At 45.1% G+C, this 72,089-nt stretch overlaps 1 protein-coding gene across 1 annotated transcript; it reads left to right on the top strand.

The window, feature by feature from the left end:
• The first annotated feature begins 15,714 nt into the window (after nt 1-15,714).
• LOC137522050 (uncharacterized) lies at nt 15,715-59,831 on the top strand. Its single transcript, XM_068242071.1, has 5 exons — nt 15,715-17,144; nt 23,435-23,496; nt 46,238-46,386; nt 57,673-57,739; nt 59,819-59,831. The coding sequence occupies exons 1-5, from the start codon at nt 15,798-15,800 to the stop codon at nt 59,829-59,831; spliced, it is 1,638 nt and encodes a 545-aa protein (XP_068098172.1). The 5' UTR covers nt 15,715-15,797.
• The last annotated feature ends 12,258 nt before the right edge of the window (nt 59,832-72,089 follow it).

Below are 72,089 nucleotides of genomic sequence, written 5' to 3'. Positions count from 1 at the left end.
CCTTCTACAGTGGTAGTTTGGGCCCCTGTTGTTGTGCCTTCTGCAGATGTTGTTGGTGCTGCTCTTGTTGTGCCTTCTGCAGTTGTAGTTGGGGCACCTGTTGTTGTGCCTTGTTCAGTTGGTGCTGGTGTAGATGAACCTACTGCTGGTGTTGTGCCTTCTGCAGATGTAGTTGGTGTTGCCGTTGTTCTGCTTTCTGCAGTTGTAATTGGTGCTATCGTTGTTGTCCCTTCTGAAGTTGTAGTTGGGACTCCTATTGTTGTGCCTTCTGCAGTAGTAGTTGGGACTCCTATTGTTGTGCTTTCTGCTGTTGTAGTTGGTGCCGTTGTTGTGCCTTCTGCAGTTGTAGTTGGTGCTACTGTTGTTGTCCCTTTTGTGGTTGGTACTGTTGTTGTTGTGCCTTCTACAGCTGCAGTTGGTGCTGGTGTAGTTGAACCTCCTGCAGCTGTAGTTTGTGCTGGTGTTGTTGTGCCTTCTGTAGTCGTAGTTTGAGCCCCTGTTGTTGTTCCTTCTGTAGTTGTTGGTGCTGCTGTTGTTGTACCTTCTGCAGTTGTATTTGGGGCACCTGTTGTGCCTTGTTTAGTTGGTGCTGGTGTAGTTGAACCTCCTGCAGCTGTAGTTTGTGCTGGTGTTGTTGTGCCTTCTGTAGTCGTAGTTTGAGCCCCTGTTGTTGTGCCTTCTGTAGTTGTTGGTGCTGCTGTTGTTGTGCTTTCTGCAGTTGTAGTTGGGGCACCTGTTGTGCCTTGTTCAGTTGGTGCTGGTGTAGTTGAACCTCCTGCAGCTGTAGTTTGTGCTGGTGTTGTTGTGCCTTCTACAGTGGTAGTTTGGGCCCCTGTTGTTGTGCCTTCTGCAGTTGTAATTGGTGCTGCTCTTGTTGTGCCTTCTGCAGTTGTAGTTGGGGCACCTGTTGTTGTGCTTTGTTCAGTTGGTGCTGGTGTAGTTGAACCTCCTGCAGCTGTAGTTTGTGCTAGTGTTGTTGTGTCTTCTACAGTGGTAGTTTGGGCCCCTGTTGTTGTGCCTTCTGCAGATGTTGTTGGTGCTGCTCTTGTTGTGCCTTCTGCAGTTGTGGTTGGGGCACCTGTTGTTGTGCTTTGTTCAGTTGGTGCTGGTGTAGTTGAACCTCCTGCAGCTGTAGTTTGTGCTAGTGTTGTTGTGCCTTCTACAGTGGTAGTTTGGGCCCCTGTTGTTGTGCCTTCTGCAGTTGTTGTTGGTGCTGCTCTTGTTGTGCCTTCTGCAGTTGTAGTTGGGGCACCTGTTGTTGTGCCTTGTTCAGTTGGTGCTGGTGTAGATGAACCTGCTGCTGGTGTTGTGCCTTCTGCAGATGTAGTTGGTGCTGCCGTTGTTCTGTTTTCTGCAGTTGTAATTGGTGCTGTCATTGTTGTCCCTTCTGAAGTTGTAGCTGGGACTCCTATTGTTGTGCCTTCTGCAGTTGTAGTTGGGACTCCTATTGTTGTGCTTTCTGCTGTTGTAGTTGGTGCCATTGTTGTTGTGCCTTCTGCAGTTGTAGTTGGTGCTGCTGTTGTTGTCCCTTTTGTGGTTGTGGTTGGTACTGTTGCTGTTGTGCCTTCTACAGCTGCAGTTGGTGCTGGTGTAGTTGAACCTCCCTCAGCTGTAGTTTGTGCTGGTGTTGTTGTGCCTTCTACAGTTGTAGTTTGAGCCCCTGTTGTTGTGCCTTCTGTAGTTGTTGGTGCTGCTGTTGTTGTGCCTTCTGCAGTTGTAGTTGGGGCACCTGTTGTTGTGCCTTGTTCAGTTGGTGCTGGTGTAGTTAAACCTGCTGCAGCTGTTGATTGTGCTGGTGTTGTTGCACCTTCTGCAGATGTAGTTAGTGCTCTTGTTGTTCTGCCTTCTGCAGTTGTAATTGGTGCTGCCATTGTTGTCCTTTCTGAAGTTGGTGCTGGTGGTGTTGTGCCTTCTACAGTTGTAGTTGGGACTCCTATTGTTGTGCCTTCTACAGTTGCAGTTGGGACTCGTATTGTTGTGCCTTCTGCAGTTGTAGTTGGTGCCGCTGTTGTTGTGCCTTCTGCAGTTGTAGTTGGTGCCGCTGCTGTTGTGCCTTCTGCAGTTGTAGTTGGTGCTGCTGTTGTTGTGCCTTTCACAGTTGCAGTTGATGCTGGTGTAGTTGAACCTCCTGCAGCTGTAGTTTGTGCTGGTGTTGTTGTGCTTTCTACAGTTGTAGTTTGGGCCCCTGTTGTTCTGCCTTCTGCATTTGTTGTTTGTGCTGCTGTTGTTGTGCCTTCTGCAGTTGTAGTTGGTGCTGCTGTTGTTGTCTCTTTCGCAGTTGTAGTTGGTACTGCTGTTGTTGTCTCTTTCGCAGTTGTAGTTGGTACTGCTGTTGTTGTGACTTCTACAGCTGCAGTTGGTGCTGGCGTAGTTGAACGTCCTGCAGCTGTAGTTTGTGCTAGTGTTGTTGTGCCTTCTACAGTGGTAGTTTCGGCCCCTGTTGTTGTGCCTTCTGTAGTTGTTGATGGTGCTGCTCTTGTTGTGCCTTCTGCAGTTGTAGTTGGGGCACCTGTTGTTGTGCTTTGTTCAGTTGGTGCTGGTGTAGTTGAACCTCCTGCAGCTGTAGTTTGTGCTAGTGTTGTTGTGCCTTCTACAGTGGTAGTTTGGGCCCCTGTTGTTGTGCCTTCTGCAGATGTTGTTGGTGCTGCTCTTGTTGGGCCTTCTGCAGTTGTAGTTGGGGCACCTGTTGTTGTGCCTTGTTCAGTTGGTGCTGGTGTAGATGAACCTGCTGCTGGTGTTGTGCCTTCTGCAGATGTAGTTGGTGTTGCCGTTGTTCTGCTTTCTGCAGTTGTAATTGGTGCTATCGTTGTTGTCCCTTCTGAAGTTGTAGTTGGGACTCCTATTGTTGTGCCTTCTGCAGTAGTAGTTGGGACTCCTATTGTTGTGCTTTCTGCTGTTGTAGTTGGTGCCGTTGTTGTGCCTTCTGCAGTTGTAGTTGGTGCTACTGTTGTTGTCCCTTTTGTGGTTGTGGTTGGTACTGTTGTTGTTGTGCCTTCTACAGCTGCAGTTGGTGCTGGTGTAGTTGAACCTCCTGCAGCTGTAGTTTGTGCTGGTGTTGTTGTGCCTTCTGTAGTCGTAGTTTGAGCCCCTGTTGTTGTGCCTTCTGTAGTTGTTGGTGCTGCTGTTGTTGTACTTTCTGCAGTTGTAGTTGGGGCACCTGTTGTGCCTTGTTCAGTTGGTGCTGGTGTAGTTGAACCTCCTGCAGCTGTAGTTTGTGCTGGTGTTGTTGTGCCTTCTACAGTGGTAGTTTGGGCCCCTGTTGTTGTGCCTTCTGCAGTTGTAATTGGTGCTGCTCTTGTTGTGCCTTCTGCAGTTGTAGTTGGGGCACCTGTTGTTGTGCTTTGTTCAGTTGGTGCTGGTGTAGTTGAACCTCCTGCAGCTGTAGTTTGTGCTAGTGTTGTTGTGCCTTCTACAGTGGTAGTTTGGGCCCCTGTTGTTGTGCCTTCTGCAGATGTTGTTGGTGCTGCTCTTGTTGTGCCTTCTGCAGTTGTAGTTGGGGCACCTGTTGTTGTGCTTTGTTCAGTTGGTGCTGGTGTAGTTGAACCTCCTGCAGCTGTAGTTTGTGCTAGTGTTGTTGTGCCTTCTACAGTGGTAGTTTGGGCCCCTGTTGTTGTGCCTTCTGCAGTTGTTGTTGGTGCTGCTCTTGTTGTGCCTTCTGCAGTTGTAGTTGGGGCACCTGTTGTTGTGCCTTGTTCAGTTGGTGCTGGTGTAGTTGAACCTGCTGCTGGTGTTGTGCCTTCTGCATATGTAGTTGGTGCTGCCGTTGTTCTGTTTTCTGCAGTTGTAATTGGTGCTGTCATTGTTGTCCCTTCTGAAGTTGTAGCTGGGACTCCTATTGTTGTGCCTTCTGCAGTTGTAGTTGGGACTCCTATTGTTGTGCTTTCTGCTGTTGTAGTTGGTGCCATTGTTGTTGTGCCTCCTGCAGTTGTAGTTGGTGCTGCTGTTGTTGTCCCTTTTGTGGTTGTGGTTGGTACTGTTGCTGTTGTGCCTTCTACAGCTGCAGTTGGTGCTGGTGTAGTTGAACCTTCCTCAGCTGTAGTTTGTGCTGGTGTTGTTGTGCCTTCTACAGTTGTAGTTTGAGCCCCTGTTGTTGTGCCTTCTGTAGTTGTCGGTGCTGCTGTTGTTGTGCCTTCTACAGTTGTAGTTGGGGCACCTGTTGTTGTGCCTTGTTCAGTTGGTGCTGGTGTAGTTAAACCTGCTGCAGCTGTTGTTTGTGCTGGTGTTGTTGTGCCTTCTGCAGATGTAGTTAGTGCTGCTGTTGTCCTGCCTTCTGCAGTTGTAATTGTTACTGCTGTTGTTGTCCCTTCTGAAGTTGGTGCTGGTGGTGTTGTGCCTTCTGCAGTTGTAGTTGGGACTCCAATTGTGCTTTCCACAGTTGTAGTTAAAGCTGGTGTTGTTGTGCCTGCTGCAGTTGTAGTCAGTGCTGGTGTTGTTGTGCCTGCTGCAGTTATAGTTGGTGCTGCTGTTTTACCTTCTTCAGTTGTAGTGGATTGTTGGATAAATGTTGTTGGGGCAGCTGTGGTTGGCAAAGAAAGAAATAGAATCAATTTACTTAAGCTAGCATTTTGCTGAAAGTTCTGTATAGTTTTGTTATTGTGTACACTGTTTGTTAACCACATTACAACTACCGCATTCTATATACTGTATAATGTATACCCCTAATTCCTTTACCTGACAACCAGTTGCTGTGTTTATGAGCACTCTGCATGATTGCATGCGTGCATGCGCTTGCCCCCGTTGTCGCAATAATTGGTGAATGGGAATATTTGTTCCCAAAGCTAATAAAAGTGCCTGATGAATGAATGATCATGGCTTCAGCCGGAAGCCGTGATCATTCATTGAAATAAAAGTAAACACATACACACATTCTTCCTGCTAAGTCAGAACACTGTTGTAAGTACACATGATAAAGTTTGTGGGGATATCTAGTGGATAAAGTGTAAAATTACATTAAAAATACATAATTAAAATATGTCTTCCATAGTCATTAACCCCATCTGCCCCTCCACCGCCCCCCATGGTTACCAAAATAAAACACTTGTTTAAAAAAAAAACCAAGAAAACCAAAGTGACAGCATTTAAAAAAAAATGAAAATAAATAGTTACCTTAATATGTATGTCACAGGTATATTACTGTTATTTTTGCAAATAAGGGCTTATACATTTTTTGATAGAGTATAATGACTAAACAAAAAACATCAAAAATACACCTTTATTTCCAAATTAAATATTGTCACCATACATTGTGCTAGGGACATAATTTAAATGTTGTAATAATCAGGACAAATAGGAAAATAAAATGTGTGGGTTTTGCTTTTCTATTTTCAAACTATAATAATGGCTGTAAACTAAAAAAAAATATAATTTTAATTTTTATTCCCTTTAAAATGCATACAAATTAAATATACAGTGGGATGCAAAAGTTTGGGCAGCCTTGTTAATTGCCATGATTTTCCTGTATAAATCGTTGGTTGTTACGATGAAAAATGTCATTTAAATATATCATATAGAAGACACACAAAGTGATATTTGAGAAGTGAAATTAAGTTTATTGGATTTACAGAAAATGCACAATAATTGGTCAAATAAACTTAGGCAGGTGCATAAATTTGGGCACTGTTGTCATTTTATTGATTCTAAAACCTTTGAACTAATTATTGGAACTCAAATTGGCTTGGTAAGCTCAGTGACCCTGACCTACATACACAGGTGAATCCAGTTATGAGAGAGTATTTAAGGAGGTCAATTGTAAGAATCCCTCCTCTTTTAATTTTTTCTGAAGAGTAGCAACACAGAGGTCTCAAAATCGCTCTCAAATGACCTGAAGACAAAGATTGTTCACCATCATGGTTTAGGGGAAGGATACAAAAAGCTGCCTCAGAGATTTCAGCTGTTGGTTTTCACAGCTAGGAACATATTGAGGAAAAAGAAGACCACAGGCTCCGATCAAGTTAAGGCTCGAAGTGGCAGACCAAGAAAAATCTTGGATAAACGGAAGCGACAAATGGTGAGAACAGTCAGAGTCAACCCAAAGACCAGCACCAAAGACCTACAACATCATCTTGCTGCAGATGGAGTCACTGTGCATCGTTCAACCATTTGGTGCACTTTACACAAGGAGATGCTGTATGCAAGAGTGATGCAGAGGAAGCCTTTTCTTCGCCCACAGCACAAACAGAGCTGCGAAAGCACATTTGGACAAGCCAGCCTCATTTTTGAATAAAGTACTGTGGACCGATGAGACATTGATTTATTTGGGTGTTATACATGGAGGAAAAACAACACAGCTTTCCAAGAAAAACACCCACTACCTACAGTAAAATATGGTGGTGGTTCCATCATGCTGTGGGGCTGGATCCTTCAACAAGACAACAACCCTAAACACTACTCAAAATCCACTAAGGCATTCATGCAGAGGAACAAGTACAATGTTCTGGAATGGCCATCTCAGTCCCCAGACCTGAATATAATTGAATATATTTGGTGTGAGTTAAAGAGAGCTGTCCATGCTCGGAAGCCATCAAACCTGAATGAACTAGAGATGTTTTGTAAAGAGGAATATACATACATACATACTTATACGTGATGATGTCACCAGATGATGTGGGGTACTTTTACTTTAATGAAATTGGGGTTGGACTTTAAATCAAATCAGCACGGAGTGACAGACCGCAGAGTAGAGGACAGACAGTGCACACTATGGGCCCATATGCAATTAACTTTTTATCCTGAGTTTTCTCCTAGGTGATATTTTTAAACTTGTCAATAAAATGCCTTTTAAGCCCCCAGAATACAAGATTATACTCAAAATAATTTTGAGAGTACTTTTTCACCTGCTTTTTGGTACTTTTTTAGCTGAAAAGCACTGCAAAGTTATTTTAAATTGAAGATGAAAAATTATCTCCTAGGAGAAAACTCAGGTGAAAAAGTGAATTGCATATTGCCCTATGTGTCTAACTGTCACACTGACAATGCTCAGCACAGTAGCACTGCAGTAATCTGTAGTAAGCTAACACAGTACTACTCTCTCTAATGCTGGATACACACGGTGCGTTCGTGCACGCGATTTCCCGCTCGATTCCCGTCGATTCGTTTATTTCCAACATGTCCGATTTGGATTTCGATGGATCGTTAGGTCGATTTGGCATACTTTGCATGCAAATCGACCTAACGATCCATCGAAATCCAAATCGGACATGTTGGAAATAAACGAATCGACGGGAATCGACGGTAATCGAGCGGGAAATCAAGTGCGTGAACGCACAGTGTGTATTCAGCATAACAACTAACTGCGGTACTAACTAACCATATAATACAATACAATAACACAGTAATCCTATTCGCTAACCTATACTGTCCTGCTGGCCTGCACAGCACACACAGACAGGACCTAACTGAGTGAATGAAATCAAACAATTACACTAGCTAGCTAAAAAAACCAATAGAACAATAGTGTAGTGAAGGTGTTTAGCACTCAAAGCTTTAGGTTTATCACTGTGTACAGGCAGCACTTGCTAAGCCAACAGCACTGGAGGAAATCTGTCAGTGACCAGCCAGCCAGCCACACAAGCAAGGACGATCTATCTCATCATGCCAGCCCTCCTTATTACACAGGGGGGCTGGCCAGGGTTCCCTTCTGTGATTGGGTGCCAGGGCTTAGGCTGGGAGGCCTCTGATTGGCTCAATGAGGTCAGGTGGGGCTGGGCAGAGTTCCCCTCTGTGATTGGTTGCTAGGGCTTCTGCTGGTAGCCCTCTGATTGACTGGGAGCCCTCTGATTGGCTCAATGACATAATCACCCTTGTTACAGTACCCGGATCCGGATATCCATCGGATACCCGCATAGAGCTATCCGGATATTGGCCCAGGTATCTGGAATCCGGATCTGACCGAATAGCGCAAAAATGGTCGGATACCCGGGTTTACCCGGGTACCCGGATGAGCATCCCTGGTTGCGCTGCCTTAGCGATAGCAAGCATTCAGACAAGTACAAGACAGGACTAGATTGGAGCATAACTACTAGCAAGCGCAGCTCACAGTCACGTCCACCGAAGCAGAGCAAGCAGGCTAACAACAGTCACCATCCACCATCCACAAAGACAAAACTACAGAAAAGAACGTAACTAATAGCAGCCGCAGCCTATCAGTTACGTTCCCAGAACTAGAATAGCAGGAATACTACCAGTCACCAACGTGGTGATGGCAGAATCCAAGCTATCAGGATAATGGACTTCACTGAAGTGTGCCCACTCCCCATGTCTCTGATGACTGTGCACAAGTGAATCAGTAATGCTCAGGCAGCCGGATCACATACCACATGGCCGCCGCCGCCGGGAACTGCCTCCTGTGTAATGCTGCTGGCGGCTCTTGTCCCGTGTGCGCGCTCGTTCTATTGTGTCTCCGCTCCACCATTTGCCAGTGTTAATATCGGGCAGCTGGCTTCCCTATCGCCGCGAGGATTGCAGACCTTGTCCCCCTGTGCGCGGCTGGCTCTATTGAAAGGCTCGTACTGATGACGCAATCATCACATATGGGACACAGAAAGGGACACAGGTACACACATATGGGACACATAAAGGGACACAGGTACACACATATGGGACACAGGAGGTCGCATAAATAGACACAGGTGAAAACATCATGGACACAAGAGGGCACGTAAAGAGACACAGGAGAACACATAAAGGATACAGGAGAACACATAAAGGTAAACAGGAGAACACATAATGGACACAAGAGGGCACATAATGGACATAGGAGGGCACATAAGGGACACAGGAGGGGACATGGGGAAACAGGCGGACACCATTTGGGGGAGAACATGTATAAGATGCTCCTGGAATATGGACGCACCAGGTTTAGTATATATATCTTTTTTCCCTGGTTTGTGACCTCTAAACCTGGGTGCGTCTTATATTCCGGAGCGTCTTATACGGCGCGAAATACGGTATGTGTGTCCATGTTTGTGATGTTAGCGATGCACTGCATGATCTGCTTTGTAACAAAAAAAACTGTTGCATCACAGCACGTGAACTGTACATATACTTCATAGACTTTGAGCAGTGTCAGCTACAATGCAACATGTTAGTGTGAAAGTACCCTTTGTGTAACTAGTGCCCTCAACAGTACAGTATATTATGTCACTGGGGATCCTTAGCACTGAGCTTTTTTTCTCTCAGCCATGGACAGCCATAGAGGCACAGGGTGGGGTACCATTTATTGATGACTACCAATATTGATATGTGAATATGGGCATTTACTTTTTGCCATTATTTTCATAAACATTTTTACATTTTTACGCTGATAAGAATTTTGTATAGATAGGAATACATGCAAAAATTATGGGCATGCGAAAATACACTTTTAATAAAAGTTAACAACCAATAATGGGGCTGCAGATAAGAACACCAATTTGTTTAAATTTTCAGACCAGCAGCTACCTCAACAAATGTGTACCCCCTCTTGCCCCCACAGTAGATTGAGACAAGATAAAAGCAAATTGAGGAGCGCTGTCATTCAGACCTGCAAAATATTGCCACGTGAAAACATATTTTTGCAAAATCCATTGAGGTTGCTGACTATGATAAAACACATTAACTGTATCTCTTGTGAAAATATGTTTTTGTGAAAAATATGTGACATTAATTATTATATTCATAATGTGCCAACATATTATGCAACATATTACGTTGTGCTAAAGAACAGATAACTAGGGAGGGAAACAGAAATTAAGGTAGAAGATCATGCAACGGAGTTTAAGGCTTAGAGACCACATAATAGAAGTCTTAGTCAGTCCGCCAGAAGGGTACCCGATGATGGGGGTGCATGATCAAGTTGGATACACTAAGGGGAGTAGCCTGCTAGTAACTTACAATCTACAGGGAGGGGTTAGAGACACACTAGGTACGGTTGCATAACAGGTGCTCAGCAGAGCAAGCTATGGCATTACGGTGTGTGTGTGGGGGGGGGGGGGGGGGGGGGGAGTTTAGGCAGGTTTTGAGGGCTTGTTTGAAGGTATTTAAGGATGGGGCGAGCCTAATGGGTGGTGCAAGGGAGTTCCAGAAAATGGGGGCAGCTTATGATGAGTCCTGCAGCCTGATATGGGATTGGGAAATATGTGGGGCGGTCAGGCGGAGGCCATTGTTGGATCTTTGAGGGTGGCTGGGTGTGTGTCTGTGGATGAGTTCAGAGATGTAGGTTGAGCAGGTCTTGTGGACAGATTTATAGGCCAGGCACAGAATCTTGAAGCTGATCCTGGGGCGGATAGGGAGCCAAAAATGTTGATACAAGCCACACATGGTGGTAATCATTACCACTATAATAACAAGGAAAAGCAGATGCAGTAACTCACATAGTCCATCCGGAGCAGGGACTCAGCAACCTCTGCACCCACTCTTCCTATGCCATGCACCTATCTAACATGCTGTGCTAACTACATGAACAGGTAAATCACCATGCAGATAAGAGTACTTACATGAAATGTGGACAATGTTGCAATGTTTTACCTTTGCATAAAGTCGAATGGAAATTAATTAAGCATAATGATAAAATGTAATATCTCACATGAATGCATGATTGATGAAATGTGGTACAGTAGCATGCAGCTTTGTAAGTATAATTGGACTTCAGACTTTAAATATAACTGTAACGATTGGTGTCAGCACACAGAGAGAATCTGATTATTGGTGATCTGCAGTATCACCAAGAATACAGATATATACCTGATTATTGATGATCTGCAGAATCACCAATAATACAAGTATAACTAACCTCTGGACACCTGATAAAGTGTAAGTGTTTGGTGCAACAGTATATGAGCCTGGACCACCTGAGGAGCAGGTGACCCTAGACCGTATAACGAGTATCTCCTAGTTAGGGTTGGAGATAACCAGAGAGCCAGTGATTCCCTGAACTGCTGGGAGTCAGACTCTACTGCAGTCAAAGGACTCCTATGAGATAGAGTCCCTGACTGGATTGCAGAGAGGTCCCTCTGAGGGACAGGGAGTCCCTGTAGCTACTGGACACCCCACCGGGGTGTCACAGGTAGAAGGGTCGGCCAGGCGGGGTCGGCAACATACGAGCAGATAAGGTACAGAGACAGAAGGCTGATTCGGTAACCAGGGACAGGCAGGGTTGGCAACAGGTAATCAGATATGCGAAGGTACCAAATCAGAGAGCAGGAGAAGGGTCAAGAAAGCAATAGGTCATAACAGATATCAAGCAGAGGCCTAGTCTAGAGTGTGAGGTCCGTGGTCTCAACACTCAGGAACTGGTCTAAAGAATAACACAGCAATGACACAGTATCCCTAATCTTGGGTGTGAGGTCCGTGGTCTCAACACCCTGGAACTGGTCTAAAGAATAACACAGCAATGACACAGTATCCCTAATCTTGGGTGTGAGGTCCGTGGTCTCAACACCCTGGAACTGGTCTAAAGTATAACACAGTAATAACACAGTAATAACACAGTAATCTGGCTAAGTGTGAATTCCCAGGTCCACCTGGTTCTAACACACTGAGGGATCTGACTATGGTCTGAGTGCTAACACATAAGCATTCGCAACGGCAGACAACCAGCAACTGACAGGCAAGAAGTATATATAGCAGAGCGCTCCTCAGCGCAGCCCAGTCCCATTCAGCCAATCACCTACTGCGCTGGGATCAGCAGATCATCCTGATCAGCTGATCCCTCTCCTATTGGCATAAAGGGCCTGCCTGTTAGCGCGCGCGCGTAGCTCTCCATCTGTGTGCACTACTAGGCTCAGACAAACCAGACGCATGCTGCTGCGGAGAAACTGCCGGTCTGAACGTGGAACCAGCAACCTCGCTGTCAGACCGCGCGGCGGTGCCTCCGCAATCCATTACAATAACACCTTGAAACATAGATAGGAATATGAGACTGCAGGGAGGTTCTATATCCTATAGCTACTTCATATACAAATCTCATAAGGCTAATTTCAGTTTAAGCATTGCTTTAAAGAGGAACTTTTACCAAGAAGTGAACGTCCTCCCAATCAGTAGCTGATACCTCCTTTCCCACAAGAAATCTTTATCTTTTCTTGAATAGATCATCAGGAGGGGGGTCTATATGGCTGATATTGTGGTGAAACCTCTCCCACAGTGTGATGTCATGATCCTGATCCTGACAGTTTTGAACCTCATTGCATTGTGGGAAATAACGGCTTTTTTCAGCTGCCAAACAAGCAATATCTCCCTCTGTGCATAGAACTCTCAGTAACGAAAATTCCGTACAGATCACCTGGCAGAACTAAAGATGTCACCACCAGGGATAAATTTCAGAATGTAAATCCGGGAGGGGGCAGATTTTACAAGGGGCAAACACTAAATTAATATTGTTAAAAAAATAAGCAATTTTATTCATTAGGCTATTTTCACTATAGTTCCTCTTTAAATAGATAAATGTATAACACATATGAAAATTACTAAGGGTCAATTTACACTACATCAGTTGCTGTCAGTTGTAACTGAAAGGAAAACTGATTTGCAGACCAGTGTCCATGTTTCCCTATGGCCTCTTTCACACTATAAACCTGATTCACTAACTGGTGCTAACCTAGTTAGCACGCCTAAAGGCTTTGGGCGTGCTAACTAGGGTGCTAAGTAGTTAGCACGCACCAAGCCAAATCAGATCGTGCGCAAAGTATAGTGCGCTAAACTTTGCGCGTTCAAATCCCGGTGTGCGTGAAGCGTAGCACAGGGTGCGACAAAAACCGGATGCGCTTATAACGGCGCATTGGGTGTGCCCTAAATTTCGCACCCATGCCACGTTTAGGGCGCACCCAATGCGCCATTATAAGCGCATCGGTTGCAACGTTTTCATCGCACCCGGTGCTACGTTTCGCGTGCACTGGGCAGCGCTAAACTTTGTGCACGAACGCAAAACTTAGCGAGCGAGCGCTAACTAATGCGCGCAAAGTAAGTTTTGGCGTGATAAGGGGCTTTTCACAAGTGTGCTAACAGTTAGCACCGCTTTGTGAATCAAGCCCTATATGCTAAAAAAACTGAAGCTTTTTCACAATGCACAATGCACTGCTATGAAGAAAAAAAATGCATTAAAACACAACGCATAGTAATGCATTAAAACGCATTAAAGAGACACTGAAGCGGATCATATAATGATTGGTATGTGTAGCACAGCTAAGAAATAAAACATTAGCAGCAGATATATTAGATATATGACTCTAATATTGTTTTCAGTACAGAAAGAGTTAAGAAACTCCAGTTGTTATCTATGCAAAAAAGCCATTGAGCTCCACTACTTTCAAAGTCGTAGAGAGCTCTGTCTTCTGAAGCTGCTTATCTCAACTGTCAGTCATTGGGCTCGATTCAGTAAACGGTGCTAACCCAGTTAGCACGCCTAAAGGCTTTGGGCATGCTAATTAGGGTGCTAAATAGTTAGCACATACAAACTATTTAGCACCGTAGTTAGCACATGCAAACGTAGCACCGTAGTTAGCACATGCAAACGTAGCACCGTAGTTAGCACATGCAAACTACTTAGCACCGTAGTTAGGACATGCAAACTACTACTTAGCACTGTGCTAACTAGGGTGCTAAGCTCCATGGTTAGATATCCCTGGTCTTGCTAATTATGATCTTGTAAAAGATAGAATATTTGGAAATTTAAATTCAATCTGAGCTCTATATATTATGTGACGATCATTATATTATTGTTAACAATACCTCATCTTCCACAGTGATAAATGATGCTGAAGCTACTGTTGGGAAAGTTAGGAGGCGCACTGCTACACTGCATATTCTGACATATGTCCCTTTTCTTTGTTGAATAAACACTGATTTAAAAAAAAAAAACTAGGGTGCTAAGTAGTTTACATGTGCTAACTACGGTGCTAAGTAGTTTACATGTGCTAACTACGGTGCTAAGTAGTTTGCATGTGCTAACTACTTAGCACGTGCAAAGCATGTTAGCACATGCAAAGTGGCTTTTCACTGGCATGCTAACACTTAGCAACCTTTTCTGAATCAAGCCCTTTGTATTGTTTTTCCTTCCTCAGAGGACAGGTCAATAATTCACTGGCCTGCTCTGTAAAATCATTTAGCATTCTGAATAGTGTGTAAACTGCAAATATTAAAGAATGATGCAATGTAATTCATTATATCATATATTTTTTTTCGCTTCAGTGTCTCTTTAAGTGTAAAAGGCCCTTAGGCTTATCAAAACCATGGCAGGAAATTGTTACAGGAATTTCCTTGCAGAAACTGTACATATTAAAGCATGTCTTACCTTCAAATATCACTCTTGTATCTTAGAAAATGTGACAATGCAGAGTGGGGGTTTCTGACTGCACTGCAGTTAGTCTTGGGATCCACACACATCCTAATACAAGTCAATGGAACCAAGACCACTGCAAGCTATACACGAATGGCATCTTCTGCGCTGCTATTTTATATAATCACATTATAAAATAAACAGGTTGTATTTAGAAAGTAAGACCTGCTTTTCAGTGTACGGTTTCAGAAGGGGAAACCCTAGCAGTGACTGAGCTGCTTTGGCTTAACTAGACTTCTAAGACATAATTAATTATTTTGTATTTGTTGCCTTTTATTAACTGCAGGAAACACAACCACAACAGCACAAGCTACAAATGAAGTAGTCACAAGTAAAACATTATCAGTCACAGCAATGACCACTACAATAGCACCATCCACAACTACAGCAGCCTCTACTACTACTGCAGCAGCAACCACAACCACAACTGAAGAAGCCACAACGACAGCAGTGTTAACGTCAAATGCAGTAGTCACAACTACAGGAGAAACAACTACATTATCATCAACAACAGTGGCAGCCACACCTTCAGGAGCACCAACTACAACCACTGCAGCCACAACTACAACAGCAGCAACCACAACTATACCAGCACCAACTACAACTGCAGCAGTATCAACTACAGCAGCACTATCCACAACATCAGCAGCACCAACTACAACAGCACCAATCACAGCAACAGCAGCATCAACTACAACTGCAGCAGCCTCAACGTCAGCATCATCAACAACAGCGGCAACCTCAACTTCAGCAGCACCAACTACAACCAATGCACCCAGCACTGCAACAGCAGCAGCAGCACCAACAACAACTGAAGCAGCAACAACTACAGCAGCACCAACTACAACTGCAGCAGCCTCAACTACAGCAGCTCTATCCACAACTTCAGCAGGACCAACTACAGCAGCACCAACCACAACAACAAAAGCATAAACTAAAACTGCAGCAGCCTCAACTTCAGCAGGGCCAAATACAACAGCAGCAGCCTCAACTACAACAGCAGCATCTACAACTGCAGCACCCAAAACGACAACAGAACCTACTAAAACTGCAGAAACCTCAACAACAGCAGCAGCAACAACTACAGCATCAACAACTACAACAGAAGCAGCCTCGACTACAACAGCACCAATTACAATTGCTGCAGTCACAACTACAGTAGCACCAATCACAACAGCAGCAGCATCAACTACAGCAGCACCAATTACAACTGAAGCAGCCACAACTACAACAGCACACAACTACTACCACTGCAGCCACAACTACAACAGCAGCAACCTCGACTACAGCAGCACCAACTACAACTGCAGCAGCCACAACTACAACAGCACCAACTACAACTGCAGCAGTCTCAACTACAGCAGCACTAGCCACAACTTCCGCAGCCCCAACTGCAACAGCACCACCCACAACAGCAGGAACCTCAGCTACAGCAGCACCGAATACAACTGTTGGAGCCACAACAGCACCAACTACAAATGCAGACACTATGACTACAGCAGCACCAACTACAACTGCAGAAGTCACAACCACAGCAATACAAATTACAACTGGTGTAGTCACAACCACAGCAGCTCCAACTGCAACTGCAGCAGCCATAACCACAGCAGTGCCAACTAAAATGGCAGAAATCACAACTACAGCACTACCTACCACAGCAATCAACACTACATCATTACCATCCACACGTGTAGCAGCCACAACTACAGCAGCATCAACTACAACTTCAGCAGTGAAAACCACAGCAGCACCAACTTCAACTGCAGCAGCCACAACTACAGCAGCACCAACTACAACTGCACTATTCTCAACTACAGCAGCACTACCCACAACTTCAGCAGCACCAACTACAACTGCAGCAGCTACTACTACAGCAGCACCAACTACAACTGCAGCAGTCTCAACTACAGCAGCACTATCCACAACTGCAGCAGTCTCAACTACAGCAGCACTATCCACGACTTCAGCAGCACCAATCCCAACTTCAGCAGCCTCAACTTCAGCACCACCAAGTGCAACCACTGCAGCACCAACCGCACCAGCAGTAGCATCAACTACAGTACAACTATCCACAAATTTAGCAGCACCAACCACAACAGCAGCAGCCTCAACTACAGCAGCACCAACTACAACTGCAGCAGCCACATCTACAACAGCACCAACTACAAATGCAGCAGCCTCAACTACAGCAGCACCAACAACAACTGGAGCAGCCACAACTACAGCTGCACTAATGACAACTGCAGCCACAAAAACTACAGCAGTACCAACTACAGCAGTCACAACCACAGTAATACAAACTACAACAGGTGTAGTCACAACCACAGCAGCTCCAACTACAACTGCAGCAGCCACAACTACAGCAGTACCAACTGCAATGGCAGAAATCACAACTACCGCACTACCAACCACAGCAGTCACAACTACATCATTACCATCAACAACTGTAGCAGCCACAGCTACCACAGCATCAACTACAACTTCAGCAGTGACAACCACAGCAGCACCAACTACAACTGCAGCAGTGACAACTACAGTAGCACCAGCTACTACTACTGCAGCAGTCACAACTACGGAAGCATTAAACACAACTGTTCCAGTGACAGCTACAGCAGCCCCATCCACAACTGGACTAGTCACAACCACAGAAGCACCAACTACATCTGTAGCAGCCACGACTACAGCAGCAGCAGCACCCCAAACCACAAAAAGTAATCCAGGAACAAGAACTTTTTCCTTCTACTTCATAATTACAATGGAAATGAAATACGAAGATGGTTACTCCAATAGGAATTCAGACATTTTCATAAACTTCAGGAAAAGGATTAATACTCTAGTAAGTACAAATTTAAAACTTTGTGAAACTAAATAATTTTATACATTAGGAGGCAATAACCAAAATACACTGTAAGGTCTACTTAAAGTGGATCCGAGATGAACTTTTACTCATTGCATAATTGTGTTCCTTTCCTATTGTTTATGGGGCATTCCTCAAGCCAAATACTTGTTTGTTTTTGTTTTAATACTCTAATTCCCTATAAACTAAATAAACCACGCCCACAGCTTTTCAGAGAGCCTTGGCAGTAGCAAGGGCTCATGGGAGCTCAGTCTGGGCAGGAGGAGGAGGAGGTGTTACTAGCCATTGATTTCAGAGGCAGAGGGGAGGAGGGATGAGGGGGGATTAGGTTTTTTCACAGGCTTAGTGATCAAGATACATATAAGCCTGCCTTGGGATCCTTGGATTCGCTTGGAACATCCAAATCTAGAGGCATCTCTTATCTCTAGGCTGTAGGGTGGACCCCTCCTCTTCTTCTTCTTCCTTCTGCTCTTACCTCCTCTTCCTTCTCACTTATCTTTCCCCCCTTTCTCTTTCCTTTTTTTTTTCTTTTTCTTTCCCCCCTCCCCATATCTTAACCACCCCTGTAATGATGCTACTGGCTATAATCCTTCCTGTCTTGCTTGCCTATCACTAGACGGCAGGCTCCCAGGACCGAAATTAGAAAGACCCAATATTGACTTGGGTCTCCCCATGCCCCTACATTTCCTTCAGCAAGCCCCAGGTAGCTGGACTAAATCCCCTGAGGGCTCAGTATAACCTCCAGGCAGTGATACCTCGTTTTCTACAAGCAAGTTGGTCAATAATTACTAGGAGTATCACGGATGACCCCACATCCCCCCCTCCTACTATGCAATGTTTGTATGATGAGCTTATCTGCATCAGGCGTTTCCCTTGTTCTTGCCATGATGTTTTTTCTTTTATGCACTGTTTGTTTGTCAAAAAATTTCAATAAAACTTTGAAATACAAGATACATATAAGCCTGCCTGTGTGTAATGTTTACAAACAACATGGCTGCTGTCGTATCACAGGAAGAAATAATCATTTTCTATTAAAGCTGTTTGCAGCTATATTTGCTGTGTAAACGATCTAAACTTTAGATAAGATATATAGACAAGTTACGTGTTATAGTTAGTTTTTCATCTCGGATCCACTTTAAGTCATTTCAAATGGGTTGATTCACAAATCTTTTCAGCATTTGTCATTAAATAACTGTTTTTATCTGTTTTTTTAGTTTATGTATAAAAATAAAGCTGGAAAAGTTATACCGAAACTAAGTTAATCATAAACATCCTGTTTTGATGTTTTTAACATGGAAAGAGGTGAAGTTATTTTATAGATAAGGTAAGTAATAGATAAAGAGAAATGATTTGTGAGAAAAGCTTTATGAATCAACCCCGAAGATTACATACTCAGAATTTTCTAAGTAGGGCATCCTTCCTATGAAATGAGTAGAAACCCTCAGGTAACAGATCATAAATGTCTTCTGCCAGCATGTGTAAGCAAGTATCCCAGCCACTCCATATCCCTTCATCAATGCATGCTGAGAGTGATGAAGGAGTTTGGGAGGCAATTAGTGGAACTGATTTGATAAGGCTTTTCTAGGATAGAAATCACAGGACACTATAGACCAGTGTTTCTCAACATTTTATTGGTATGTACCCCTTATAAAACCCTGTACTCACCAAGTACCCCCTGGCATAGTAAATATTAGGGATGGGACGACGAATCCGGCGAATCCACGAATCCCTCGAATACTGGGAAATATTCGAGATTCGTGGATTCGAATCCCGACGCCATTTTCCACTTTGCGAATCCGCCGAATCCCGACGCTGCATTGCCGCGCATCCGCCGCTCGCACTCGTCCTCGTCCTCCTCTGAGCCCCCCCCCCCCCGCGTCTCCTCCGCCCGCCCCGCGCCTCCTCCGCCCGCCCGCATACATTGTATCAACTCACCTGTCCAGTGGAGCGCAGAGCGGCAGACCTCTCGCTCACTTCCTGGTTCCCTCTAGTGATGGCTTTTACAATGACGTCATCAGTAAAAGCCGGTCCGGCCACTAGAGGGAACCGAGAAGTAACGAGGAGGTCTGCCGCTCTGCGCACCACTGGACAGGTGAGTTGATACTTATGCAGGCACGGGGGACGGAGGAGGCCGTGGGGGTGAGCGGAGGAGGCACGGGGGGGAGGGGGAGCGACACCTACACCTACCTACCTACCTACCTACCTCTATACCTCCCTCTATACCTACCTAAAGGCCCCCTATACGTACCTACCTACCTACCCGCCACTATACCTACCTACCTACAGGCCCCTATACCTACCTAAAGGATACGTACCTACCTACCACTATCCCTACCTACCTACAGGCCCCTATACCTACCTACCTACCTACATACCTACCTATACTTAAGGCCCTATACCCTGCTACCTATACTGATGGTCCCTTTAACTACCTACCTACCTACAGGACACTATACCTACCTACCTACTGGCCACTATGCCTACCTACCTACAGGCCACTATACCTACCTACCTACATACCTACCTATACTTAAGGCCCTATACCCTGCTACCTATACTGAAGGTCCCTTTAACTACCTACCTACCTACCTACAGGACACTATACCTACCTACCTGATGGCCACTATACCTACCTACCTAAAGGCCCCCTATACCTACCTAAAGGCCCCCTATATGTACCTACCTACCTACCTACCTAAAAGCCCCTATACCTACCTAAAGGCCCCTATACCTACCTACCTACCTACCTAAAGGCCCCTATACCTACCTACCTACATATCTACCTATACTTAAGGCCCTATACCCTGCTACCTATACTGAAGGTCCCTTTAACTACCTACCTACCTACCTACCTACAGGACACTATACCTACCTACCGGCCACTATACCTACCTACCTACAGGCCACTATACCTACCTAAAGGCCCCCTATACGTACCTACCTACCTAAAGGCCCCCTTTACGTACCTACCTACCTAAAGGCCCCTATACCTACCTACCTACCTAAAGGCCCCTATACCTACCTACAGGCCTCTATACCTACCTACCTACCTACCTACCTAAAGGCCCCTATACCTACCTAAAGGCCCCCTATACGTGCCTACCTACCTAAAGGCCCCTATACCTACCTACCTAAAGGCCCCTATACCTACCTACCTACCTACATACCTACCTATACTTAAGGCCCTATACCCTGCTACCTATACTGAAGGTCCCTTTAACTACCTACCTACCTACAGGACACTATACCTACCTACCTACTGGCCACTATACCTACCTACCTACAGGCCACTATACCTACCTACCTACATACCTACCTATACTTAAGGCCCTATACCCTGCTACCTATACTGAAGGTCCCTTTAACTACCTACCTACCTACCTACAGGACACTATACCTACCTACCTACTGGCCACTATACCTACCTACCTAAAGGCCCCCTATACCTACCTAAAGGCCCCCTATACGTACCTACCTACCTACCTACCTAAAGGCCCCTATACCTACCTACCTACATACCTACCTATAATTAAGGCCTCTATATACCCTGTTACCTATACTGAAGGCCCATATACCCTGCTACCTATACTGAAGGCCCATATACCCTGCTACCTATACTGAAGGCCTATATACCTTGCTACCTATACTGAAGGCCCATATACCCTGCTACCTATACTGAAGGCCTATATACCCTGCTACCTATACTGAAGGCCTATATACCCTGCTACCTATACTGAAGGCCCATATACCCTGCTACCTATACTGAAGGCCCATATACCCTGCTACCTATACTGAAGGCCCATATACCCTGCTACCTATACTGAAGGCCCATATACCCTGCTACCTATACTGAAGGCCCATATACCCTGCTACCTATACTGAAGGCCTATATACCCTGCTACCTATACTGAAGGCCCATATACCCTGCTACCTATACTGAAGGCCCATATACCCTGCTACCTATACTGAAGGCCCATATACCTTGCTACCTATACTGCAGGCCCCTATACCTTGCTACCTATACTGAAAGCTACCAATATTGAAGGCACCCATACCTAGCTAGCTATACTGAAGGCACCTTTACCTCGCTACCTATACTGCGGGCAACTATACCACGGATCGCACAATTCTTATGTGCAGGATTCGTTAGATTCGGGATTCGAAAGGTTCGAGATATTCGAGAACCTTTTCGGATTCGGATTCGAAAAAATTGTGGATTCGTCCCATCCCTAGTAAATATTATCACAAGTACCCCTTAACAAATACATATTTAATCGTAGTACATGATAACTGGTTGTAAACAATTTCCAAGCATTTAGGGCCTGTTCAGACTATGCGCGTTCCTAGACGTTTTCAGGGAATGTGTCCGGATACCAAAAACGCATAGAAACGGCTCCTAATGCTTTTGAATGGGCTAGTTCACATGTATGCGTATAAGACGCATACGTTTCTTATCCGCATTGCTGCACGCAGTTCTGTGCGTCACGCATAGAAACGGACGCAATGAAAGTCTATGGACGCGTATCAAAAACGCGTACTATTGCGTTTTTAGCATCCGTTTTCCTCTGCGGTTCCCATAATTCTTTTTTTTCCCCTGGGTCACGTGTGTGTGCAAAACGCAATAGAATACGCATTAGAACGCAAGAAAAACGCATGCGTTTTTCAACTTGCGTTTCTTTGATTTTAAACGCATTCTTCATACGCAGATAGTCTGAACAGGCCCTTACTGTTGCTTTTAATTAGAAAAAAATACTAATTTGGTGTTTATATAGGATTTATAATTTACTAAAACTCAAAATTTGTTACTCTTGGTCAAGTATATCAAGCCTGAGTACCCCCTGGAACCATCAGAAGTACCCCCTGGGGTACGCGTACCGCATGTTGAGAAACTAGGCTATAGACAATCCTCAAAAATTGGTTGGGTGAAGTTAATGTACACTACTCCTTAGTAAATAGGCATTCACATATGACAACAGCTGAATATGCAAAAGACCAGACAAACACTGATCAAGCTTTTGTGCAAAACTGAACCAATAATAAGGACACAGTCGGAACTACTTTGTGTTCACATTAGTGATGACCAGAATGGAAGTGTTGAATTCATCCTTTGCCATCCAGGCCTGGGTTTACCTCACAGGAGCCTATAGGCACAGATGTTCTGGCACCTTAGACTTCTATGAACTGACAAACCCCTACCAAACCGTCCTAGCTGTCACTTTTCCCTTACTTCTCTAGTCCGTCATAGTTAGCTACAGATGCCCCTTAGTATTAGGTAGCCAGAAGTACCCTGAATATTAAGTAGCTAGAGGTGCCCCCAAGTATTAGGCAGTTAGAAGCACTGCAGTATTAAGAAGCTAGAGGTGTCCCTGACTGAATGGAGATCTTGTCAGTGGAATGCAGAGAGCAGGGTGAGTAACCTCTCATTTACACTCATCCGAACTCTGCATAGGGAAGGAGGGAGGCACTCAGAGAGAGGAGTGAACTGCCTTTTCTTCATCAGGCGCCCGTAGGCACATGCCTACAGTGCCTTATGGTAAATCCAGCCCTGCTGCCATCATTTCAATGTAACCATTTCTTTCAATGTAACCATCTGTTGCTATGAGGAGAGCAGGAGGGGCAATGGCTTTTATTACGCTGGAACAGCAGAGGCTTCCAGCAAGAGGGGTAAGGAGGGAAAAATGTGCTCAGGGGTCGCTGTGGTTTAAAGATCCAGCATTATGGAAATTCATATGATCTCCTCGGACACTTGTTCACAAACTCCACTCTCAGCTGAAGGCAGAAGAAGAAGGGGGGGAATTATTATTTTTTACTTATTTATATAGCACCAACATATTCAGTAGTGCTGTCCATAGTGCAAAAGAAATATTGGGCAGAAGTTCAAGACACTGTGGCAGGACATCCAGCAATACAAGTACAAATACATACATTGTTAATATGGTTTGAGATATCACTAAAATTGGTATGATAAATTACAGCAAAATTAGAAACAATGGGAGGTCCCAGTCCTTGCAAGTTCCGTGTATCAGGAAGTAGAAACAGTGCAGATTTATTTTAAGATTTGTATCATCTGTAACAAAGCAATGTTTTTGTTGAAAGGGGATGATGCTGTTGCGTATCTTTCAGAGCAGAGAGGACGTTCTGAGTTCAGGTCCGCGTTAAACTGATGCTTCATTTTTTTAGTGGACTGACTCATCAAAGCATTAAGTATAATCTGACTTTTTAATGAAAGCTTGTAGGGTCAGAAATGAATAATTTATGTGTTTTTGCAGGTGCTGGATCTGTTACGAATAAGTCTACCTGCATGTATAAGCGTTGACATTGAGACATTGATGTAAGTTGGATAATGATATTTTTGTCTACTTTACCACTGTCACTAACTAAACAACAAAAATGTGAAAGCTACCATATTTTTTGCACAGTAAGATGCAGCTGGGTTTAGAGGACAAAAAACAGGTAAATGTTCACAACCTGGAACACGGTAAGCCCCCATACACTCAAGTAACCTGCTGCAATCAGAGGAGCCCCCACTATTAGGTAGCAAGATGCAGCCCCCTTCCCCCAGTATAAATATCCAGAGGAGCCCCCATTATTAAATAGCCAGATGCAGCCAGCTAGGTAGCCAGAGATCCTCCCCACCCACAGTACAAGTAGCCAGAGATCCTCCCCCTCTCCACCCACAGTATAAGTAGCCAGAGATCCTCCCCTCCCCACCCACAGTACAAGTAGCCAGAGATCCTCCCCCTCTCCACCCACAGTATAAGTAGCCAGAGATCCTCCCCCTCCCCACCCACAGTATAAGTAGCCAGAGATCCTCCCCCTCTCCACCCACAGTATAAGTAGCCAGAGATCCTCCCCCTCTCCACCCACAGTACAAGTAGCCAGAGATCCTCCCCCTCTCCACCCACAGTACAAGTAGCCAGAGATCCTCCCCCTCTCCACCCACAGTATAAGTAGCCAGAGATCCTCCCCCTCTCCACCCACAGTATAAGTAGCCAGAGATCCTCCCCCTCCCCACCCACAGTATAAGTAGCCAGAGATCCTCCCCCTCTCCACCCACAGTATAAGTAGCCAGAGATCCTCCCCCTCTCCACCCACAGTACAAGTAGCCAGAGATCCTCCCCCTCTCCACCCACAGTACAAGTAGCCAGAGATCCTCCCCCTCTCCACCCACAGTATAAGTAGCCAGAGATCCTCCCCCTCCCCACCCACAGTATAAGTAGCCAGAGATCCCCCACCCACCCACAGTATAAGAAGCCAGAGATCCTCCCCCTCCCCACCCACAGTATAAGTAGCCAGAGATACCCCCCCCCCTCTATACCCACAAGTATAAGTAGCCAGAGATCCTCCCCCTCCCCACCCACAGTATAGGTAGCCAGAGATACCCCCCCCCCCCGTATACCCATAAGTATAAGTAGCCAGAGATCGTTCCCCTCCCCACCCACAGTATAAGCAGCCAGAGATCCTCCCCCTCCCCACCCACAGTATAAGTAGCCAGAGATCCCCCACCCACCCACAGTATAAGAAGCCAGAGATCCTCCCCCTCCCCACCCACAGTATAAGTAGCCAGAGATACCCCCCCCCCTCTATACCCACAAGTATAAGTAGCCAGAGATCCTCCCCCTCCCCACCCACAGTATAGGTAGCCAGAGATACCCCCCCCCCCGTATACCCATAAGTATAAGTAGCCAGAGATCGTTCCCCTCCCCACCCACAGTATAAGCAGCCAGAGATCCTCCCCACCCACAGTATAAGTAGCCAGAGATCCTCCCTCTCCCCACCCACAGTATAAGTAGCCAGAGATCCTCCCCCTCTCCACCCACAGTATAAGTAGCCAGAGATCCCCCACCCACCCACAGTATAAGAAGCCAGAGATCCTCCCCCTCCACACCCACAGTATAAGTAGCCAGAGATACCCCCCCCCCCTCTATACCCACAAGTATAAGTAGCCAGAGATCCTCCCCCTCCCCACCCACAGTATAGGTAGCCAGAGATACCCCCCCCCCCGTATACCCATAAGTATAAGTAGCCAGAGATCGTTCCCCTCCCCACCCACAGTATAAGCAGCCAGAGATCCTCCCCACCCACAGTATAAGTAGCCAGAGATCCTCCCTCTCCCCACCCACAGTATAAGTAGCCAGAGATCCTCCCCCTCTCCACCCACAGTATAAGTAGCCAGAGATCCTCCCCCTCTCCACCCACAGTATAAGTAACCAGAGATCCTCCCGTTCCCCACCCACAGTATAAGTAGCCAGAGATCCTCCCCCTCTCCACCCACAGTATAAGTAGCCAGAGATCCTCCCACCCCACCCCCACACCCACAGTATAAGTATCCAGTGAGGTCCATCTCTACTTCCCTCACCTGCCCCAGAAGTAACCTACACTCCAGGATCCACACGCTGCATATTTTCTTCCTCCATTGCCTGTATCATTAGTAACAGTGCATGAGAGCAAGTCATCACATGGAGCACTGTTACTAATTACTAATGCAACACACGGAAGGAGGAATAAGATTTTCAGCATGTAGATCACAGTAATCACTCTCAGCATCTGCCCGCATTTGTCGCCCTCTGCCGCTGCGCCCCAGATGGGAACCCACCTGCCCCTAAAATGGTGCTGGTCACAGGTTTATATAGTCAAGCAGCCAAGCATGCATCTACATGTGAAAGCCTACTACAAACCTTCAATTTTGATTGGCAACTTACCTTCACCACTCTAAACTAGACAAATGGCTATGGTAGGTGGAGCAGTGCTTTTCAGTGCTGCTAGATTTGGGAGCAGCCAGCACCGCCATAGACTGTAATGGGAATCAGTCTATGGCGGCGCTCAGTGAGTAACGTCGGTGCCGTCAGAAGGCGGAGCTGAAGTTGCTTAAAAAACACAAAACACAATAATTCGGCCTCCAGCTATCGCTGGAAGCCGAATTATATCATTCCCCCACTATCCATGGCGGCCTGGAGGGGGAATAATAATTATTGCGGCCGGGACTTGTGCAGCAGCAGGATCAGCCATATACCGGCTGTATCCTGCGCCCAAGTCTACCGGCGCCGAATTGAAATGTACGCATGGTAGGGATTAAGGTAGCCATACATCTAGCGATTCTGATTCAATTGACAAAGCGATCGACTTTAATAAGGAATCAAATTCAGTATGGTTGATCGAAATTCGATCGACTAGTAACCCACACACTACAAACTATATCCTATGCGATTCACCTTCACATTCGATTTGACCGATGTTGTGTCTCCATGCTCTGAATGCAAAAATCGATTCAGAGTCAATCGAATGACATGTGAAAAGTAGCCGATTCCTGTGTAAATGTAACCGCTGTTTTCATTTATTAACCACTTGCCGACCGCCTACTTCATATTGGCGGCGGCAAAGTGGCAGCCCCAGGACCACGTAACGCAGATTGGCGTCAGGTCCTGGGGCACTCTCTGGCCGGGGATCGCGCGCTGGGATGCGCGCGCATCCACCGGCAATAGGCTCCGCCCACCCGCGACGTCAACCCGCCGGCCAATCGGAAGCGCCGGCGGGTTGTTAACCCGACGATCCCCGGATAGGAAGCGTATAATACGCTTTGTAATGTTTACAAAGTGTATTATACAGGCTGCCTCCTGCCCTGGTGGTCCCAGTGTCCGAGGGACCACCAGGGCAGGCTGCAGCCACCCTAGTCTGCACCCAAACACACTGATCTGCCCCCCCCTGCCGCCTGATCGCCCACAGTACCCCTCAGACCCCCCCCTGCCCACCCCCCAGACCACCATTTGCACACAATCACCCCCCTAATCACCCATCAATCACTCCCTGTCACTATCTGTCAACGCTATTTTTTTTTTTAGTCCCTAAACTGCCCCCTGCTCCCTCCTGATCACCCCCCCACCCCTCAGATTCTCCCCAGACCCCCCCAGACCCTCCCCCCCTGTGTACTGTATGCATCTATCCCCCCTGATCACCTGTCAATCACCCGTCAATCACCCATCAATCACCCGTCAATCACCCATCAATCACCCCCTGTCACTGCCACCCATCAATCAGCCCCTAACCTGCCCCTTGCGGGCAATCTGATCACCCACCCACACCAATAGATCGCCCGCAGATCCGACATCAGATCACCTCCCAAATCCATCGTTTACATCTATTCTCTCCTCTAAACACCCACTAATTACCCATCAATCACCCATCAATCACCCCCTATCACCACCTGTCACTGTTACCCATCAGATTAGACCCTTGCGGGCACCCAATCGCCCGCCCACACGCTCAGATTGCCCTCAACCCCCCCACTTATCCATTCGCCAGTGCATTATTTACATCCGTTCTTCCCTGTAATAACCCACTGATCACCTGTCAATCACCCCCTGTCACTGCCACCCATCAATCACCCCCTGTCACTGCCACCCATCAATCAGCCCCTAACCTGCCCCTTGCGGGCAATCTGATCACCCACCCACACCAATAGATCGCCCGCAGATCCGACATCAGATCACCTCCCAAATCCATCGTTTACATCTATTCTCTCCTCTAAACACCCACTAATTACCCATCAATCACCCATCAATCACCCCCTATCACCACCTGTCACTGTTACCCATCAGATTAGACCCTTGCGGGCACCCAATCGCCCGCCCACACGCTCAGATTGCCCTCAAACCCCCCTTATCGATTCGCCAGTGCATTATTTACATCCGTTCTTCCCTGTAATAACCCACTGATCACCTGTCAATCACCCCCTGTCACTGCCACCCATCAATCACCCCCTGTCACTGCCACCCATCAATCAGCCCCTAACCTGCCCCTTGCGGGCAATCTGATCACCCACCCACACCAATAGATCGCCCGCAGATCCGACATCAGATCACCTCCCAAGCGCAGTGTTTACATCTATTCTCTCCTCTAAACACCCACTAATTACCCATCAATCACCCCCTATCACCACCTGTCACTGTTACCCATCAGATTAGACCCTAATCTGCCCCTTGCGGGCACCCAATCACCCGCCCACACGCTCAGATTGCCCTCAGACCCCCCCCCCCTTATCAATTCGCCAGTGCAATATTTACATCTGTTATTCCCTGTAATAACCCACTGATCACCTGTCAATCACCCATCAATCACCCCCTGTCACTGCCACCCATCAATTACCCCCTGTCACTGCCACCCATCAATCAGCCCCTAACCTGCCCCTTGCGGGCAATCTGATCACCCACCCACACCAATAGATCGCCCGCAGATCCGACATCAGATCACCTCCCAAGTGCAGTGTTTACATCTCTTCTCTCCTCTAAACACCCACTAATTACCCATCAATCACCCCCTATCACCACCTGTCACTGTTACCCATCAGATTAGACCCTAATCTGCCCCTTGCGGGCACCCAATCACCCGCCCACACCTCAGAACGCCCTCAGACCCCAGCCCTGATCACCTCGCTAGTGCATTGCTTGCATCTATTTCCCCCCTCTAATCACACCTTGAGACACCCATAAATCACCTCCTGTCACCCCCTAGCACACCTACCCATCAGATCAGGCCCTAATTTGCCCCATGTGGGCTCCTGATCACTCGGCCAAACCCTCAGATCCCCCTCAGACCCCCTTCCGATCACCTCCCCAGTGCATTGATTGCATCTATTTTCCCCTCTAACCGCCCCCTGAGACACCCATCAATCACCTCCTGTCACCCCCCTAGCACTCCTATCCATCAGATCAGGCCCAATACATCCTGTCATCTAAGAGGCCACCCTGCTTATGACCGTTTCCACAAAATTTGCCCCCTCATAGACCACCTGTCATCAAAATTTGCAGATGCTTATACCCCTGAACAGTCATTTTGAGAAATTTGGTTTCCAGACTACTCACAGTTTTGGGCCCGTAAAATGCCAGGGCAGTATAGGAACCCCACAAGTGACCCCATTTTAGAAAGAAGACACCCCAAGGTATTCTGTTAGGTGTATGATGAGTTCATAGAAGATTTTATTTTTTGTCAAAAGTTAGCGGAAATTGGATTTTTATTGTTTTTTTCACAAAGTGTCATTTTTCACTAACTTGTGACAAAAAATAAAATCTTCTATGAACTCACCATACCCCTAACGGAATACCTTGGGGTGTCGTCTTTCTAAAATGGGGTCACTTGTGGGGTTCCTATACTGCCCTGGCATTTTAGGGGCCCTTAACCGTAGGGAGTAGTCTAGAAAACAAATGCCTCAAAATGACCTGTGAATAGGACGTTGGGCCCCTTAGCGCACCTAGGCTGCAAAAAAGTGTCACACATGTAGTATCGCCATACTCAGGAGAAGTAGTATAATGTGTTTTGTGGTGTATTTTTACACATACCCATGCTGGGTGGGAGAAATCTCTCTGTAAATGGACAATTGTGTGTAAAAAAATCAAAAATGTGTCATTTACAGAGATATTTCTCCCACCCAGCATGGTTATATGTAAAAATACACCACAAAACACATTATACTACTTCTTCTGAGTACGGCGATACCACATGTGTGACACTTTTTTGCAGCCTAACTGTGCTAAGGGGCCCAAAGTCCAATGAGTACCTTTAGGATTTCACAGGTCATTTTGAGACATTTGGGTTCAAGACTACTCCTCACGGTTTAGGGCCCCTAAAATGCCAGGGCAGTATTGGAACCCCACAAATGACCCCATTCTAGAAAGAAGACACCCCAAGGTATTCCGTTAGGAGTATGGTGAGTTCATAGAAGATTTTATTTTTTGTCACAAGTTAGCGGAAATTGATATGTATTGTTTTTTTTTTCACAAAGTGTCATTTTCCGCTAACTTGTGACAAAAAAAAAATCTTCTATGAACTCACCATACCCCTAACGGAATACCTTGGGGTGTCTTCTTTCTAAAATGGGGTCACTTGTGGGGTTCCTATACTGTCCTGGCATTTTAGGGGCCCTAAACCGTGAGGAGTAGTCTAGAATCCAAATGCCTCAAAATGACCTGTGAATAGGACGTTAGGCCCCTTAGCGCACCTAGGTTGCAAACAAGTGTTACACATGTGGTATCGCCGTACTCAGAAGAAGTAGTATAATGTGTTTTGAGGTGTATTTTTATACATACCCATGCTGGGTGGGAGAAATCTCTCTGTAAATGGACAATTGTGTGTAAAAAAAATCAAATAATTGTCATTTACAGAGATATTTCTCCCACCTAGCATCTGTATGTGTAAAAATACACCCCAAAACACATTATACTACTTCTCCTGAGTACGGCGGTACCACATATGTGGCACTTTTTTGCACCCTAAGTGCGCTAAGGGGCCCAAAGTCCAATGAGTGCCTTTAGGATTTCACAGGTCATTTTGCGACATTTGGTTTCAAGACTACTCCTCACGGTTTAGGGCCCCTAAAATGCCAGGGCAGTATAGGAACCCCACAAATGACCCCATTTTAGAAAGAAGACACCCCAAGGTATTCCGTTAGGAGTATGGTGATTTCATAGAAGATTTTATTTTTGTCACAAGTTAGCAGAAAATGACACTTTGTGAAAAAAAACAATTCAAATCAATTTCCGCTAACTTGTGACAAAAAAAAAAAATCTTCTATGAACTCACCATCCTCCTAATGGAATACCTTGGGGTGTCTTCTTTCTAAAATGGGGTAATTTGTGGGATTCCTATACTGTCCTGGCATTTTAGGGGCCCTAAACCGTGAGGAGCAGTCTTGAAACGAAATTTCTCAAAATGACCTGTGAAATCCTAAAGGTACTCATTGGACTTTGGGCCCCTTAGCGCAGTTAGGGTGCAAAAAAGTGCCACACATGTGGTATCGCCGTACTCAGGAGAAGTAGTATAATGTGTTTTGGGGTGTATTTTTCCACATACCCATGCTGAGTGGGAGAAATATCTCTATAAATTGACAATTGTGTGTAAAAAAAATAAAACAATTGTCATTTACGGAGATATTTCTCCCACCCAGCATGGGTATGTGTAAAAATACACCCCAAAACACATTATACTACTTATCCTGAGTACGGCAATACCACATGTGTGGCACTTTTTTGCAGCCTAACTGCGCTAAGGGGCCCAAAGTCCAATGAGCATCTTTAGGCTTTACAGGGGTGCTTACAATTAGGCACCCCCCAAAATGCCAGGACAGTGAACACACCCCACAAATGACCCCATTTTGGAAAGTAGACACTTCAAGGTATTCAGAGAGTAGCATAGTGAGTCCGTGGCAGATTTCATTTTTTTTTGTCGCAAGTTAGAAGAAATGGAAACTTTTTTTTTGTTTTGTTACAAAGTGTCATTTTCCGCTAACTTGTGACAAAAAATAAAATCTTCTATGAACTCACCATGCCTCTCACTGAATACTTTGGGATGTCTTCTTTCCAAAATGGGGTCATTTGGGGGGGATTTGTACTATCCTGGAATTTAAGCCCCTCATGAAACCTGACAGGTGCGCAGAAAAGTCAGAGATGCTTGAAAATGGGAAAATTCACTTTTGGCACCATAGTTTGTAAACGCTATAACTTTTACCCAATCCAATAAATATACACTGAATGGTTTTTTTTTTATCAAAGACATGTAGCAGAATAACTTTCGCGCTCAAATGTATAGGAAATTTTACTTTATTTGAAAAATGTCAGCACAGAAAGTTAAAAAAGTCATTTTTTTGACAAAATTCATGTCTTTTTTGATGAATATAATAAAAAGTAAAACTCGCAGCAGCAATCAAATAGCACCGAAAGAAAGCTGTATTAGTGACAAGAAAAGGAGGTAAAATTCATTTAGGTGGTAGGTTGTATGACTGAGCAATAAACCGTGAAAGCTGCAGTGGTCCGAATGGAAAAAAAGGCTCTGGTCCTTAAGGGGTTTTATGACTGCAGTCCTTAAGTGGTTAAAGAGAGCCCGAGGTGGGCTAAAAAAAAAAAAAAAAAAAAAGTAGGATACCTACCTGATCCGCAGGGCTGAGCAGATCAGGTAGCCCAAAAAAACTGCAGCTCCCTGCCGCTCCTGTGGGCAGCAATGGCCTACTTTCACTAGCGTGAGTCCTGGGTCACGACGCTGCACTGAGAGACTGTGTTGTCTCTCATAGCGTGCAGTGAGGCAGGGGATCAGCAGGAGGCGCGGGCTGGGGGAGAGAGCTGCCCAATGTCAGCTCAGGAAACCCTGCAGGAACACCTCTGGTGGGCGTTTTAAACAAGGAATTCCTCTCCCCTGCGTTTACCTCCGAGTTAGGGACAAATCTTGTAGCTAAACTTGGAGGGCTATAGCGTGGCAAGGGGTGGCAGAGAGCGGCGGTGGGGGGACACAGAGCCATGTCATTAGGCAGAGAACATGCCTCTGTGTCCCATCTGCCCCCTGAAGATCCACCTCGGGTCCTCTTTAAGGATTAATTTTATTTTAGACATACTGGGCCATATGCAAATAACTTTTTCTCATGAGTGATCTCCTAGGAGATACATTTCATATTATCTTTTTAAAATAATTTTTAAATATTCTACAATTGAAAAAGTACCCAAAGGATGGTAAAAAAAAAGTACTATCAAAATTACTGTATATTGGACTTGATTCACAAAGCCGTGATAAAACAAATATCACACCTTATCAAAGATATCATACCTTATCAACGTTATTAGAGTAGCATAGCGAGCGCTACAAACTCATGCCTGCTAATTGGCAATGGCACTCATCCCACCCTAAGCCCCTGCGGGTTCGTAGCGCTCACTATGCTACTCTGGTAAGGCGTGTTAACTTTGATAAGGTGTGATATCTTTGATAAGGTGTGATATTTGTTTTATCACGGCTTTGTGAATCAAGCCCATTGAGTATTTTCTTGCTTGCTGGTGGCTTAAAAGGCATTTTATGACAAGGTGTGAAAATATCACAGAGGAGAAAATTCGGGAGAAAAAGTTAATTACATATGGGCTACTAGGAGATAATTTTTCATATTCTGTTTAAAATAACTTTTGAGCACTGTGCAACTAAAGACATATCAAAAAGTAGGTGAAAAAGTGCTGACAAAATGTGAAACTATCACCTGGGAGAAAAATTGGGCCCACTGAATCCATAAAGAGGGAATGTAGTGAAAATAAAAAAATGAGTTGCTCTATGGGGCTCAGAAAATTCCAGCATAGTACCGTGATAGGACGCCACCTGTGCAATAATTGCAGTAGTGACATTTTCTCATTCGCTAAATATTCTGCAGTCAACTGTCAGTTTATAAAAAGATTAGAGGCGCCTACATTCTATACTCTATGCTATCAAGGCATTTTGTATTGACCTGAGGAAGCGGGATATGACCCGTGAAATGCATAGTCATATTTTTTTTTTTTTCATAAAAACATTTTTCCAGTTGAACTGGTGTCTACTGTATATCTTCTGGAGAGGTAAGCAATTAACTTTTTATTTAATGTTTTATTTATATTTCAAAACACTAACACTATTACTAGTGTATAAAAAGACTGTGCCAATGCTTAAAGTGTGTCACAAGCCCCCAAGTGGCCGGACCGCACAATGCCTTCCAATCGGTTTCAGCACACAGACCATGCAATCTGTGGTCGCAATCGGTGCGCAGAAACCGCTGGGATTTTGGCAGCAGACCGAATAGAAGGGAGCCTGTGAGTTACGGTACTACAAATTACACACTATTTCAGGGTATAACTGCCATTACCTCTGTTACCATAGGACAGAGGAACCCACTAACTGACTGACTCTAGACCTACAAATAGAAAACTGTTAAACATACTCTATTTTATCTAGCTATCGACAAAAGTAGCGACTCTTCAGAGGCCAGGGTTCAGTTTTGCGTTGCTAAATAATACGTGTAGCCAAACAAATAAATGATGTTAGCGTTGTTTATTATAAAAACAGTACAAATAATTAATATATACAGAAAATCATTAAAATCAACAATTATAGAAACATTAGTAGCACAGTATGGAAAATAAAAATAAGGGAAGAAAATACTTAAGTTCGTGGAAATATGTCCTTCTGGGAAAAGAAATGCAAAGTCCTTGGTTTCAGAATCATAGGCCTTTAGGAATATTTTGTAATCCAAGCAGATGTTACAGTTCCAAGATGACTGCTGGGTGGTCCTCTGCCCAGCAGCAGGTCTAGTTGTAATCCAGATGATGTTAAGATGGAGGACTGAAGTCCGCCTGCTGGCAATGTGCTTTTGATGAAGCTGGTTGTAACGTTTGCGGAATCGTTTCCGTGGTCAGCGCCCCAGACGTGCGCTGACGCGGCGGAAATCCTCCACAAACGTGTAATTGGGAGAACCCAGGTTAGGTGCAATGCACCGGTAGAGGGCAATTCCCACCGGCAGATGGAGCTGTGGAGTGCAGACGAGCCCTGCCTCTGCACTGCCACCGATGCCAGATGGGAATTGTACGAGCAGGATCAAGCAGGGCTGAATAGCCCTCAAAGAGAAATAGCACAGGGACAGACAGAATGTGTGTTCACCAATCTAGTCGCCCCCCAGCGATGGTGAACACACATCAACGGAAAGAAAGAGCTAATGCAATCGCAAGAATGGCGATTGCCAAAAGACACCAGACTGAGAAGGACAGAGCACGAGAGTAGCAAAGGCACAGTAAACAACAATGAGAAGATAACGAAAATAACAAACGCTAGCTAAACGCGAACACCGCACTAATTCGCAACAGCGAACGCGTTTCTGCACGATCACCGCGCGTTAGGCGCCCAGTGATAAGCGTGCCACCCTAACTGACCAATGACAGACAAACACGAAATAGAGAACGCAAACACTTGCTAAACGGTTACCTCACCGAGCCTACAGCAAGCGTTCATATCAGACAAGACAGACAGACAGACAGATGGGGCTGCCAGTAGCAACCGCTGCTCTGGCTAATACCCCTAAGGCAGAGATACAGAAGGAGGCACTGCCACTACCACTAGGGCAAGTGCGATCCAGACAGATAAACAGAAGGGGCTACCAGTAGCAACCGCTGCTCTGGTTAACACCCCAAAGGCTGAGATACAGAAGGAGGCACTGCCACTACCACTAGGGCAAGTGCGATCCAGACAGATGGAGCAGCCAGTAGCAACCGCAGCTCTGGCCTACACTCCCAGACAGACAGAACGATTCCCTGTCGACCACCGCTGGCGACAAGGCAATCGAGACACAGAAGGAAGCACTACCACTACCATTAGGGCTAATGCAATCCAGACAGATGGAGCAGCCAGTAGCAACCGCAGCTCTGGCCTACACTCCCAGACAGACAGAACGATTTCCTGTCGACCGCCGCTGGTGACAGGACAATCGCAGCAGAGACAACACAGGCAAAACAGATAAACTTTAACCTGACTGCACTAGAAGAGCTGCCTAGTGCAGTCCCAAGGAATTACTCTAAGGTAAACTTTGACAAACAAACAGGGCTGATACTCTAGGAGAGTTTATCAGTAACAAACCATGAAGGTGACCAGCCAAGGATTCTGGGAGAACATGGTATTTATACTGCCAGCCTTCAATTCCTCAGCAGCAGAGCAGGTCTGAAACTTGCAAAGCAAAGACAGGTCTCTTTTCCAGAGACCTGCAGCCCTCAGACTTAAAGGGAAGGTTCAGGGAGGGTGGGTAAAAAATAAAAATCAAATTCCACTTACCCGGGGCTTTCTCCAGCCCGTGGCAGGCAGGAGGTGCCCTCGCCGGCGCTCCGCAGGCTCCCGGTGGTCTCCGGTGGCCGACCCGACCTGGCCAGGCCGGCTGCCAGGTCGGGCTCTTCTGCGCTCCAAGGCCCGGAACTTCTGCGTCCCACGCCGGCGCTCTGACGTCATCGGACGTCCTCCGGGCTCTACTGCGCAGGCGCAGAAGTACTGTGCATGCGCAGTAGAGCCCGGAGGACGTCCGATGACGTCAGAGCGCCGGCGTGGGGCGCAGAAGTTCCGGGCCTTGGAGCGCAGAAGAGCCCGACCTGGCAGCCGGCCTGGCCAGGTCGGGTCGGCCACCGGAGACCACCGGGAGCCTGCGGAGCGGCGGCGAGGGCACCTCCTGCCTGCCACGGGCTGGAGGAAGCCCCGGGTAAGTGGAATTTGATTTTTATTTTTTACCCACCCTCCCTGAACCTTTCCTTTAAGGAATGGTCAAACAGCTGTCTGTCTGTGCAGACAGCTGAGCGGATCATTACACTGGTTTCTGGCAACACCTGCCCCCTCTGAATTACCCACCAATGACAGCCCACCTCCTCCTAGGGGAATTTTGAGCTTAAATTGTAAAACACTGTAACTTATAAACGATAAATGTCATATTTAGGCGGACAGCGGATTCATCATTGTCAGAAAATACTGATTAATATGACATTTTGCATGAGTGCGTTAGGGTGTCCTATCCCTGAGAAGGGTCGTACACCAATAACCGGATGGGTTATTTTTATGAATTTTATATCAGCACATTGGGCGGATTTTAACAAATAAGACTAAATGAATTTCATAGCTGTGCTCTACACGGTTTTTCCTTTAACAGACCAAAATCATAAACCACATGCATTTAAATCTGCCCCCCCCAGTGGTGCCACTGTTTCTACTGGATACCAGTGTTCTAGCAGCCCCCTGTGGAGCTAGCTTACTTGCTACCCTTTGATGAAAGCAACCTTTTGGTGTGTTAATTATCATCGAAGCGTGACCAGCTAGAACAACCGTTCAGTTTTACACCTCTGGCTAATTAACAAGTCACAGGCAAAAGGCTTCATGAACAGCAGCTGTGAATGCTAGATTTCCAACAGAAGACCCCAGGCTGACTGCCTGGTATCCAGATACATAAGATTCTGATCTGGAACGTCAACGGCAATCGGTGCAGCAAACCGATTGCGATTGCGTTCACTTGTCTCACAGCTCTTCTGTGACACCTCCCCCCAAGGATAGAGGCTTCAGCCAGGCATCCACAAGATGTGTGGCGTTGCCGTTAATCTGGCTGACGGGTCTCGAGCTGCTGGTACGGCGGGATGACCCTCAGTTCACCTGGACAGGTCGCTGTCTGCTACCCTCAGGTTTGACCCGACATGGACCTTTCTGGACAGGGCGTTTGCGCCACCGCGTTTGGATGTGGCATCTGCCAGGACTGTTGACAACGGGCAGTAGGTCGGGTAGGTCAACAACCAGCCCACACAAGGAAGGGTTCCTTGCTAAGTGGCTGTGGACCTAAGGGAACCCCGTGGGAATCCCTGGACCTTCCCAGCTCCTGACAGACGGCACATGCCTTGCAGTATTTTGCTACATCCCTGTTCATCCTGGGCCAAGAAAGTGTCTTGCAGGACCCCAAGTGCCTGGCCAGAGGGACGTCATGTGCGGAGTGCAGCACATGCCCCCTGAATGCACTCGGTACCACAAGCCACTTGGTATTTGCATGTGGGTTACCTGAAGTGGGCTGTACAGACTCGCTGTACAGTCTTCCACTTTTCCAGTATACCTTAAAGCGGCCCCGTCTGCGAGGGGCTCAGAAGCTTGCTGCCTGAGTGCCTCCAGGCTTGGGTCACTTTGTAGTGCTGCTGTGAATGCAGCACTGTCAATTCCAGCCAGCTGGCTCATGTCACATGAAGTCAGCGGCTGAAGGCTCTCACTTCTGGGGTCAGCACTGAACGAAGAGTCTGGCACTGAGCCCACAACCCTTGCAGCACTTTAAGTTTCAGCCAGCTGGCTCATGTCACATGAGGCCAGCAGCTGAAAGTTCTCACCACTGGGGTCAGTACTGAACGAGGAGTTCGGCACTGAGCCCACAACCCTTCAGCACTCTGGGTGACTGCTAGTACAGGCACAGCATTAGCATGACAATAATTGACATTCTTCACATCATTGACACAGGCATTAATGACAGTGACAGGTACAGTAACATTTTCATCACAGACAGTTTGTACATTAAACACAGGTACCTTTGACTCAGGTACTATTGAACCCGGTACCCTTGAACTGGCCGGTTCCGGGCGTGTACTTGGAGAAGCTCTGACATCGGGGTCCATACCGACAGTCTCCTGCGTAGCCGTTGTAGCAGGGCCCTAAGGATGCTCAACCTCTGTACGCATAGGATCTTCAGTCTCTGGTTCCCCTAGACTTGAGTTAGATGGGCCGGTGTCCTCCTCAGTGGACACATCCAGCACCCGCAGTTGCTGGCTATCCCATCTGTAAAAGTCTACTATCAGGTCCTGTTTTGTCTTGTGGAGGATGTCATTGCCCTTCGCTTCACAAAGACTTTCCAGATCTGCTTGGCACATGATCTTGTAGTTCCTGGACATTTTCACGCCAAATAAAATAAAACTTTTGGGGAGGGGTACTGGGCTACACTGTCTCTCTGTATATATAAAAAATATTCAGCTACAACACCAACGAATGAGTTCTTTTCTCAACAGGGCTAATTTGATAGCGCTATCGGAGATACTTTCAGCACAACACAGATCCCAAATGCTGCCAAACACTGTCACAAGCCCCCAAGTGGCCGGACCACACAATGCCTTCCAATCGGTTTCAGCACACAGACCATGCAATCTGTGGTTGCAATTGGTGCGCAGAAACCGCTGGGATTTTGGCATCAGACCGACTAGAAGGGAGCCTGTGAGTTACGGTACTACAAATTACACACTATTTCAGGGTATAACTGCCACCACCTCTGTTACCATGGGACAGAGGAACCCACTGACTGCATGACTCTAGACCTGCAAATAGAAAACTGTTAAACACACTCTATTTTATCTAGCTATCGACAAAAGTAGCGACTCTTCAGAGGCCAGGGTTCAGTTTTGCGTTGCTAAATAATACGTGTAGCCAAACAAATAAATAACGTTAGCATCGTTTATTATAAAAACAGTACAAATAATTAATATATACAGAAAATCATTAAAATCAACAATTATAGAAACATTAGTAGCACAGTATGGAAAATAAAAATAAGGGAAGAAAATACTTAAGTTCGTGGAAATATGTCCTTCTGGGAAAAGAAATGCAAAGTCCTTGGTTTCAGAATCATAGGCCTTTAGGAATATTTTGTAATCCAAGCAGATGTTACAGTTCCAAGATGACTGCTGGGTGGTCCTCTGCCCAGCAGCAGGTCTAGTTGTAATCCAGATGATGTTAAGATGGAGGACTGAAGTCCGCCTGCTGGCAATGTGCTTTTGATGAAGCTGGTTGTAACGTTTGCGGAATCGTTTCCGTGGTCAGCGCCCCAGACGTGCGCTGACGCGGCGGAAATCCTCCACAAACGTGTAATTGGGAGAACCCAGGTTAGGTGCAATGCACCGGTAGAGGGCAATTCCCACCGGCAGATGGAGCTGTGGAGTGCAGACGAGCCCTGCCTCTGCACTGCCACCGATGCCAGATGGGAATTGTACGAGCAGGATCAAGCAGGGCTGAATAGCCCTCAAAGAGAAATAGCACAGGGACAGACAGAATGTGTGTTCACCAATCTAGTCGCCCCCCAGCGATGGTGAACACACATCAACGGAAAGAAAGAGCTAATGCAATCGCAAGAATGGCGATTGCCAAAAGACACCAGACTGAGAAGGACAGAGCACGAGAGTAGCAAAGGCACAGTAAACAACAATGAGAAGATAACGAAAATAACAAACGCTAGCTAAACGCGAACACCGCACTAATTCGCAACAGCGAACGCGTTTCTGCACGATCACCGCGCGTTAGGCGCCCAGTGATAAGCGTGCCACCCTAACTGACCAATGACAGACAAACACGAAATAGAGAACGCAAACACTTGCTAAACGGTTACCTCACCGAGCCTACAGCAAGCGTTCATATCAGACAAGACAGACAGACAGACAGATGGGGCTGCCAGTAGCAACCGCTGCTCTGGCTAACACCCCTAAGGCAGAGATACAGAAGGAGGCACTGCCACTACCACTAGGGCAAGTGCGATCCAGACAGATAAACAGAAGGGGCTACCAGTAGCAACCGCTGCTCTGGTTAACACCCCAAAGGCTGAGATACAGAAGGAGGCACTGCCACTACCACTAGGGCAAGTGCGATCCAGACAGATGGAGCAGCCAGTAGCAACCGCAGCTCTGGCCTACACTCCCAGACAGACAGAACGATTCCCTGTCGACCACCGCTGGCGACAAGGCAATCGAGACACAGAAGGAAGCACTAGCACTACCATTAGGGCTAATGCAATCCAGACAGATGGAGCAGCCAGTAGCAACCGCAGCTCTGGCCTACACTCCCAGACAGACAGAACGATTTCCTGTCGACCGCCGCTGGTGACAGGACAATCGCAGCAGAGACAACACAGGCAAAACAGATAAACTTTAACCTGACTGCACTAGAAGAGCTGCCTAGTGCAGTCCCAAGGAATTACTCTAAGGTAAACTTTGACAAACAAACAGGGCTGATACTCTAGGAGAGTTTATCAGTAACAAACCATGAAGGTGACCAGCCAAGGATTCTGGGAGAACATGGTATTTATACTGCCAGCCTTCAATTCCTCAGCAGCAGAGCAGGTCTGAAACTTGCAAAGCAAAGACAGGTCTCTTTTCCAGAGACCTGCAGCCCTCAGACTTAAAGGGAAGGTTCAGGGAGGGTGGGTAAAAAATAAAAATCAAATTCCACTTACCCGGGGCTTTCTCCAGCCCGTGGCAGGCAGGAGGTGCCCTCGCTGGCGCTCCGCAGGCTCCCGGTGGTCTCCGGTGGCCGACCCGACCTGGCCAGGCCGGCTGCCAGGTCGGGCTCTTCTGCGCTCCAAGGCCCGGAACTTCTGCGTCCCACGCCGGCGCTCTGACGTCATCGGACGTCCTCCGGGCTCTACTGCGCAGGCGCAGAAGTACTGTGCATGCGCAGTAGAGCCCGGAGGACGTCCGATGACGTCAGAGCGCCGGCGTGGGGCGCAGAAGTTCCGGGCCTTGGAGCGCAGAAGAGCCCGACCTGGCAGCCGGCCTGGCCAGGTCGGGTCGGCCACCGGAGACCACCGGGAGCCTGCGGAGCGGCGGCGAGGGCACCTCCTGCCTGCCACGGGCTGGAGGAAGCCCCGGGTAAGTGGAATTTGATTTTTATTTTTTACCCACCCTCCCTGAACCTTTCCTTTAAGGAATGGTCAAACAGCTGTCTGTCTGTGCAGACAGCTGAGCGGATCATTACACTGGTTTCTGGCAACACCTGCCCCCTCTGAATTACCCACCAATGACAGCCCACCTCCTCCTAGGGGAATTTTGAGCTTAAATTGTAAAACACTGTAACTTATAAACGATAAATGTCATATTTAGGCGGACAGCGGATTCATCATTGTCAGAAAATACTGATTAATATGACATTTTGCATGAGTGCGTTAGGGTGTCCTATCCCTGAGAAGGGTCGTACACCAATAACCGGATGGGTTATTTTTATGAATTTTATATCAGCACATTGGGCGGATTTTAACAAATAAGACTAAATGAATTTCATAGCTGTGCTCTACACGGTTTTTCCTTTAACAGACCAAAATCATAAACCACATGCATTTAAATCTGCCCCCCCCAGTGGTGCCACTGTTTCTACTGGATACCAGTGTTCTAGCAACCCCCTGTGGAGCTAGCTTACTTGATACCCTTTGATGAAAGCAACCTTTTGGTGTGTTAATTATCATCGAAGCGTGACCAGCTAGAACAACCGTTCAGTTTTACACCTCTGGCTAATTAACAAGTCACAGGCAAAAGGCTTCATGAACAGCAGCTGTGAATGCTAGATTTCCAACAGAAGACCCCAGGCTGACTGCCTGGTATCCAGATACATAAGATTCTGATCTGGAACGTCAACGGCAATCGGTGCAGCAAACCGATTGCGATTGCGTTCACTTGTCTCACAGCTCTTCTGTGACACCTCCCCCCAAGGATAGAGGCTTCAGCCAGGCATCCACAAGATGTGTGGCGTTGCCGTTAATCTGGCTGACGGGTCTCGAGCTGCTGGTACAGCGGGATGACCCTCAGTTCACCTGGACAGGTCGCTGTCTGCTACCCTCAGGTTTGACCCGACATGGACCTTTCTGGACAGGGCGTTTGCGCCACCGCGTTTGGATGTGGCATCTGCCAGGACTGTTGACAACGGGCAGTAGGTCGGGTAGGTCAACAACCAGCCCACACAAGGAAGGGTTCCTTGCTAAGTGGCTGTGGACCTAAGGGAACCCCGTGGGAATCCCTGGACCTTCCCAGCTCCTGACAGACGGCACATGCCTTGCAGTATTTTGCTACATCCCTGTTCATCCTGGGCCAAGAAAGTGTCTTGCAGGACCCCAAGTGCCTGGCCAGAGGGACGTCATGTGCGGAGTGCAGCACATGCCCCCTGAATGCACTCGGTACCACAAGCCACTTGGTATTTGCATGTGGGTTACCTGAAGTGGGCTGTACAGACTCGCTGTACAGTCTTCCACTTTTCCAGTATACCTTAAAGCGGCCCCGTCTGCGAGGGGCTCAGAAGCTTGCTGCCTGAGTGCCTCCAGGCTTGGGTCACTTTGTAGTGCTGCTGTGAATGCAGCACTGTCAATTCCAGCCAGCTGGCTCATGTCACATGAAGTCAGCGGCTGAAGGCTCTCACTTCTGGGGTCAGCACTGAACGAAGAGTCTGGCACTGAGCCCACAACCCTTGCAGCACTTTAAGTTTCAGCCAGCTGGCTCATGTCACATGAGGCCAGCAGCTGAAAGTTCTCACCACTGGGGTCAGTACTGAACGAGGAGTTCGGCACTGAGCCCACAACCCTTCAGCACTCTGGGTGACTGCTAGTACAGGCACAGCATTAGCATGACAATAATTGACATTCTTCACATCATTGACACAGGCATTAATGACAGTGACAGGTACAGTAACATTTTCATCACAGACAGTTTGTACATTAAACACAGGTACCTTTGACTCAGGTACTATTGAACCCGGTACCCTTGAACTGGCCGGTTCCGGGCGTGTACTTGGAGAAGCTCTGACATCGGGGTCCATACCGACAGTCTCCTGCGTAGCCGTTGTAGCAGGGCCCTAAGGATGCTCAACCTCTGTACGCATAGGATCTTCAGTCTCTGGTTCCCCTAGACTTGAGTTAGATGGGCCGGTGTCCTCCTCAGTGGACACATCCAGCACCCGCAGTTGCTGGCTATCCCATCTGTAAAAGTCTACTATCAGGTCCTGTTTTGTCTTGTGGAGGATGTCATTGCCCTTCGCTTCACAAAGACTTTCCAGATCTGCTTGGCACATGATCTTGTAGTTCCTGGACATTTTCACGCCAAATAAAATAAAACTTTTGGGGAGGGGTACTGGGCTACACTGTCTCTCTGTATATATAAAAAATATTCAGCTACAACACCAACGAATGAGTTCTTTTCTCAACAGGGCTAATTTGATAGCGCTATCGGAGATACTTTCAGCACAACACAGATCCCAAATGCTGCCAAACACTGTCACAAGCCCCCAAGTGGCCGGACCACACAATGCCTTCCAATCGGTTTCAGCACACAGACCATGCAATCTGTGGTTGCAATTGGTGCGCAGAAACCGCTGGGATTTTGGCATCAGACCGACTAGAAGGGAGCCTGTGAGTTACGGTACTACAAATTACACACTATTTCAGGGTATAACTGCCACCACCTCTGTTACCATGGGACAGAGGAACCCACTGACTGCATGACTCTAGACCTGCAAATAGAAAACTGTTAAACACACTCTATTTTATCTAGCTATCAACAAAAGTAGCGACTGTTCAGAAGCCAGGGTTCAGTTTTGTGTTGCTGAATAATAGGTGTAGCCGGACAAATAAATAACGTTAGCATCGTTTATTATAAAAACAATATAAATAATTAATATATACATAAAATCATTAAAATCAACAATTATAGAAACATTATTAGCGCAGTATGGAAAATAAAAATAAGGGAAGAAAATACTTAAGTTTGTGGAAATATGTCCTTCTGGGAAAAGAAATGCAAAGTCCTTGGTTTCAGAATCATAGGCCTTTAGGCATATTTTGTAATCCAAGCAGATGTTACAGTTCCAAGATGACTGCTGGGTGGTCCTCTGCCCAGCAGCAGGTCTAGTTGTAACCCAGATGATGTTAAGATGGAGGACTGAAGTCCGCCTGCTGGCAATGTGCTTTTGATGAAGCTGGTTTGGGGGTGTGGCAACACCTGCCCCCTCTGAATTACCCACCAATGACAGCCCACCTCCTCCTAGGGGAATTTTGAGCTTACATTTTAAAACACTGTAACTTTTAAACGATAAATGTCATATTTAGGTGGACAGCGTATTCATCATTGTCAGAAAATACCGATTAATATGACATCTTGCATGAGTGCGTCACAGGCAAAAGGCTTCATGAACAGACGTACTCCAGCAGCTATGAACGCTAGATTTCCAACAGAAGACCCCAGGCTGACTGCCTGGTATCCATATACATAAGATTCTGATCTGGCACGTCAACGGCAATCGGTGCAGCAAACCGATTGCGATTGCGTTTTCTGGTCTCATGGCTCTTCCGTGTCAAAGTGAAACTGAAAATAAAAACAAACAAAGAGTTTTGCTTACCTGGGGCTTCTGGCAGCCCCTTGCAGCCGTCCTGTCCCGCGCCAGTCCTCCACGATCCTCCGTTCTCCCTCCGCCAGCTAGTTTCGGTTTGGTCAACTTGTAACTCGATGGGCCACTACACCTGCGCAGCCCTGCAAAGTGAAGCCTTATTTGCATTACCACCCACAATAGCATCCTGCGCCTGCACAGGATGCTATTGCGGACAGGAACGCGAGCAAAGCTATGCATGGCCAGAGCTGCACATGCACAGTGGCCTGCCAGCAAAACCGAAACTAGCTGCCGGCTACTCTTGGACAGCACACAATGAAAAGTTTTTATTCCACATATAAATGCTGTAGAAATCCACTGCACTGGGCTGTGTGTGTTTAGCTACATCAGAGTGTAATCAGCCTTATCAGTAGCTGTGGATGAGACCACTGCCAGTCTGCCTCTACAGGAAAAGACTGAGGCTGAACCCTTTCTGTACTTCCGGGAAAGTTAATCCAGTTAAAACTTCCATTTTTTAGGATTTCCATAATTCATAAAAAGACCCTAGCCCAGAGGTGTCACACTCAATCACTTAAAGGGCTGAAATCTAAAACATAGTCTAAGTCGTGGGCCAAATTTTTAGTCAGGGTTTAACATTTATTGAACAGTCTCAGATTAGGTGGTGAAACTATAGCGACCGTGGGGGCCTTCTCCTCCCCCTCCTGCAGAGTAGTGCAGTAGAGCAGTTTAATATTTATCTGCTCCAGCACTGCATAAGGGCCCCTCCGATCATTCCCGACAGTCACACACTCTATTCTGCCTACCTCTGGCTTCTGAGGTATGTCACGTGATCTGGAAAAGGAGGTATGCAGCATATAGTGTGTGACTTCCAGGAATAACAGAAGAAACACAACGCATCACTGGAGCAGTGCTGCTCCTCTGCACTATTCTGCTATGTGCGGAAGATGGTGTTGGGTGGAACCTGTGTATGTCTTTTACAAGCAACATGGGGGTTGAGAGGTTTGGATTTCAGGAGAGGACCCTGTGAGGGTGGGAGTCTTGTGGGTTATTGCTGCACCTCGGGTCAAACTGACAAAGTTTCATTCAGAAACACGATCAGTGTTGTGCTCCCCTGGGTGGGAAGGCAGTGTGCTGTTGTTATCTTACTGCTTCCAATGATGCACATTTGAAACTCTCCAGGGCCGCAAAAATGGAATGGAGGGCCGGATTCGGCCCGCGGCTCTTGTGTTTGACACCTGTACCCTAGCCTCATGGCAAAAAAATATACATTACATACAGCCATGAGATTATTGCCATCTAATCAGACTATTTGTGGTTTCATAATCATATTTTGAGCAAGGATCTTCTTACTTCTTGTACAGTAATGAACATTTACGCTCAGGCAAGCCATGCATATATGTTCATAGATAATTCTCCAGTACTTACTGGTCATACTGCCAAAGCATGGTCAGCTCTGCATGTCTGCCTATACTTGGGAGTGACATCCAGCTGAAGGCTTTGGACTACATCACTACTGCACATTATTCATTTTTAGTTCCCATTCCTAATTCCAGTCTTTGCCCTTGTACAGGGAAATAGGCATCCGTGAGTGGCAAATTTACTCAGAAACATTCAATTTTGTAATATGTCTTTTCCTGCAGTGAAGGTTCTGTGATTGGTAACTTCTCATCACAATTCCCAAGTGACAACTATACTAATAAAGTGGTGCAGAGTGCATTTGATGAAGGTGCTATGGCTAATCACAACAGAGTGGGGAACATTACTGTGAAATCCAACTACACTACAACAGGTAAGTGTCACAACATTTGGAATATTCACAAATTGCATTTTATGGTCCAACATTCTGCCTCTGAGATAGCGGTAACACAGCCAGCCCAAAATATCAGTAAAAAGTAACTGCCGTTTTCATTTATTAAGGATTTTTTTTTATTTTAGACATACTGGCCCATGTGCAAATAACTTTTTCTCATGAGTGATCTACTAGGACATACATTTCATATTCTCTTTTTAAAATAACTTTTAAGCATTCTACAATTGAAAAAGTACCCAACAGTTGGTAAAAAAAAAGGTCTATCAAAATTATCGTATATTAAGTATTTTCTTGCTTGCTGCTGGCTTACAAAGCATTTTATGACAAGGGGCTTGATTCACTAAACCATGATAACTCAAATATCAAAGATATCACATCTTATCAAAGTTAACAGACTCCTTATCAGAGTAGCATAGCGAGCGCTACGAACCTATGCCTGCTAATTGACAATGGCACTCGTCCTGCCCTGAGCCCCTGCGGGTTCGTAGTGCTCGCTATGCTACTCTGATAAGGCATGTTAATTTTGAGAAGGTGTGATATCTTTGATAAGATGTGATATCTGAGTTATCACAGTTTAGTGAATCGAGCCAAAGGTGTGAAAATATCACAGAGGAGAAAACTCAAGAGAAAAAGTTAGTTGCATATGGGCTACTAAGATATCATTTTTCATATTTTGTTTAAAATAACTTCTGAGCAGTCTGTCAAGAGCCGCAAGGGCCGATCCTTGATCGGGTCAATCCCTCAGAGTCAGAAATCCGGTCTCGCTGTCACTTTGCGCATAGATACCCATATGTGGATTCGCAATCTATGAACCGACTAGCTGAGAGGAGCGTTCTGACTCCAAAGGATTCACCACACACATACAATTCAAATGTTTGCCACCACGTGCGGGTCAGCACACGATTGTAACTATATTAACACACTGAGAACACTGTAACTTAACCTGCTGTATGCAGGGATCGGCGCCAGATCTGTCTATCTGTGCCCGATTCAAGCATACGGGGTGTAGATACAAGATACTATAGAACACAAGGTAACTTTTTCGGAGGAGCAAGTACGATTGTGTATGTTCAAGAACAGGTCATAACCGTTAAAACGATTTTTAAACGTTTTAATAACAAAAATGCATTACACCAGGGGTGTTTCTAGGTACCTGTGAGATCCGGGGCACCCCTGGGCACCAAGAGGGAGGCAAAAAAATGGGTGTGGTCATGCCATGTAAAGTGGGAGTGGTAAAAGGTGGGGCCAAATGTGCATGAACATAGCAGTGGCGTAACTTAAACATATTCAATAGGCAGCATTTAACAAACTGTATATAAGCCCCTCACTTGGCTTCTGTCTTGTCTTTGGCTGGCTGGTATAGGTTAGATAGGTAGCTTCCCACAGCGTAGGTTAGATAGGTAGCTTCCCACAGCTTAGGTTAGATAGGTAGCTTCCCACAGCGTAGGTTAGATAGGTAGCTTCCCACAGCGTAGGTTAGATAGGTAGCTTCCCCCAGCGTAGGTTAGATAGGTAGCTGCCCCCAGCGTAGGTTAGATAGGTAGCTGCCCCCAGCGTAGGTTAGATAGGTAGCTGCCCCCAGCGTAGGTTAGATAGGTAGCTTCCCACAGCGTAGGTTAGATAGGTAGCTTCCCCCAGCGTAGGTTAGATAGGTAGCTGCCCCCAGTGTAGGTTAGATAGGTAGCTGCCCCCAGCGTAGGTTAGATAGGTAGCTGCCCCCAGCGTAGGTTAGATAGGTAGCTTCCCACAGCGTAGGTTAGATAGGTAGCTTCCCACAGCTTAGGTTAGATAGGTAGCTGCCCCCAGCGTAGGTTAGATAGGTAGCTGCCCCCAGCGTAGGTTAGATAGGTAGCTTCCCACAGCGTAGGTTAGATAGGTAGCTTCCCACAGCTTAGGTTAGATAGGTAGCTTTCCACAGCGTAGGTTAGATAGGTAGCTTCCCCCAGCGTAGGTTAGATAGGTAGCTGCCCCCAGCGTAGGTTAGATAGGTAGCTGCCCCCAGCGTAGGTTAGATAGGTAGCTGCCCCCGGGGTAGGTTAGATAGGTAGCTGCCCCCAGCATAGGTTAGATAGGTAGCTGCCCCCAGCGTAGGTTAGATAGGTAGCTTTCACCAGTGTAGGTTAGATAGGTAGCTTCCCCCAGTGTGTAGATTAGATAGGCAGCTTCCCCCAGTGTAGATTAGATAGGCAGCTTTCCCCAGTATAGTTTAGATAGGTAGCTTCCCGCAGTATAGGTTGGATAGGTAGCTTCCCCCAGTATAAATCAGATAGGTAGCTTCCCCCAGTATAGTTTAGATAGGCAGTTTTCCGCAGTATAGGTTAGATAGGTAGCTGTCTCCAGTATAGATTAGATAGGTAGCTTTCTCCAGGAAGGCGGGAGTAAGGAGGCAGGGAGCTGGGCGGAGCAGCGGGGGGGGAGCGGGCAGTTACAAACTCTCTTCTGATCGGCGCAGACACAGCCTAAAGCTTCTTCCAACTTCCTCCTCTGGCGTAGCTCGCATTGGTAACAGCGCCCCCTGTGCGTCATCACAGGGGGCGCTGTAACCAAGGCGACGGATGCCGGAGGAGGAAGTCAGAAGGAGCTGGAGGCTGTGTCTGCGGCGATCGGAGGTGAGTTTGTAACTGCCTGCTCCCCCACTCCCACCCGCCGCGCCGCCCAGTGCCCCCTCCTGCCACTGAATCGCTCCGGGGCACCATGGCAACAGGTTTCAGGCCGGTGCCCCGGATCAATAGCCGAAGCATTAAACACATTTACATACACCAATTAACATATACACACAAAGCTTAAAATAAAAGGGAATAACTGTGAAAAGTTTACTTAACTGAATGCAGTCTGTGTGGAATAGAAATAAAGTCCAATTCAAATGCAGGCATTGATATCACAAGTCCTTATATGGCATGCGCCCGACCCTCCTTGGAACGCATCAGGGGCATAACTAGAAATCCCCGGGCCTCCCTGCAAAAAAAAATGCCGCCCCCCCCCCCGGGGCCCGCTTAGGGACTTTTGTGGGGCAGGAGGGGTCGCAACATAAGAGGAGAGCGTGGCTGCAGATCGGTGGGGAGGGGGGACATTCCCCCCCTCCCTCACCTTGGGCTCTCCTCTCAGCGCTCCCCTCCTGCAATCTTTAGTGACAGCGGGCAGCAGCAGCGACAGCAGGCAGGTCACATAGCTCCTTCACCCCGGAGGTCTCCCATCAGTAAGTGCTTCATGTCACTTCCTGTGTAAACAGGAAGTGACATGAAGCTCTTAGACATCGGAGACCTCCGGGGCGAAGGAGGTATGTGACCTGCCTGCCGCCGCTGCTATAGGCTCCGCCCACCTGTGACTTCAATCTGCCAGCCGTTCGTAAGTGCCCGCGGGTTGTTAACCCCTCGATCGCCACATAGTAAGCGTAAAATACGCTTTGTAATGTATACAAAGCGTATTATACAGGCTGCCTCCTGCCCTGGAGGTCCCAGTGATCAAAAGACCACCAGGGCAGGCTGCAGCCACCCTTGTATGCACCCAAGCACACTGATCCTGCCCCCCCCCTGCCCTCTGATTGCCCACAGCACCCCTCAGACCCCCCCCTGCTCACCACCCAGACCCCTGTTTGCACCCAATCACCCCCTAATCACCCATCAATCACTCCCTGTCACTATCTGTCAACGCAATTTTATAGATTAGGTCCTAAACTGCCCCATGGGGGCTCCTGATCACCCCCCACACCCTCAGATCCTCCCCAGCCCCCCCCCCCCCCCGTGTACTGTATACATCTATTCTCCCCTGTAATCACACGCTGATCACCTGTCAATCACCTATCAATCACCCCCTGTCACCACCTGTCACTGCCACCCATCAGAACAGACCCTAACCTGCCTCTTGCGGGCATCTGATCACCCACCCACACCATCAGATCGCCCACAGACCCACCCTCAGATTACCTCTAAAGTGCATTGTTTACATCTGCTCTCCCCTCTAATCACCCATCAATCACCCATCAATCATCCCATGTCACCACCTGTCACTGCTACCCATCAGATCAGACCCTAATCTGCCCCTAGGGCACCCAATCACCCGCCCACACCCTTAAATAGCCCCCCAGACCCCCTCTGATCAACTCGCCAGTGCATTGCTTGCGTATATTCTCCCTTGTAATCACCTACTGATCACCTATCAATCACCCCGTCACCCCTGTCACCACCTGTCACTGCTACCCATCAGATCAGACCCTAATCTTCCCCTTGCGGACACCCAATCACCCCCCCACACCCTCAGATAGCCCCCCAGACCCCCTCTGATCAACTCGCCAGTGCATTGCTTGCATATACTCTCCCTTGTAATCACCTACTGATCACCTATCAATCACCCCATCACCCCCTGTCACTGCTACCCATCAGAGCAGACCCTAAACTGCCCCCTGCGGGCATCCAAACACCCGCTCACACCCTCAGATTGCCCTCAGACCACCCCTTATCACCTCCCCAGTGCAATATTTACATCTGTTCTCCCCTCTAATCACTCACTAATCACCCATCAATCACCTATCAATCACCCCCTGTCACCACCTGTCACTGCTACCCATCAGATCAGACCCTAATCTGCCCCTTGGGCACCCAATCACCCGCCAACACCCTCAGAACTCCCTCAGACCCCCTCTGATCAACTCGCCAGTGCATTGTTTGCATATATTCTCCCCTGTAATTACCTACTGATCACCTATCAATCACCCCATCACCCTCTGTCACCCCCTGTCACTGCTACCCATCAGATCAGACCCTAATCTGCCCCCTGCGGGCACCAAAACACCCGCCCACACCCTCAGATCACCCCCTAGCACACCTACCCATCAGATCAGGCCCTAATTTGCCCCGTGTGGGCTCCTGATCACTCGGCCAAACCCTCAGATCCCCCTCAGACCCCCTTCCGATCACCTCCCCAGTGCATTGATTGCATCTATTCTCGCCTCTAATCACCCCCTGAGACACCCATCAATCACCTCCTGTCACCCCCTAGCACACCTACCCATCAGATCAGGCCCTAATCTGCCCCCTGCGGGCTTTTGATCACCTGGCCTCACCCGCCCCACCGCAGTGACAGAATTATTTTTTTCTATCACTGCTGGTCTCTACGACTTAATTGTGGCTGAGACCAACCGTTATGCAACACAATATGCAACCACCAATCCAAGAAGCTACCATGCCCAGCCTTTTCGGTGGAAACCACTCCAAGTTTATGAACGTAACATTTTTTGGGGCCTTCTCCTTAACATGGGTCTAGTCAAAAAGAATGTATTGCGGTCTTATTGGTCTACACACTCAATAAATCCCATGCCCATGTTCTCTGCTGCTATGTCCAGGTCAGGATTTGAGAACATCCTGCGCTTCCTGCACTTCAGTGCTAATACAACCTGTCATCTAAGAGGCCACCGTGCTTATGACCGGTTCCACAAAATTCGGCCTCTCATAGACCACCTGTCATCAAAATTTGCAGATGCTTATACCCCTGAACAGTCATTTTGAGACATTTGGTTTCCAGGCTACTCCTCACGGTTTTGGGCGGGCCCCTAAAATGCCAGGGCAGTATAGGAACCCCACAAGTGACCCCATTTTAGAAAGAAGACACCCCAAGGTATTCTGTTAGGTGTAAGATGAGCTCATAGAAGATTTTCTTTTTTGTCACAAATTAGTGGAAAATGACACTTTGTGAAAAAAAAAAACAATAAAAATCAAATTCCGCTAACTTGTGACAAAAAAATCTTCTATGAACTCACCATACTACTAACGGAATACCTTGGGGTGTCTTCTTTCTAAAATGGGGTCACTTGTGGGGCTCCTATACTGCCCTGGCATTTTAGGGGCCCTAAACCGTGAGGAGTAGTCTAAAAACCAAATGCCTCAAAATGACCTGTGAATAGGACGTTGGGCCCCTAAGCGCACCTAAGCTGCAAAAAGTGTTACACATGTGGTATCACCGTACTCAGGAGAAGTAGTATAATGTGTTTTGGGGTGTATTTTTACACATGCCCATGCTGGGTGGAAGAAATCTCTTTGTACAAGTACACCTATTAGTGAATGGGAACACAGTTCCCATTCATTGATAAAAGTGCCAGTATCAATGATTGCCGGCATCAACAGAAGTAACACGTCTACGCATTACTTCCTGTTAGCGTACTAATAGTATGCTAACAGAAAATAATGCGCGAGGACATCTTGTGGCCAAACAGAAAAATTACACCCACATACATGTTTTTTTTAATAAAAAGACCTAAACATGCTATTAAAATTAACCTCTTACCTCCCACACTCTCCCATAGTTACCAAAATAAATCTTTTGCATAAAAAATGACAATTAAAAAAAAAATAGTTACTTTAGGGACTGAACTTTTTTAACATGTATGTCAAGAGGGTATATTGCTGTTATTTTTGAAAATATGGGCTTTTAAATAGGGATGAATGTAAAACTGAAAAAAAATGCACCTATATTTCCAAATAAAATATTGGCGCTATACATTGTACTAGGTAAATATTTTAAACTTTGTAATAACCAAGACAAATGGGAGAATAAAATAGGTAGCATGTATTATTTTAAAAATATAATGGCTGAAAACTGACTAAAACTGACAAAAACTAAAGAATTTTTTCAAATGAAGTTTATAGGATTTACAGAAAGTGCGCAATAGTTGTTTAAATAAAATTAGGCAGGTGCATAAATGTTGGCATTGTTGTCATTTTATTGATTCCAAAACCTTTAGAACTAATTATTGGAACTCAAATTGGCTTGGTAAGCTCAGTGACCGCTAACCTACATACACAGGCAAATACAGGTATAAGCGAGAGTATTTAAGGGGGTCAATTATAAGTTTACCTCCTCTTTTAATTTTCTCTGAAGAGTAGCCATATGGGGTCTCAAAACAACTCTCAAATGACCTGAAGACAAAGATTGTTCACCATCTTGGTTTAGGGGAAGGATACAGAAAGCTGCCTCAGAGATTTCAGCTGTCTGTTTCCACAATTAGGAACATATTGAGGAAATGAAAGACCACAGGCTCAGTTCAAGTTAAGGCTCGAAGTGGCAGACCAAGAAAAATCTTGGATAGACAGAAGCGACTGGTAAGAACAGTCAGAGTCAACCCACAGACCAGCACCAAAGACCTACAACATCATGGTGCTGCAGAAGGAGTTACTGAGCATCGTTCAACCATTCTGTACACTTTACACAAGGAGATGCTGTATGCAAGAGTGATGCAGAGAAAGCCTTTCTCTGCCCACAGCACAAACAGAGCCACTTGAGGTACGCTAAAGCACATTTGGACAAGCCAGCTTCATTTTGGAATAAGGTGCTGTGGACTGATAAAACTAAAATTTGGTTATTTGGGCATAACAAGGGGCGTTATGAATGGAGGAAAAAAGAACACAGCATTCCAAGAAAAAAAAAACGCTACCTACAGTATAATATGGTGGTGGTTCCATCATGCTGTGTGGCTGTGTGGCCTGGGAACTGGGAATCTTGTCTGTAAGGATTCCTCCTGTGGCGTGTTATGTCCATTGCAGTGGAGCCGCAAACGGACAGTTCTGGCTTGTCTGCCTACATTCGGTTGTGCATTCGCAATGAGTCACATTGTCATTTGCAATTGCTCTGCAGTTCTGGGCAGCTCAGGATGCTGTCATCATTCCACCAATTGCTTGCTACAGCTGAGCTGCGGCCAGATAGCCCTGGATTTCCTGCAGGCATGTTGTTACATAATACTGCATGTATTTCCTATGGGAGTCCTTTGCATTCACAACCAGCTAGCAAATGGTAATCAAGCCAGCTCAGGATTGAATGATTACCATTTAACTGTGTGGAGATTTGCATGCTGCACCACTGGTCGATGCAGGCATAAAAGTCTGTCTCCCCTTTTAGACCTCGCCCATCATAGTGGTCAGTACCCTGTCTGCTGGGCACTGTGCTACTCTGTATAGTTCTGTTATTGTAGTTCAATGCGACCTTATTACTTGTGCTTTAGCTAGTTCTTGATAAATATATATGCAGACTTGCTAATATATATTTACCGTAATATTAGTCAATGAAGGTGCACATTGGGCAGTTGCTACTTTGCGTGCTTTGCATTGCGCATGCCCCTGAAACTGAAGTTCTTGGTTGTGTTGTATGTTCTTTATAGCGTAACTCAATGCAGTGTGAATGTAGCCTACGGCCCACTGGCTGTGTACTTACCCTTTATTCAATTTATAGTCTTGGTTAGTACTTTTATTATGCTGATAAATGTTACAAACTTTCCCTGCTTCTTGTTTCTTTTATGTGTAACTGTATTTTGGTGCACATTCCTATAAGATCTCCAAATTGTAAAATAAGTAACTCACCTGTTGAGGCAGAAGTGGTTGTATTCTGGGCAGTTGTAACCACTATTAGCCCTGAATAAAGAAAGACAAAGCGGTTATATTCGATTTTTACCGGTGTTACATCACAGTTATATAACAAAACATATTTATGTTCCAATAAAATCAGAAGCAAAGCAGTAGTTACAGGATCTATGTCTCTCTCACACAGAGGCAGGATAAACTCTAATCCCAATCCCATAGAACTAGAAATCATAAACACACAATTATTATCACCTATTCAGTAAGCCAGCACCTGATCAGTAGCCGTTCTTGGGCGAGACTCCCTAATACTGCTGCTGCCTGCTGAGCACCACCTAGTGGCTGCAGCTCTGGCACTTTGAGAAAAGCACTATACAAATGTTGGAATTATTATTATCATCATAGTATTGTAGCACACTCCTTCCAGCTCTAAAAAGGAAATCCAAGCGGTCATGTGACTACACCTAACAGGAAATGTTATTATGAACACGAAATAAAATAAATATAAGGGTGAGATTTAGGGTGAGTAATTACTTGCAAACAGCAGCAAGCCTTGTTAGTCACTTTTAGACCTGCACTGTTTTGCTGATTAACCGGAGGCAGTTCAAGGTTGATGGAGTTGTCAGGATCATAATGGAAGAGCTACGTAGTGGGTGAGTGTTCCTGTGCTCAGAATTAATTAGGCATATGCACAAAAGTAAGCATTCTTTCCAATACTTTCGATGGTAAGATAGCAATGGTTGTGCCATTAGCGTGACCCGCATTTCATTGTTACCACAAACGTTGCACTGCACACTGGAAGCAGCACAGCCTATCTGGATGAACATATTCGTCCAGATAGGCTTAAAGAGACACTGAAGCGAAAAAAATGATGATATTATGATTTGTATGTGAAGCACAGCTAAGAAATAAAACATTAAGATCAGATACATCAGTGTAATTGTTTCCAGTAGAGGAAGAGTTGAGAAACTCCAGTTGTTATCTCTATGCAAACAAGCCATTAAGCTCTCCGACTAAGTTAGTCGTGGAGAGGGCTGTTATCTGACTTTTATTATCTCAACTGTAAGTGAACTGTTTACTTTTTCTCTGCTAGAGGAGAGTTCATTACTTCACAGACTGCTCTGAAAGACTCATTTTGAATGCTGAGTGTTGTGTAATCTGCACATATTATAGAATGATGCAATGTTAGAAAAAACACTAAATAACTGAAAATAAAAGTATGAGAATATTTTCTTTGCTGCTAATCTTCTAGTAATTATTCATAGTACACAACCAATTCACTATATCATATTTTTTTTTTTCGCTTCAGTGTCTCTTTAAGTGGTTAAAGAAGTAGTCTGTAGCACACCCAGCAGTATAGCACTAACTAACCACGATCATGGGCATAGCACACTGGACAAGGGCAGACTTTATTTGGGCAGGGGCCAATCAAGTAAAACTACTAATTACAGCAGCCTTTGGCTGCTCTAATAAGAGAGTGCACAACTGGCCACTCTAACACTTCAGACTAAGTGGAGTAACTGGATTCACCCAAAAATGTTCAAAAACAGTTTGGTAGTCAAGATAAGTGTGATCCTGCCTTTTAGACAAAGACTCGTGTATATGGTTAAAAGCCATTTATTAAAATTCAGCACTTTAATGACAACGCGTTTTGCAGCAGCTTTATCCAGTCAAATATTGTGCCATAGTGCAGAGAGCAGTGTAGCCTCTTTGGCGCCCCAGGCTACACTGCTTCTTATCTTGACTACCAAACTGTAAATGTTTTTGAATATTTTGGGTGCCTCCAGTTACTTCAGCTAGTGTCCTAGTCACCCCCAGTTAGGGGATACACACAAGGCTGAGTGTGGATGGTGCTTCCCCGCAAGCATCTGCCAGTTGTTGCTTCCTTTAGCAATCCACACTTGTGAGTATATTCTCTGCATATGTTACACTTTCCCTTTGTGGTTAACGTGTTACATTAGATTGAGCTCCCGATGTCCCCAGGGCTGTGGAGTCGGTACAAAAATCATCCGACTCCTCAGTTCATTAAACCTCAGATTCCAGGTTCCCAAAATTGCTTCGACTCCTCGACTCCAACTCCTTAGTCTAATTTTTACACAGGCTATAGATTTAGTTAAAAAATCATCAGACTCCTCAGTTTATTGAAACCATTGACTCCGACTCCACAGCCTTGGTCCCGGTGCTTTTTTCTTCTTACTCAGTCTGGACTTTAGACTAAGTCATTGCTCTGCACCGACTTATGGAGGAAGCCAGCTGTATGAGTCAACTCCTGGAAGAGCTGGACTCAACATGGGAATGGAAAAGAGTTGAGTGCATGAAACACAGACTGAAGAAATTGTTGTAGTGTAAATTGAAGACTAAGATTGAAGTGGAACATAAATAGCTTTTCTCAACAGAGTAGTTTTCTCGTAGTCTAAAATGGTTAGCACTCCCCTGGCTCAGATCCTCACTGCGTCCAGAGTTCTCTTTCCTATATCCTCCACCGTATCAACTTCTTGTTCTAGTTTGATGTCTTGTCTATATGTACACTTGTTAGAACTGAACTATTGCCACTGAACGTTATCTGTATTGTCCTATTTGTAATCTGCTTGGATTATTTACTGTATGTTATATTTAATTCTATAGCATAGCATCAAGGGATATCATTGATTGACTGTATTGTCCTATTTGTAATCTGCTTGGATTATTTACTGTATGTTATATTTAATTCTATAGCATAGCATCAAGGGATATCATTTTAATATATAAAGTAATTAATCATGATAATGTGAACAGTAGTAGATTTTAATAAACAGTAAATAATTGGGCCGTAAAAAGTGTCAGGGTGTGGTCACATCTTCTATACTTTAGCATGGATAATGTTTTAAACAGAAAAAAACTACTTTCACAATGTATAAAAAGCTTCCTTGTTTTTGTTCCATGACAGTGGGGCGGCTATTCAACATTTGCAGTGGTGAAGGTAGATTTGACTGCATACCAACAGCTATTTCATGGTAAGAGAGACATCTTAATCCTTGTAAATTAATATCCTGCTTTGAAGACTAATTTGCATTTGCATTGCCCTGCCTCTGTCTGTCAGCTGCTGCCAATATAGAGAAGTGTTTGGGTGTGGCTGTAGTCAGCATTTCTATGCTTTATTACAGAGTGCTGTACTGCTCCCATCTAGCCCACCAGATGTTACATGGGACAGATGTGAACCACATCCTAACCATGTGAATGCCCTCACTGTATGTGGATTGTGTCTGCAGTGGAGGTGCTGTTCATTTGCCTGTGGAGAACTACCGGTACTACACTTCCATAATGTGTAACGATATGTGGTGTAACATTAAAACATTTAAAATACATATATACACATACGTATATGAAGTTCATTTTCCCAGAGAAAAATGCACTAAAAATTGCTTTTCTCCTATGTTGCAGTCACTTACATTAGGCAGTAAAAGTCTGACTGATCTAACAGGTTTTGGACTAGGCAATTTCTTCTTGGGGGATTCTCAGTATTTCCTGCTATAACCCTTGGAAAGGATCTATATTAAGATGCTGACCAGCCTTCCTCCTTATTTGCATGCTAGTTTGCACACTAGTGCTTTTGAAAATAAAGACAACTCTGATAATTCCCCCTGAAGAGATGGACTAGTCCAAAACCTGTCAAATCTGTCTGATTTTCACTGCTTATTGTAAGCAACAGAAACATGGGAAAAAAAATAATTTGTAATTTTGGAGAAATGTACTTCTTGCACACATGTATTTTAAAGTGTACACTTTTTCACAATAGTGGTCTTTTAATGTTTTGTCATATAGAACTTCTGCGAAAGCTTTTGACTCAATGTGATATATACAGGGGCATATCTACAATGCATGGGGCACCTCAGCATAACTTTTATGCTCCTCACCCTTCCAAAGCTAATAACCCTTACCCATCTCTTCTTAGTAGTGACCCCGCATTCTGGGAGCCTATCTGCTAGCGATCTTATAACAAGTGTAGCCAACATGATCTTCCCACCCACAACCTGATCTGACGCATAGATCCTGTACAACAGGGGTGTTAAACTCTAACACAAAGTGGGCCAAAATTGTACACTGGGACCAAGTCGAGGGCCAACCTCAATGTCTGCTGACCAACATGCTCCATTATAAAGTTCCCAGGTATCTAATGGCCCTCCAACCCCTATACAGTTCTCTGGTGTCTAGAGGCCCCCACCCTCCCCTATACAGTTCCTTAGTGTTTAGTGCATTCCTCCTACCTCCCCTATATGGCTTTCCTGGTGTTCTAGAGCTTCACCGCCAATATAGCTTCCCTGGTGGTCTAGAGTGCGCCAAACATAATGCAAAGTGGGGAAACCACTTGAGGGCCAAATTTAATGGCTTCTGGGGGCCAGATTTGGCCTGCGGGCCGGAGTTTGACAAGTATGCTGTAGAGGGAGGGATGGTAAGTAGTTGGGGCCCCTCAAGCTCTGTGCCTCCTTACGATTGCAGAAGCTGCTCCCTTTAGGGCCTGTTTCCACTACACACAGATTCTGCATGCAGAAAACTGACTCCAATGAATGCCTATGGGAAATCTGCATCAGAAAAATCGCGTTCAGTGGAAACAGGCCCGTAGACATTCATTGGAGTCAGTTTTCTGCATGCAGAATCTGCATGTAGTGGAAACAGGCCCTTATAGTTACACCCCTATATATAAAACAGCCATCAGTATACATTTTCATAGCTTAGCTTTTCTAATTCCAGTGTACTTTCATTGGGCTTGCTCTACCATCTGGATCTGGGCCAGGGAACTATGTGCATGGGGTTTTCCCTGGGCACAGTAAGCTTCTTCTCTCATCCCAAAAACATACCGATAAAATAATTGACTTTCCCCAAAACTGGCCTCAGGCTATGATGGACAAATAACTGAGAGATTAGATTAGATGAACATACTGTATGATTATGGTAGAGCTCTACTGAGGGATATTTAGTGACAAGACTCCATGAAGCACTGCGGAAGAAGTCGGTGCTATATAAATAGCAACTAAATGAATAAAACCTGACAAGGTTCTAATTTTGTCATAATTTTGATAACTGTCATCCTGCAGTTTGGGCCAGTAACTGTGACTAATTTTTTAGGACCCGTGGAATTAAAATACACACAGCACAGGAAACTTCAGCTCAGCCTAGCCGCAGGAAGACCGCCTATGTACACAAACCCTAAATGTGGCCACACACCATACTTTAAAAAAAATACCTTTTCAATTCAAGAATAACAGTACATTTTTCTGTTTCATTGTAAAGGAGCCCATTGATGGTACAATCTCCCAAATGCGATCATATGATTTTTTTTTATGTAGTGTGATTGGAATGTTTATCATTTTCTCCTCCGTTGTTGTACCCGAACAATTATTTTCAATCAAACGAGATGATCAGATGGTCGATCGTTCGGTTAATTGGATCATTAATGGGCACCTTAACATTTAAAAAATCTGACCAACTCTGAAACAATTGTTTGGTTGTATACATCAAGAAACTAACAATCTACCCTAAACCTTTTCAAATTTCTTAAAAAATGATCAGAAAAAAATCCACCACTCCCAGTCTTCAAGTTTCTCAAACAAATAATAAAAAATAAATAAATACATTTTTCTGCCCAATCTTTAGCAGACGTTGTGCTGCAGCCAGTGTACACACAATAGCCTGACTCCTGATTCTTGGCCATGGTGGTCTTTATTGTCCACCATGGCAGAGTTCAGTCCTGCATGTGTACGTAGCTTCAGTAAGTCATTCCCATTGTGTAACCGAGAGTAAAGATAAAGGTGGCTGCACTTGACACAAACAGTTTACAATGTAAAGAATTACAAGATTGCAGAACATAAGTCCTTACCTGTCAGGAGCACCAGGAACCTCCATGAGGTCATTGTACTGCTTATGTGGAGGCCCTACCTCAGGCCTGGATAACAGAATCTGCCAGAAATAGAAAAAGTACATATGAAAGCAAATGAATAATGCTAAAAGACAATTATTACTTACATTTTTAACCAGTTCATGTATTCAACATGAACATTTTGCAGGAGAACGTAAAGTGTAACTGTCTGGCCTATTGCTGGACTAATCAAATTCATTCTCACTCATAATTATTTCACTTTTGGACAGGACTTCTATTTACAGCAGATGGGCGTGGCAATGGGTTCAAGATTCGCACCACAGTATGCAAATCTCTTCATGGTCAAAATCGAAGAGGAATACCTCAATGCATGTGGCATAAAACCCATGGCCTACTTCCGCTTCATTGATGATATTTTAATCATCTGGTCCACAAGTGAGGATGATCTTCTCCAGTTCCACAGGAACTTCAATGCCTTCCATCCTACAATCAAATTGAAAATTACCTACTCTCACACAGAGATTAACTTTCTGGACACCACCATATACATCAGGGGTAACAACATACAAACCTCTGTGTATCGCAAACCTACAGACCATCCCACATACCTAAGATATGACAGTTTTCATCCTAAGCACATTAAGAACTCTATAATTTACAGCCAAGCAATAAGGTACAACCGGATTTGTTCTGACAGGATGGACAGAGACAAGCACCTGGATCGCCTTAAGAACACTTTCATTAAACAAGGTTACAGTCCTCCTATGGCTCAGGCCCAAATCAGAAAAGCCAGCAACATCCTCAGGACTGAACTCCGGAAATATAAGCAAAACCAGAAAGAGGAACGTGTCCCTTTGGTTGTCACCTACAACCCACACCTGGAAATCTTAAGGAGGATTGCTAAGGAACTACATCCCATTTTACACAAGGATCACAGACTGAGAAAGATATTCCCTAAACCTCCCCTCTTGTCATATCGGCAACCACACAATCTAAAACAGTTGATTGTCAGGAGTTCTTTGAATAGGCCTCAACAAAACGGAACATCACCCTGCCGACAAAAAATATGTGGGACCTGCAGACACATTTACTCCACTGACAGGGTAATGATACCAGGTTCACAACAGGAGTACAGAGTACAAGGTACATTTTCCTGTGGTTCCACCAATCTGGTATATCTGATCATGTGTGCGAAATGCCCCAATGTTATGTACGTGGGAGAAACTGGACAAACTCTGCGCAAACGTATGAATGGACACAGGCACACTATTAATGATACCAAATCTGGACTCCCAGTTGCTACACACTTTCGGTCCAACGGACACAGCATGGATGATCTTCGTGTCACTGCCCTGAAGGGTGGCTTCAAAACGTCAAATGATCGATTAATAGCAGAAACAAAATTTATAAATTGGTTCAAAGCTGTGGAGAACGGTTTGAATAAGGACAACAACTTTCTATATTGGTATGAGATTGATGATATTTGAACTTTCTAAGCCATTATAGCTGAATTTGTGAACTAAGAATTTACGATACCTCTGTGTCAGTCCAACTCCCAGGTCTGTGAGCAGGTGTTAAACAAGGATCCTTATCTTAGCTTACAACCTCTAACCCCAGGTCGATGGTCTGTGTGAATTAAGGCATCTTAATGACATGTATTTATGCTTGAAAAAATATCTGTTTTCCCTTTTGATGTTGCATGTATATAAGCTGTCTGTACCACCAGTTTGCAAACTAACAGGATATAAGCCAGACGAAGGCTGCAAGGCCGAAAGCTTGCTTATTTTATTCATTTTTAGTTAGCCAATAAATGGTATCATCCTGGTTTAAAACTTCTTATTTTTATCTGGTAAACAAGTAATAAGGATGTTATTATGTTAACCAGGTAATCCAAAAGTTAAAAATCACTCTTAAGGTGCCCATACATGGTACAATTTTTTCGATTAGATAATTTCGTTCGATTATTCTGTTAGATCAATCATAAAGATTTTTCCAACATGTCCGATGGAATTTTTATTGAAAAACAGGATAATCATTAATTTTTCTTGATCGATAAAAATGATTATTTTCAACTTTCATTCGAATCGATCCTTTTGGTCGAATAAACGGGTAAATCAAACATTTTTATTGTACCAGGTATGGGCACCATTACTTTTCTTATCCATAAATTATTATTTGGTACATCTGCTGCACAAAGGAAGTTGCAGGGCATGTTTGGTTGTCTTTTTTTTTTTTTTTTGCTTCTTTACTTTCACCTCAGACTTAAATTATACAGCCTGATTTGCTGAAGCCTCTTTCCCTTCTGTTTTCCCCTCCCACTCCTCTGTTCCCCTCTGATTGGCCAATATGTCTCATGCTGAGACAATGCACTTTCTATTGCATAGCTGGGTGGGAGTGCCTGAAGACTGGCAGGAGGGCGGGAAATGCATACACAATCAGGCACAGGAAAGTAAGGGAGGAAATTACATCAGGATTGGCTTCAAGATAAACACAGTTAAAAGGGACAATCCTAAGAAGGATTTTCTCTTTTTTTTTTTACTATAGAAAAATCACAAAAATCAAAATGTGTACAGTGCAATACATATGTTATGTAAATAGAGCAAGTATTTATCTACGTATATGTATATATGGTATATGTTTTTTTTTTCTGAGATAGTATGGCTGACAGTTCTTCTTTAAGGCCATTTGTCCACCAGCTGAAGCTCAGCAGAAGATGGGTGTTGCAACAGGACAGTGATCCAAAGCATAGAAGTATATCAACAACAGAATGGCTTAAACAGAAGATAATATGCCTTCTGGAGTGGCCCAGCCAGAGTCCTGACCTCAACCCGATTGAGATTCTATGGCATGACCTCAAGAAAGCGATTTACACCAGTCATCCCTAGAATATTGCTGAACTAAAACAGTTCTGTAAAGAGGAATGGTCAAAAATTACTCCTGACTGTTGTGCACGTCTGATCTGCAACTACAGGAAATGTTTGGTTGAAGTTATTGCTGCCGAAGGAGGTTCAACCAGTTACTAAATCCAAGGGTTCACATACTTTTCCCACCTGTACTGTGAATGTTTACATGGTGTGTTCAGTAAAAACATGGAATAATTTAATTACTTGTGTGGTATTAGTTTAAGCAGACAGTGATGTCTAGTGTTGTGACTGAAGATCAGATCACATTTTATGACCAATATGTGCAGAAATCCATACAATTCCAACGGGTTCACATAGTTTTTCTTGCTACTGTATTCTCTAATGCTCTTTAGCATTAGTAAATCATCTTCTAGGACATGTGGTAGTCGGGGTTTGTGCTAGCCAGTCAAGCGAATCTGCCCAAACATGTATATGTCTAGTAGACCAAAATGCTATAAAGTGGACAAACATTTTATGAAGGCTACCCCCCCCCCCCACACACACACACACATTTACACCCATTTCCTCATTTCCCATTGGTGTCCCCACATCCTAGGGCCCATCTGCCTTGGGTCATACAACCTGTAGCATAAGTATAAATCGTGGGGCTCCCCAACATTGCTTTTATGGGGCCCCCCAGTTTTTACACTGCTTCCCCTACCTCCCCTTAGTGACCCCTGCAGCCCATCATGCAAAAGTTATAAAAAATGAGTGGCCATCATGATCTTTATACACATAACAAGTGTAGACAGTGGTGGGCTGAAATTTCAAAATTCGCAATTACGCATTTTAATCGTAATGCAAAATTTCGTATGTAATTGTAATATTTTATAGTTTCGCATAATTTTTCGTGAAATTTCGCATAATTTTGTGCCGACTTTAGTGGTTAATAGCGGTGTTCTGAGTTTAAAAACTATTTTTCTTTGCATTTTTTAAATCATTTTTCTCAAAAACTACAAGGTCTTTTTGAAAAATTATTTTTTTGACTTGTACCCACTATTCTCTTTAACATTTGTAGCAATTTTGCTGTCAATAGCATGTATGAGGGCTTTGCTATTCACTACCAAAGTCGGCACGAAATTACGCAAAAATTCCATGAACTTTTAGGCGGAATTACAAATGACTATACGAAATCAAAGTACAAATCGTAATTATGTATAGTCGAAATTGCAAAAATGTGCATAATTGTAAATAACGGATTACGATCATCACTGAGCGTAGAAACAAAAACACCCGATCTGGAGGATGGGCCACTTTATCTGAGGGAAAGAAGGCTGTAGCTGGAGGCCCTGAAAGCTCTGGGCCGGTGGTCACTGTGGCTGTTCTCCTTTGTCGTTCCGCCCCTGTATATAACAAGTAAGGCTACTATGATCCCCTCACCCATAACAAGTGTGGCCAAACACCTGATCTATAGGAAGAATTCCGGATTGGAGGGAAGGTTAGTAGTTGGGATCTTCCACAGCTCTTAGCCCTCTGGGACTGCAGGAGCTGCCTCCCAATATTTGTGCCCCGGGCACCAGTGTTTCTATATCAGCCCAAAACTTTACAGTGAACAAACAAGTCAAGAGTATTAACAGTGTCCACGTGCCACCAGGAATTCCTCTGTGATTGATTTTCCCAATGATATAAATTTATATCATCACTATGTGTGACTCAGCCTGTGTTCTATGGAAGGTCAGGTTTCCTTATCACACCCTTAATATAAAATTATAATCCCTGCAGCTTCATGACACACAGGCCTGGTGCTTTTGAAAGTCTCTGAAGGTCATATGAGAGTGCAAATAGAATGTTAACTATCACCTGCCAGTAAAACATGCTGTTAGGCTGCTTATCATGCCCTTCATTTCCCAAGGAGTGAAAAGTATGCCAATTTATAGATAGCGAGTCACTTACCAGTGTACTCTAATTACACAATCTGACAAGGTGACAGAAAGATCATATATTGCTGTAGTGAAACTACAGAGCTTTTTTTTTTTTTTTTTCTTAAAGTGGCCATACATGGGTTGCCATTGATCTATTGAATCCAACAACTCCTTCTACTATCTTTCAGTAATGTGCCTATTTAAAGTGAACCTAAACTGACTGCAGTGACCCTCTTCCGGCCGACTGGCGACTCGACGGGCTACTGTGCATGCGTGGCTGTGCTCATCCTCAATTTTGCACATGCACAGTAGAGACTTTTTCATACTGCGCAGAGCACTCCCATGGCATGGGAGCGTGATCAGGTGGCGCGCGGACAGGGGACGATCATCAAATCGAAACAAGGGAGCTGCGGGGAACCGGAGGATCGTTCAATCACGGTGCGGGCTGGTGGAAGCCCCAGGTAAGTGAAACTCATTTTTGTGGGTCAGTTTAGGTTCACTTTAAGGTCCCTCCATAATTTTCCTGACATCTAACCGTAAATACTTTAAATAAATAAATAAATAAATCTCCCCCAATGGTAATCTCTTCTTGATACCTATCCCTTACCAAAAAACACACCTTCCCTCCCTTTATCCAACAACCCTTACCATTCTCTTCTATCCATAACCCTAACCATGAAATTGAGTTGATTATGTTGTTACATCATCTTCAGTGGCTGGTGTTTTATAAAAGCCAAATATTGGTGCCAAACTAAAGCATCTCTCTGCTGAAAAATGCTAGTAGCCCAAAGCTGATATCATACTAATGCCCACACTGCCAAAATGTCCCAGCACCCAAATGAGGCACCTGTTGTCTGTTTCCTTTAAGAATATGTCCCCTATTTTCCTGTCCCAGGCACAATAAAGGATGGCAGAGGAAAAGCCACCAGCAAGCAAACAAATACTCAAAATAGTTTTGACATTTCTTTTCATATACTTTTTGGTACTTTTTCCATTGCAAAGTACTAAAAAGTTAATTTAAATTGAAAAAGATGTAAAATTATCTCCTAGGAGAAATGTAACGATTGCGGAACTATTTTCGTGGTCAGCGCACAGGACGCGCGCCGACACTACGGAAATCCTCCACAAGCGTGTAATTTGACAGAACCCAATATGGGTGCTATGCACCTGTAGAGGGAGATTCCCACTGGCAGATGGAGATGTGGAGTGCAGACGAACACAGCCTCTGCCCTGCCACAGACGCCAGATGGGAATTGTACGAGTTGAAGCAATGCAGGGCAAGATCGCCCTTAAAGAGATAGAGAACACAGAGACAGAATGTATGTGTGTCCACCAATCTAGTCGCCACCCAGCGACGGTGAACACACAACAACGGAAACGAAGTGGGGACGCAATGGCCAGAGTGGCGATTGCCAATAGTGACACAAGACCGAACTAGACAGAGCACAGGTATTAAGAAAGAGCACAGAGACAGAATGAATGTGTGTCCACCAATCTAGTCGCCACCCAGCGACCGTGAACGCACATCAGCAGAAACAAAGTATGAATGCAATCGCCAGACTGGCGATTGCCAACAGACACAAGGCTGAGCAGGACAGAGCACGAGAGTAGCAAAAGGCACAGCAAGCAACAACAATAAGAACATCAAGGAAAATAACAAACGCTAGCTAAACGTGAACACCGCACTCATTCGCAACAGTGAACACGTTATAGACACGATCACCGCGCGTTAGGCGCCCAGTGATAAACGTGCCACCCTAACTAACCAATACAACACAAACACGAAATAGAGAACACAAGCGCTTGCTAAACGATTACCTCACCGAGCCTACAGCAGGCGTTCATACCAGACAAGACAGAGAGAAGGAGTAGCCACTAGCCAGCAGCAACCACAGCTCTGGCCTACACTCCCAGACAGAGCACAGAAGGAACCACCGCTGCTACCGCTAGGGCAGATGCGATCCAGACAGACAAACAGATGGGGCTACCAGTAACAACCGCTGCTCTGGTTAGCACCCCTAAGGCAGAATACAGAAGGAAGCACTGCCACTACCATTAGGGCGAATGCAATCCAGACAGATGGAGCAGCCAGTAGCAACCGCAGCTCTGGCCTACACTCCCAGACAGACAGAACGATTTCCTGTCGACCGCCGCTGGCGACAAGACAATCGAGACAGAGAGACAGAACAAGGCAATACAGATAATACAACCTGACTGCACTAGAAGGGATGCCTAGTGCAGTCCCCGGGAATTACTCTAAGATAATCTTAGCAAACGACAGCAAGGCTAACACTCCAGGAGAGTTTGCAGAAACAAACCATCATGACCAGCAAGGGATTCCGGGAGAACATGGTATTTATACTGCACGCCTTCAAAAGAGGCAGCTAGGCAATTTGCATGACAAGTGTATGCAAATTCCTCAGCAGAGCACCTCTGAAACTTGCAAAGCGAAGACGGGTCTCTTTTCCAGAGACCTGCAGCATTCAGACCTAAAGAATGGACAAACAGCTGTCTGCCCGTGCAGACAGCTGAGCAGATCCTTACAAGAAAACTCAGGAGAAAAAATGAATTGCATATGGGCCCAAGGCTTACAAAACATTTTAAAAGTATTAAGGTGACCATTAACGATACAATTTTTAGTGAATAATCATTTTCTGAATAGATTTTTTAGATCATCGTGTATGAAAACAGAGAAACGGATGAACCCAATCAGTCCTGAATGACCACATTATCGATTGCTACTTTAAGCAAACTAGTAGATTGGCATTGCAGATTTTTTCATATATACAATTGCAAATAGTTTCAATATCAGGAATAGTCTGTAACCTGTAATACTGAGGATTTATTATAGATTATCTTTTCTTTCATTATAAATGATGTGATTGAAAAAGTAAACACTCACTAAAGACTGAACCAGTAATGGGAACCTTTACTGCTGCTAATTGTGTCGGGAGGAAGCCCTCCAGTATCAGGAGGAAGTATCTTCCCTTTGACGTTTCTTGACTTTCTGTTAGTCTCTTAATGGAAGGGATGACTTCACTGAACCATGGGGAAATCCAGGAGCTTATTTCACATTACTTTCAGTTTCATGTATATAAGTACGGTAAACTACCAAAGCCCATTGACAAAAAACAGTTCTAAACAGCAGAAGAGAGTGGAGTCTGTGTTATTACAAGCTGTTCCGTGCAGTGAGGGCATTGCGAGGCATCCCAACATCCCTTTAGATTTACATGTTTTGTTATATTGCCTCTGCTTGCTCTGCATTTGCTCTGAATCTCTCTATTAGTCTTTCTTAACATTCTATTGAATTGCCACAGCTTAGATTAACTTCCAAGAAACTTCACACATGCCATGCTTAGGTTATTTTTCCCCACTGGCTCCTACGTATCTTCAAACAGGTACCCAAGAGGTTAAATAGCCACACAGCATAAGGTATTCAGGGGATGCCTGGCTTGTTCCGATCTTGCTCTGCTGCTGCCTGGGGGTTGAAAAGCTTGTCCGGGTCCTGTCAGATTCCATCATCCAGACTTGCAGAAGATGTGGCTGTTTCTATTGGCTCCCTGCTCCTGTTAGTCACAGTTATCACTGCTTCTGCTTGTAAGTCACACTCCCAGCACAGTCTCCTCACACGGACTCTGCATTCTTTTCACCACTTCAAAGGAGACTGTATTTTTTCATGGCTTTACCGCTTGTTGTAGGCTTTATGAATTGACATTTACTGACATGTGTTGAGGTATTTACTGCACAAGTCGGTAATTTACCTCACTGCTTTTTAATTTCAGCTTTTCATGCGGTAACAGCTTTTATGAATTGACATTTTGCTAAGTGCTCGGTAAAGTCAGCTAAAGTCACCTATCTGCACAACCTCGGAGTTGCTCCTGCATTTGCCTGAGGAAGCGGGCTTGGGACCCGCAAAACGTGTTGCATAATTTTTATGTGGAGTACTGATTAAATATATATTTTTCTGGATACCATATATGGTGGTTGTGTCATATATATTGGGGAGACGGATCCACCCGGTCCCCCAATTTTTTATTTGGTTTTAATGGACTACTAATTTTTATTCTGCTGGCACCTCTGTAACTACTACAAAGAGTACAAGTATTGGTAACCCTAGGGGAGTATTTTCTTTCTTACTGATGGCATAAAAGACATTTATAAAAATTGGGATTTCCTCTGTTTTTTCAGGAGAATGCAAAAAAGTATCACTGCATTATGTCCTGTGCTGTTTGGCTAGGTTCACAGTGGACTTTGCGTTCCCTATAAAATCAGGAAAGCAATGGAATAGTCATACCACACGTCATCCGTGCATTTCGTCACACACAGTCAATGAAAAATACTATCACTGGTAACACACACATTTTGTGTTAATGCACTGCTTGCTGTGCATTGGGGTTCCACATGCCCTTAAACCACGCCACACTGTGAATGCTGCATAAGTGGTGCCACAATGCACCACTGTAAACGTAGCACAGCGGATCGTACAGGAACAGCCTTATCAGTCCGCCGACAGTGCGTACACATGCACTACAGTCTGCTGAAAACCCGCCCAGCGGGAGGTGCCGACGGACCCGTCGTTGGCTGCTGTCGTGCGTGTGTACGCACCTTAAATGACATAAGAAGCAGGAGGGAAAATCCAAATTAAAGACATGGCCCCATATGTAATTCACTTCTTCTCCCGAGTTTTCTTCTTGGTGATAATTTCACAACTTGTCCTGAAATGCCGTTTAAACCACCAGCAAACAAGAAAATACTCAAAATAATTTTGATGCCACTTTTTCACCTATTTTTTGCTATTTTTTCAACTGAAAAGTGTTGAAAAGTTATTAGAGAAGTTGAAAAATGATCTCCTAGGAGAAAACTCAGGAGAAAAAGTGAATTGCATATGGGCCCAGCAGTTTAATATACTGTAGGTGTAATGATGTAGTGAACCAGGTAATAGCCAGCTGTTTCTTGGTATATAGGTCCCAGAGGCAGATTCATAATCCATTGTGGAACACAAAGTGCCACTTCAACAGATAATAGGATCACAAACAACATTAAAGCCTAACCAGCAATAGACATTAACATCCATAGATAACCCTGTTTGACTGTGTCCTACAGCTATACATTATACAAATGACAACAGTATTTAGTCTTTCCCCAGAGTGATTCCTTCCTTGGCCCTTATGCCTGGAACACAGCATGCAATTTCCCGTCAGATAGATAGGTCGAATCGATTATTTCCGATAGGTCTGATTTGATTTCAGATTTTTTTTTTTCTGATCAATTTTCCAATCACTTCTATACAAAATTGATCAGAAAAACTACCAGAAATCAGATAGGACCCGTCGGAAAAAATCATTTCGACCCATCTATCTAATGGCAAATTGCATGGTGGGTAACAGGCATTATTCAATTCAAGTTTTCTTTGAGGAGATACTTTTTCATCTTCTGTTTAAAATTCTCAACACTCTGCGGTTGAAAACGTATAAAAAAAAGTTGGTGAAAAAGTACTGTCAAAGTTATTCTGAGTATTTTCTTCCTTGCTGGTGGCTTGAAGAGGAAATGTAGCAAAAAGGGGGAAAAACCAATACATTGCAAAGTGAGAAGTTAAAAAAATAGAAGAGAGATCAAGAAATGATTTATATTCGCCATGCAATTTGTTCATATTGTGTGATCCACAATCAGCCTGCATGTCATCATCTTTACTACAGACAGCACCAACTGCCATTATCTATAACCACACCCCCTAAAACTACGATAGGCTTAACAGTTTTTTTGTTTTTTTTTATAGATATACTTATCGACAGAGGGAAATATTGGTTGCTAGGCAGTTTGGAAACAGACGTTATTTCCCACAATGCAACAAGGCTCCCACAGTGTGATGTCAAGACCTAGGTGCTGACATCACACTGTGGGAGGGGGTTTTACCACAATATCAACCATACAGACACAGCTCATGATCTATTCGAGAAAAGGTAAAGATTTCTCATGGGAAAAGTGGTATCAGCCGCTGATTGGAATGAAGGTCAGTCCTTAGTTACAGTACTCTTTAAAAGGCATTTTAACGCCAGTGCACACCAAAAACCTAGAATCTCTCTGAAAAACCGTTTCAAAAACCGCTAGCGTTTGCGGATACGCTAGCGGTTTTTGAAACGGTTTTTCAGAGAGATTCTAGGCATGTTTGGAGTGATTTTCTAAACATGCTTAGCACTTTTTGGAGAGTTTTTGTGTAGCGTTTTTTATACTTTGTTACAGTACAGCTGTAACTAAACAGCTACTGTAACAAAAACGCTTGGAAAAGTGCTCTGATCTAGCATTTTTTTACAGCGGTTTTCCACTTTCCTATACTAAACATTGAGGTAGAATTGCCTCAGAAATCAGCAAAAATGCTGCAGGACCCGAGTTTGCGTTTGGGGAAAAAACAAATTGCTCTGGTCTGCTCCATCCCATTGAAATACATTAGCCAAGTGGTTTTCAATCCGCAAGCGTTTTTAAAAACGCTAAGGACCGCTCTTGGTGTGCACCAGCCCTTATTGATAAAATGTGAAAATGTCACTTAGGAGAAAGAGGGAATTGAATAAGGGCCCTTGTCTGTAAAGATGTGAATTAACTTAGGTCCAATCAGTTTCCAATGTAATCAGCTAGTTCAATGAAAATATAGCCAGTCAGTCAAAAAGGAAATAGTTGCAGTATCAAACACAGTAGCTGATGTATGGTTACTTCTACAGCGACAATGGAC

The sequence above is a fragment of the Hyperolius riggenbachi genome, chromosome 6 (assembly GCF_040937935.1).
Source record: "Hyperolius riggenbachi isolate aHypRig1 chromosome 6, aHypRig1.pri, whole genome shotgun sequence".
NCBI lineage: Eukaryota > Metazoa > Chordata > Amphibia > Anura > Hyperoliidae > Hyperolius > Hyperolius riggenbachi.
This window is presented reverse-complemented; position numbering and strand designations above follow the sequence as displayed.

Bases quoted from the DNA above. Each gene is read 5' to 3' on its own strand.
- LOC137522050 (XM_068242071.1), top strand. From the start codon at position 15,798: ATGACTACAGCAGCACCAACTACAACTGCAGAAGTCACAACCACAGCA. The intron at 17,145-23,434 runs GTAAGTACAAAT...GTGTTTTTGCAG, and splicing joins GGAAAAGGATTAATACTCTA to GTGCTGGATCTGTTACGAAT. The intron at 23,497-46,237 runs GTAAGTTGGATA...CTTTTCCTGCAG, and splicing joins GTTGACATTGAGACATTGAT to TGAAGGTTCTGTGATTGGTA.